General features: G+C 39.0%; 1 protein-coding gene across 2 annotated transcripts; it reads right to left on the reverse strand.

The window, feature by feature from the left end:
- Positions 1–4,843: 4,843 nt before the first annotated feature.
- On the reverse strand, positions 4,844–56,281 carry KDM3A (lysine demethylase 3A). Of its 2 annotated transcripts, none has more exons than XM_034953500.2 (26): positions 55,961–56,281; positions 55,172–55,387; positions 47,500–47,655; positions 46,249–46,359; positions 42,271–42,373; positions 40,933–41,057; positions 40,622–40,694; positions 40,431–40,519; positions 33,320–33,483; positions 30,665–31,164; positions 27,130–27,334; positions 22,579–22,793; positions 19,533–19,685; positions 19,297–19,392; positions 18,827–18,954; positions 17,200–17,395; positions 15,457–15,629; positions 14,865–15,101; positions 13,401–13,572; positions 12,525–12,612; positions 11,693–11,823; positions 8,119–8,238; positions 7,898–8,037; positions 6,504–6,680; positions 6,286–6,420; positions 4,844–5,522 (listed from the first exon to the last, which is right to left on the reverse strand). In XM_034953500.2, the coding sequence occupies exons 2-26, from the start codon at positions 55,355–55,357 to the stop codon at positions 5,442–5,444; spliced, it is 3,954 nt and encodes a 1,317-aa protein (XP_034809391.1). In that variant the 5' UTR covers positions 55,358–55,387; positions 55,961–56,281; the 3' UTR covers positions 4,844–5,441. The 2 variants fall into 2 exon arrangements, with proteins under 2 accessions (XP_034809391.1, XP_054963682.1); XM_055107707.2 differs by lacking the exon at positions 55,961–56,281 and adding an exon at positions 55,847–55,935.
- Between the last annotated feature and the right edge of the window lie 15,808 nt (positions 56,282–72,089).

The following is a 72,089-nucleotide window of genomic DNA, read 5'->3' on the forward strand; positions in this document are numbered from 1 at the left end:
TAAAGCAGCAAGAGAGAAGTGACTCATTATGTAAAAGTGATCCTCAATGTAATTTCTTATCAGAATCCACGGGGGCCAGAAGGCTGTAAGGATAACATATTCAAGATGCTGGGGAGAAAAAAGCTGTCAATGAAGAATTATATTCCAGGGAAATTATCCTTCAAGAATGAAGGAGAAACTAAGACATTCCCTGAAAAGCAAAAATGAAGGGAGTTTGTTTCTAGCAGATCTGCCATATAGTAAATGCTAAAGTGAGACCTTAAGGCTGAAATGAAAGAAAACTAGACTAACTTAAAGTCATACAAAAAAGTAATAAGAGCACTAGTAAAGATAATTCCAAGTAAATATAAAAGCCAGTTATACTTCTGGTTTGTAATTCATTTTTTCCTATTTTTTGCCTTAAGGCAAATATGCATAAATAAAAATCTATGTTAATGGGCACAATGTATAGAGATGTAATCTGTGACAATAACACTATAAATAAGGAGGGATGAAGATGTATAGCAGCAGAGTTTTTGTATACTATTGCAGTTTATAGGCCAGGTGCAATGGCTCACGCCTGTGATCTTAGCACTTCAGGAGGCTGAGGTGGGTGGACTGCTTGAGCCCAGGAGTTTGAGACCAGTCTGGGCAACAGTGAGACCTCGTCTCTACAAAAAAATAAAAAATAAAAAAATTAGCTGAGTGTGGTGGCGCATGCCTGTAGTCCCAGCTACTCAGGAAACTGAGGTGGGAAGATCACTTGAGCCCAGGTGGCAGATGCAGTGAGCCAAGACTGTGCCACTGCACTCCAGCCTGGGTGACACAGTGAGGCCCTGTCTCAAAAATGAAACAAGAAAAACTCCCAAAGTTTGTAAAGCTTAAGATGTTAACTGCAGTTCCTGAGAGAATAACCAAGAAAATAACTTAAAAATATATACAAAAGGAAAGAAAAGGGGAAACAATGGTACAGTACAAAGTTTCAACTAAATATGAAATAAAGCAGTAATGGTGGGATTTTAAGTAACAAAAACCAGATAAAACATACAGAAGACAGCTAAAAAGCAGAAGTCAGTCATCTAATTACTCTAAATGTATTAAACTCCAATTAAAAGGCAGATGGAAGGGATAAAAAAACATGATCTACCTATATGCTGACAATTTAGATACAAAGAAAAAAAGGTTAAAAGTAAAAGGATGGAAAAGAGCCCATAGAAATGGTAACCACGAGAAAGCTGGGGTTATCTATATAATTGTCAGACAAAACAGATTTCAGTTTAAGATTTCAGGACACCAAAGAAGGACATTATATGTTGATAAAAGGACCAATCCATTAAGAAGATATGATAATTATAAACATATATGCACCTAACAACAGAACTTCCAAAAGACATGAAGCAAAAATTGCCAGAATTGAAGACAGAAATAGTTCTACAGTAATAGCTGGCGACTTCAATATCCCACTTTCAATAACGAACATGACAACCAGGCAGAACATCAATAAAGAAACAGAGGACTTAGATGACACTATATACCAAATAGACCCAACGGACATACAGAATGACCCACCCAACAACAGCAAAATATACATTGTTCTCAAATGCAAATGGGACATTCTCCAGCATAAACCATATGGGCACAAAACAAGTCTCAAGAAATTTAAAAAGACTGAAAGTATACAAAATATCTTTGCCAACCAGGATGGAATAAAATTAGAAATCAGTAACAGAGGAAAACTAAAAAATTCACAAATATGTGGAAATTAACACAATCTTAAACAATCAAAGGGTCAAGGAAGAAATCACAAGGGAAATTAGAAAATACCTGAGACATGGCTCACGCCTGTAATCCCAGCACTTTGGGAGGCCGAGGTGGGCGTATCATGAGGTCAAGAGATTGAGACCACCCTGGCCAACATGGTGAAAACCCATCTCTACCAAAAATACAAAAATTAGCTGGGCATGGTGGCACGTACCTGCAGTGCCAGCTACTTGGGAGGCTGAGGCAGGAGAATCGTTTGAACCCAGGAGGCAGAGGCTGCAGTGAGCTGAGATCGCACCACTCCACTCCAGCCTGGTGACAGAACAAGACTCTGTCTCAAACAACAACAACAACAAAAAAAAAAACCTGAGATAAATGAAAATGAAAACACAACATGCCAAAACATAGGGGAGGCAGCAAAAATAATGCTCAGAAGGAAATTTATGGTTATAAATACCTATATTAAATGAGAAGAAAGATTTCGTATCAATAATTGTCATAGTCCATTCAGACTCCTATAACAATATAGTTTAGACTGGGTAATTTATAAAACAAAAACAAATTTATTGCTCACAGTACCACAGGTTTTCCAGAGGCTGGAAAGCACAAGATTTGGGCAGCAGATTTGGTGTCTGGTAAGGGCTTGCTCTCTGCTTCATGGATGGTGCCTTCTAGTTGTGTTTTCACATTCCCGAAAGGTTAGGGGAACTTGCTTGAGCCTCTTTGATAAGGGCCCTAATCCCACTCATGAAGTTCACGCCCTCGTAACTTACTTTCCAAAGGCTCCACCTCTTAATACTCTTACATTGGATATTAGATTCCAATATATGAATTTTGAGAGTCAACAACATTCAGACCATAGCAATAACCTAACTGTACACCTTAAGGAACCAGAAAAAAAGAGGAACAAACTAAACCCAGGGCTAGCCGAAGAACAAAGATTAGAGCAGATATAAATGAAATTGGAAACAGAAAAATAGTACAGAAAATCAACAAAATCAACAAAATCAAGACAGTTCTATAAAAATACCAACAAAATTAACAAGCCTAGAGCTAGACTGACTATAGGAGAATGAGGATGAGGGCAGAAATTACTAAGATCAGATACGAAATAGGAGAAACCACCACCCACTTTACACAAATAAAAAGGATTTTAAGAGAATGCTATAAACAATTGTATCTCAATATATCAGCAATATCCTGATACCAATTTCAGACAAAGATACCACAAGAAAAACTAAAACAAACCCTTATGGTTACAGATGCAGACATCTTCCAAATACTAGAAAACCAAGTCCAGTAACCTATTAAATGGACTATACACCACAACAACCAAGTGAGATTTGAATACACAGGTGGTTCATCATATGAAAATTATTCAATGTATATGCCACATTAATAGAATGAAGAATGGAGGAAAAACCACGTGGTTTCTACTGTTGCAGAAAAAAGCATATGACAAAGTCCAACACCCTTTCAGGATAAAAAAAGCAAACAATAAAAACTTAAGAAATAGAAGAGAACTTCCTTAACAGCATAAAGGCCACAGATGAAAAATACACAGCTAAATCACTCTGAAAGCTTTCCCCTAAAGATGAGGAACAAGACAAGGATGCCCACTTTCACTACTTTTATTCAACATGGAACTGAAAATTCTAGCCAGAGCAATTAGGCAAGAAAAAGAAAGGTATCCAGATTATATACAGGAGTAAGTAAAATTATCCCTGTTCACGGATGGCATGATTTTATATGTATAGTTGCAAAATACAAACCAACGCCAAAAATCAGTTGCATTTATAAATGCTAGCAATACAAAAAGAAAAATAATTTCATTTATCATAGCAAAAAAAGAATAAAATACCTAGGAATAAATTTAACCATGAAGGTACAAAACTCAGGCAACTGAAAACTACAAAACATTGCTGAAAGAAATTAAAGAAGACACCAATAAATGGAAACACAGCATCCCATGCTCATGGATTGCAAGAAGTAGATTGTTAAGATGACACCCAAAGGAACATACAGGTTCAATGCAATCTCTATTAATACCCAGATGGTGTTTTTTGCAGAAATAAAAAAACCTATGCCAGAATTCATATGGAATTTCCAGTGACCCTGATTAAAACAATCATGAAAAAGAAGACCAAAGTTGGAGAACTCACAGTTGTTGATTTTAAAACTTACTACAAAGTAGCAGAAATCAAAACAGTGCAGTATTGGCATAAAGACAGATACACAGACCAATGGAATATGAGAGCCTAGTAATATGCTTTCCCATCTACGATCAATTGATTTTTAACTAGAGTGCCAAGACCATTCAATGGGGGAAAGAACAGTGTTTGACAAATGTTGCTGGGAAAACTGGATATCCATATTCAAAAAAATGAAGTTGAATCTTTACACCATATTTAATAATTAACTCAAAATAGGTCAAAGACTTAATTTAAGGGCTAAAATTTTAAAACTCCTAGAAGAAAACATTAGAGCAAATCTTTGACCTTAGATTTGGCAATGGGTTCTTAAATTTAATACGGATCCTCTGGCCTCCTACTCAGCTCACAAGTTAAAACTCAGGTTCTAGGCTTTGTCTATGTACTATCTATCTGATTTCTATGTTTAATTCCTTTTTTAAAAGAAATTAAATGAAAGAGTGGCCTAGGAGAATCAGTGGGCTAAAGAAAGGCGCTTCTTTGTGAATTTTTTTCCTTCACAGAGATGAATATTTTAGGTAGTACTGTCCTAGAACTTATAATTTCATTTTCCTTCATAAACTTACTTAACATTATGAAGGGCCATAAAACAAACAAAGTGTTTCATTACTTACCTTTTTAGAACCATTTAACCTGGCACTATTTGGTTTCTTGGTTAATTCCTGTTTCTAAATTTAATTAATTGGTGTTTCCTTGACAAAGTGTGACAGGGTTTCTACCTGGCTGAGCAGAAATTTCCATGTTAGCTTTGTAATAATCACTAAGAAAATCACTATAGCATCTAATTTCTTTGCTTTTAAGAAGAGTTCCTGGAGCAATCCATTACACCTGCATTTGAAGAAAGTTGTGTTGAAACCACAATGAGAGGATAATGCCAATAAACTGAGCCAAAATATTATATGAATATTTTAATGCAAAATGCTTAACACTTAAAATTAGCAAAGCATCATTTAAATTAAAATTCCATTTAACTAAAGATGGTTAACCTCAAGAAATTGTACAGTAGTTGATTTCTGCTATATAATGCCAGTCCTATGCCATACAATAAGAACTGCAACATTAGCTGTCACTTCCTCCATTGCTCTTCTGGACCCTAAGGGATGAGGGAGGGGACTCAGACACAAAACACAACCCAAATAAACTGTGCAGTGATTCCTAATAGTTATAAACCCAATCTAAGTTGTCCAAACAGCTGAAGAGTAACTGCAGGTATTGTTCCAGAGCTGATATGAGGTTTTGCTTTTACAGCCTGGTAAAAGTTCTGCACTAGGTGAGAAGTCACAGTTTAAGGATGCATGTTCTGTAAATAGTTACTACATATACACATTTACTGTCTGTAAACACTAGAAATATACATTAGACAGAGTACCCTCACAAGTTGGGTACAGTTTAAAAAAGAAGATGAGGTAACATGAATCTCAAAGTCCACAGGAATCCTGCCTGAAGAGTTTGAACAGCTGCCTGTAATTCATTTCCAATGTGCAGGGAGATTTAAGGTTTGCCAAAACTGGATTCACTGGCTTTCAGCATAGCAACTGCATCTTTCACTGCATGGTAGATAACATTCTTCACCTAAAAATAGTAGGAGAAAATATGGGCATTTTACATTTAAATCTAAAATCTGTCACTAAGAATAAGCTTCCTCCTACCAATTTTATTACCTTCTCTCAGAATTTAAAATTCAATATTCGTATGAAATGTCAACATTGCAAAAGGTCCCTGGGCTCCTTCAGACCAGTATTTCACATACATTTTAAACCCATGATTTCAAGAACTCATTTTCCCCCTTTTAGAGGTTTTGATACCACGTAGACCCACTCACAGTGAGTACAGGGAGAGGCAAGTTCCAAGGTACAGCTTTTATTATTTTTCCCTTATTTTCCAAACATGAAATTATGTTACATAATTCATTACTGAAATCCTTTTGAAAATACCACCCCCTCAGACCTCTTTGAGTCTCAGAGGTTCAGTTCTGCTCTACCTAAGAGTACTGAGAACACTGCAGCACTGAAGGTTAAGCACTGTGTTCAAGACCCCGACAGGCAGCTGGGCCAAGATCAGAAGTCACATCTATTCATTTTCAGTACTAAGGCCTTTCTCTGTGGGGACAGTCCCTTATAGATTCTAAACAATATCAAATCAAACCAAGGTGAGATTTCCTCTTGTTCCTCTCTCACTTAAGTAGATAGTAGTACTAGATATAAAGCAAGTTCCTCGACTCACTGTGTACTAAGTACAATATGGCCAAATTCACTGACTGTCTTTATAAGGTGAAGAATGGGCCATGAAGCCATAGCCATAGCCAAAGAATGCTAGGAATTGGTGCTATTTTTACCTGTAATTTATCTTCATGATTGGTATGAGTCTGTGACAGATATCGGAATTCCTGAGTAAGCCAGAAGCAGTGTTTAACATGCTCTGGAGAAACAAAATCTTCAGCCACTTTGATGCAGCTATATAAGTTATGAACCTGAAAAACACCAAGTAATATATCAGTAACAAACCCAAAAGTTCATGATATAAAGAGATTAAAGAAAAAGTAATGATTCTTGCCTGATGTGGAGCTCCTGCCGGGATAAACACCACATCCCCAAGAAACTGTACAATAGCCCAGCCTTGAACTCCATACTCTTGATGAAGACGTTTTCTTAATGATCGGTCTAAATACCAGCTTTGATCATGAATAGGATCGTGGTCTGCTGGGTTTTCTTGACCTTGCTCTTCTGATACCTAGAATACATTCAAAATATTATGCAACTCAGTAACATGCTAAGGCCCAATAAGCCATTTTTTTCCTCTAAACAGTGTTGGCAGTTCATAAATGTCAGGCCTTCTTCAACTTAAGTGCCCCCATTGGCAGAAAAAGACTAGTAGTATCAAAGACTTCAGCTGAATGAACCAACAGAAGAATGACGAAGAAAATATGATGTCAGTTCCCATAAACCATGACTGACAGGCTCTGCATAAGTTTGTAAATACTGTATTTAAACAATATTTTAGTCTAGATTTTTAAACATAAGTAGGCTCAGTATCCTTATAAATGAACTTGTTTTAAAGTTATTAGAAACCTGCCTTTACTTAATCTGACTTACGAAACAGTCCCAAAGACAGCTGCAGATTAGACTTGTTTATCCTTCATCTAGTAACTGGTAAAGCAGAGACTCAGAGTGACAATATCAAAAGAACAATATGGTGACCAAGCCGGTTTTCTGGAAGAGCCAAATGATCCTTAGCCAGAAACACTTTGACTCAAACAAATGCTTGTTAAAGACATACTTGGGGCCAGCTAACAGGTTAGGAATGTTCATATCCAAGACTCATGAATGACTGAAGAATATCAGCCAAAGACACCTGAGTTGCAACCGGCAGCCTCATTGCCAAACAATTTTAAAACTGAACACGACTCATCTTTCTAGTTGCCTAGAATTTCCACACATAGCCCTTGCTGAAAAAAAACCTGCCAACTACAGGGGAAACCTAGAATCTTCCAAATCCCTGCATCCCTTGCTAATAACAAGTAGGGCCACTTGCTACATGACAGTGGACAAAACCAAACTTAGTAACTCACTCAGAACATAGTCACTCAGGGCCAAGGATACATGAACGTCTGAAGTGCTCAGATTCTCAAGGCAATAAAAACAGATATATGCTGGGAGATGATCAGATGAACTAACTTCTAACTTGAAAGCAGAGAAAAATCTCTAAATGCACTCTAACACAAAACACAGACATAAAAGACAAGGCCTGCTTTTTTTAGAAGTGTAACCCTAATCATTTAGAATCCTTGTTCCTTAGCAACCACCTTCAGCCTATTCAATCTGACAGGTACAGATTTAACTTTTCAGGTTGTGACAATTCCCCTAGCCAAGCCAGTCAGTTCACCACATGTAGTAACATAATATTGCTATTCCTTATGCCTCTGTTCACACATGCCATAAGAAGCACACCTTTTTAAGAAATTCCCTTATCTTCTCCGTGTCCTTTGCAGCATATATGTGCCACAGTGCTCCTGGCTTCTCTTTTCCTTCAATAAATCGCTTTATTGTGAGTTCGTCAGAATCTCCATCTTGGATGGTCTTAAGGACTTCTAGAGCAAAAGAGAAAGCAGATATCAGACCACAGGCCCTGGCTCAAAGAGTAAGCCCTCCTTTTATGCTCAGCACCCTACCTTCTTCTTGCTCACACTGTCCTTTGGGAATTCCCACATAGACCATGACATTAGCTGCATCAGATACATCTAAGTGAAGATTTGTTGTTCCATATTTACGATCTTCAGGAGTGATTAATCCTGCAAAAACAAAGTGCCTTAAGTTTTACAAAAGACAACAAAGGCTGCCACAGTCTTTCCACTACCTACCCGGGGGATGGTAGGTCCCTGATTGATTCTTCTGCTGAGAATAAAAATTCTGGATCAAATTATTGCAAAAAAATTCTTTAACCAATTGATGTGCTAGCAAGAAAAGAAGGAATACTCAGAAGCCAAAAACAGCAGGAAATGGAAGTGGTAAAGCAGGCTTCCGAAGCTGGGATTTGCCAAAAGGACATCTGCTAGATCAAGTGAGCTCAGGCTTTGATTGTTGCCACAGCCTAGGAGTTCTGGGGCAAGAGACAAAGCCCAAGGACCACTCGAGATGGGGAGTCCAAGGGAAAGCACCCACCCACACACACACATAAACCTGGAACGTCAAATGGCTATCATGAGTATAAGAAGGAATACTGCCCAATGCATTCCTTGGTTCTCTCAACTGTAAAAGAGGAGGGGTGAGGAGTGAGCCAGAAAGACAGGTCCCCCACAGTGTTCATAGTCTGTGGCTAATTCCTTGCTCACAGGAGAAGGCTCACCTTGCTCAACAATCATCCTGAAGCTTACCCTGCAGTCACTTTGGGCAACCCATTCTAACACCAGGACTCTGCTTCTTAGACTGGGCAGTAGGGAGAAGCACAGCTTGTAGTGAGCAAGCAGCGGCTGTTTTCTAACCTGCCAGCCTCTGAAAACGCCCCATAATACTGTTTCGGAGGAAGGCTTTATCTCTGGCTTGCCTGGGGCTTTGGTTTTAGAGGGGCTATACTTTTGAGAGGGCACATTTCTTCACTCCAGCTTGGGACCAGGGCCCCCAGAGCCCTGTTGTACTTTCCTTTCTTTCCAGCTTGCTGAAATATCAGTCCTAGGAGTAGGTAAAGCGTTTGGTATTAGGGTGAAATCATAGGATAGATGAGAGGATGATGAAAAAACATAAAGAGAGAAGACAATGAAACAATTATGGCAAAAAGTTAAAAGCTGTTATATAACTGGGTGATAAGTTATATGGAGTCACTACCAGACTCTCAAGTTTTCACTGTATTTGAAAAATAGTTCCACAGTAAAAAGCAAAATTTCAGAAAAAAGCAATTAATGTAATAGAAATAAAATGAATGAAATGAACACATGGATGACATATGACAGCATGGATGAATATAAAAAATCTGATTCTATTTATATGAAGTTCAAAAGCAGGCTAAAAACTGAAAGAATATTGTGCAGGAATACAAATATATATGTTAAATTGTAAATATAAGCAAACGATAAACACAAACTTGAAGATGGTGGTTAGACTAAGGGCAATAGGAAGAGGATGGAGCTGGCAAGAAAAGTAAGGAAAGGAGACTAGGAGGCAAAGCCTCAGCAGGACTGGCTGCCTGCTGATCCGGCCAGTGCCACAGTGCAAAACGAGCAAGGAAATAACTGCTGCCCAGCCACTGGCCCAAAGTCCACTGGATCCCAGTCATGGGTAACTGTACATTGATAAAACCAGACTCTAAACCATGGTAAACTCAGATGAAACCAAAATTGTAAAAACATAATGGTCAAAGGGAAAGGAGTGCTAGACAACAAAACATCCTGAAACAAAACACCATGGACTTTTAAGGGGGAAAAAAAGCTGAAACAGTAGGGGCTGTTGGGTGATGGGGAGTTAAGAGTGGGGGAAGAGTAGGGAAATGGGCTCTAGCTTGGAAATTAGGAGATCTAAGTACTAGTTTCAGACCTGCCACTAGCTGCCCCTTGGAGATCCTGAACAAGTCAATGCCCCTTCTACTGTCCGCAAGTCCTGGTCCTCATTTGCAAAATGGGGGGTGTTGCAGGAACTGAAGAGAGGCTGGATTATATGATCTCTCCAAAGAGCCTTTGCACTTACTCTCATTGAAGAGTCACAGCTCAATCACGCAACCTTTGAAAAGACCACTCTTTAATGATGTTTACAATAAGATATAAGGTGTTTGAAAATGAACACATCATTATTTTCATCCCCTGAATGCTTACTTCTGGATGGGAACCATTTTGTCATAGGAAAAGCTTTTATAGAGTAACACTGCCATCTATTAGTGTCTAGGGGGAAAGACCCGCTGCCAAGCTAGTTAAACCATGCAAGCAATTCTTTTGAAAATTTCTCAGATACCCACCTTTAAAGCTTCAGGATTTCTATAAAGCATGGATAAACTATACAATTTATTGGAAAAATGCTCTTATATACTTAAGTTTGCCCAAGATCCCAACCATGCAGCTGCTTTAATCAGTCTCTGCGGGGCTCGAGGGACAGGACCTCGAGAGAGCACACTGCAGACCCACAGCACATGGAGGACTCACCAACAGAGACCTGAGAAGTGAGGAACAGGCAAGAGGCCTTGTGCCCACCGGGTCTTCTCACCCACACACAATTTCTCTGGTACCCCTACCCTGGCAGAACTATCTTGGGCATGGAGACTGCTGGGAGCTTGCAAACAAAAACACTCCCCTGTCACAACAGTCCCCAACTACACTCCTAGTGGTTCCCTGAGCTGACTCAACCGTAACAGAATTGTGGGGCTGGAGTCCTTGGCCCTCCTTCCCTTCCCTCCCCCAACAGTCTTTGGAAAACATAGCGAAGACAACAACAGACCTTGTCCTTTTTGAGAAAGACACCGACAGGTCTAAGGCTAGAAATGGAAAATGACATGGAAGTAATTATGGCAGGAAGAAATAAGTAATTTCCAGGAGGACTGGAAAAGTAGGGGCCAAATAGTAAAAATGAGTAAATAAAATTCACTGAAATATTCAAACAACTAGAACTGCATTCAACAATACATACTTCCTTCAAAATGGCCAACTCGAATCCAGCCCTAATTAAAGGCCATGTGTAAAACTGACGAAGATCTCAGTTATAATGATGATGAAAGAAAGCTCTGGTAAATGGAGAAACCAATCTTTATCCTAGGCATCGTCCTTGTTAGACAGTGAGTATTGAGTCATGTCAAAAGAATAAAAGTCCAACTCAAAGGGTACTTTGAATCCTAAGTAACTAACTTCTACTCAACAACACAGAACACTGCATTTAATTGTAGCAGACGTTAAGACAGCTAGAATGCTAGCAGATTGACCTAAATGTCCGAACACTGAAATCACTAATAAAAGTACATTCTCTCAATGATGTATCACACACCATTAAAAGTCATCTAAAGACTATTAAGTAACATGTAAAGATTTTACAATGTAAAATTAGGTACAGTAAAGGGAAAAACACAAAATTGCATATGCCCTACAACTGCAACTATGAAAATGAAACACACAAACATGTGGCCAGGGAACGAAAGGAAATATGTAAAAATGAAAGCTATGGCTGTATTACGCATTAGGATTATGGGTGTTTTCCACCTCTCCCACAAAATCAATTTTCCAAACATTTTGAATTGTTTTATTTCCATTTTAAAGTTAGCCATCTCCTCCTTACCATAAGCATTATACATCTTGGGACCCAGATCTGGCCGAACAAAGTAGTTTGGCAGCCTAGAGGCCAAATTCAGTTTGCCATCTCGCCTTGTGTACTCGGGCAGTGGAATGTTGGCCATCAGATCATCAAACCTAGAACAACAGAACCAGGAATTTGCAAAGTAAGATTGCTTTTCTAATTCATTATTGTGTAACCTGTTTTGTTCCTTCTACACCAAAAGGAACAAATACATCTGTGATCATGCAGACTGAGAGAGCCATCAAATATTTAAGATGAGAATTACAGCAGTTACAAAGATGTCTTCTCTGTCTCCTACAACACACCAATGTGTCAAAATCAGCTGTAACCGTTCAGACAAAAGATCTCAGCAATAAATTCTAGACAAAAAGTTATGCTTAGAGATATATCATTGATTAGTTGTGACACCCTTTTCAAAGTTTCAAGCTCAGTCAGGAAAATAGATCTACCCAGTAGATGTCTTCTTGTCTAACTCAGTGCTGTGACTACATTGTCCTGACCCTGACAGGTCAGATTCCACAACTGCCTCCAAATCAGCCTTGTAAGAAAAAGTGAGCCTCTTCTCTAGCAGGGCCTACCATGGAAAATCTGTGGTGTTCCATTAGTCAGCCAGGCCTAAAAGCCAATCACTTCTTCATCTCATCTAAAAATAAACATGCCTCCAATGACTACAGACTAGAAATGAAAAATCAGTGGCAGTATAATTACAGAACTTTTGTTATTTTCTTGAAAACTGTTTTCTCACTACCTCAAAAAAGAATTTATCCTACCAAGTGAAGGACAGAATCATCTCTCCCCACCTTCATAATCATACCTGGAAGGCATCATATCTCTAAAATCTTCCCCTGGTGGCCAGTCCTTAAGTTTCAACACCATTGGTTCTTTTTCATTTTTCAAACGATCTGAAAGGTAAACAGAATGAACTGTTACTATTTATAATTCAGAAACAGACCAAAATAAATGACAAATTAGCATTTTATGCCTCAACAATACAAATAAAATATGTCTCTGCAAAATTTTCATAACCTGATAAATTTAGTATACAAATATTACTTTTCCTTAATTTTCCCCTCCTACCAACTATCCACCATTTTATTTCTGCAGTGTAAAGAAATCCTTTTGTACCCAGGAGGCAGCAAGGTGCAGCAAAATAAAGATCACCAACTAATGGATCTGTGTCAGGGCCTTGTCTTTCCTAGAAGCTTATTAAGCTGCTACTCATTCTTGGGAGATTCAGCCGCTCCCTTTTGCCCACTGCATGTAGGTGGTGTTTCGACAGCTGTCATCGATCCAATCTGCTCCTCCTCTACAGTGTTCCAGAAGAAGTGAGCAGCACCCCAACTAACCAACAGCAATGCACGTCAACCATCAAGGGTCACAGGTGTTTAGTTTAGTAAACCCATTTTTCTGAGGCCAGCATGCAACAGAAATTACTTATTCTGCTCAGAGAGAGAGACTGACCCTATCTGATGTTCTGTCCAGGGACAACAAAGACCAACAGAACAGGTAATAATGCCTCGGGGTTTAAAAGCATAAACATTGTAACAAGGAAGGGGAGGAGACACGTTAATTTTAAACTCCAAAATCCTGGAAAATGCTGTGGCTGCCACTGATGGGTCTCAGACTCCTGCCATTCCTGTGTCCCCTCCTTTCACATCCCCAACCCCCTTAAAAGATCTTTCATACATACTTGGAACGTCTTCAAATCCATCCCAGAAGTCTCCTACTGTGGCTCCTGTGATGATTTCATTGGTCCTACAATTAACTAGGTCTACTTCCTGCTCACCAAACTCTTTCCTGAAGGATTCAGGTTTCCAAAGTTCAGAGTTCAATTTATGATGCACTCCAGACACCATCACTGGCTAAATGAAGAGAAGGAAAACTTTAGTCTGAACTCTGCCAGCTCTGCCCCCACTCCCGAAGGCAGTCCCTCTTCACACTGCTATTGGTATATTTCCATGGAGCTGGTGCTCTGTCTCAGATGGTGATGTGACAGTTTCGGCTTAGTTCTCTGACCTCCCAAAGCACCTCCAACCTTCACCATTCATCTGCTACACACCCTTGCTCTCAAACTACATGGGTAAGCATCTAGGAGAAAGGATCACCTTTCCTAGTAAGATCTCATTACTTACAGCAAGACGGACTGTGAAGAAGGCAAGCGCTGGAAGGAGTGTCCAGTGACACCAGTCACCAGTGAAACAGGGTGACTGACCCCACCGTACTTGAGCCTGTTATTGCCAAGCAGGAATATGGCCTGTGACACCCCTCACTACTACTGGCTGTGTGAGGGTGCCAAATCTTTTGGCCGTCTAAGACAACCCAGAAGCTCTAACCTTTACATGAAATAGTCTAACATTAAAATATTGACAAGCAAGAAAGAAAGCCTGCCGATAAACTGTATTCAGCCCATCATTTTGTTTTTTGTCTATATGTGATTAAATGAGCAAATCCTATTAGTACACTGGATGGAGAAAAACATTTTGGAAATTTATTTTTGGTTAAACACTCACATCTTTCTGTTTGGCAATTCTCCCAAATTCTTGTCCAAGAGCAGAGTGTTCCTTTAGCAAAGACCCTATCTGGCCAAACAGAGAAGCCAAAGATCCAGAAAACAGAACCAAAACAAGAAAGCACAGAAGCAGGCCTAGAAATTCTCCTAAAGATATTAACCGGCACTTAAGATCCAACAACGCTGCCCTTTGAAGCAGGCACCTGGGGACTATGTGACACCACACGGCCCTAGCCCACCTAGAATTGCCTTCAGCACAGGCTTTTCATTCAGGTAAGAGGGGTGCATGATTTTGTACCACATTTTGTCTAATCTCCCAAATCCCATCAGCCTGTAGTCACACTCTCACTTCCTCTGCTGAAGTTTACCATAGGAATCACCAAGCCTGGATGCCCTTGTCAAAAACCCAGCGGGGACTGGTAGGAAGCAACAAAAACCTGACTGGAAAAGTCCAGCTTAGGACCAGCTGCTTTAAAAAGTAAGACCCACGGCCACATCCTGACCTGATTATATTCACCCGAAACAATAAAGAATAAAACAGGAGGTGAAGGAGGGGGAAAGCCTGGGGTGGGGTTGTCAGAAGTCTGCTAAAGGAACTGAGAAGGGGGTTCTGAATAGGGCAGGAGGATGGGAGGCCTACATTACCTGCCCTTGTTTCCAGCACTCCCTAAACACATTCCAGTTGCTCTTATTGTTGGGGTCTTGCAAGCACAGCAAGCGATTATCACATAGCCAATAGTGAGGAGTGTCAAAGCCCAGAATGCTGGGCTTGATGGTTAGTCCTTGAGGCCTCTTAGATAAATCAGAAGTCGTCTTATTTTGCACCAAAGAGGCAAAGATGTCATCAAGAATTTTCGGTGTATTCTTGAGTCCATTTTCTGTCTGAATTGGAGAAAGAACAAAAGTCTCAAATATGTCATTCCCTTACCATCAAGAAACTCCATTCCCATAATGAGTATAGATTACATATCCAGAAGATTCCAAGCCAGGACCCCCAGGCAAAAAGGTACGTCCCCTGTCCCCACTTGACAACTCATACAAGTGAGGTAACAGGAGAAAGTGGCCCGGTTCAGAACTATAGTCCCATAAAACCCATCCTCCAGTGACTCAGCCTTCTGAACCCACAAAGGTAAGTATGTGATTCAGTCTCCTTTCTACTTTCAGTTCCAACTTCTCTACTCTCTTCCTGTTCTGTCTTCAACTTTAAAACATGGAATACCAACAATCAAACACATACCTTTCCTGTAGAAGAATTCAAGAGATTCCGGAGGAAACCAGAATTGTTGTTGCTTACGGGTGTCAAAATTGTGCTGTTAAACGTATGGAGGACTGTGCTGGATTTGCTTAAAGGTGGGAGGGGTGGAAGGCATTTGATTTCATTCTTTAAAATTGGCATTGTTGGTTGTTTTTCTAAAATAAAACCAAAACATCCACATGAAAAAACATTCTGAAAGGCAAATCCCTTATTAGTATTCTACTAGCAGAATTACTTTAGAACTTGCTTTCTATTTACTGAAACAAAAAAAATACTTTAGGGAGTAAGTATGAATGATATGATTTACTTAGACAAGGATTCCTCACTGATGTTAAAAACAATAACTATCCAGTACAATGGAATTTTGTAAATTGACCTTTGTATCTAGCAACCCTGACAAATGTTTAGTAAATGTAGATTCTTTTGGATTTTTTGCATGTACTGTCTACAAATATTGGCAGCATTCTCTTTACACATTTTTTTTCCCTGAATGCACTGACCAGGACTTCCAGTACAATGCTTAATAAAGAGTGAAAACAGATATCCTTTGTCTTGTTCTTGAACATAAAAACTGTTTAAAAAAAAAAAACAAAACCAAACAAATGAAAACCTCAAAGACCAGCTTGGCCAACATGGCAAAACCCCATTTCTACTAAAAATACAAATGTTAAGCAGGGCGTGGTGGCAGGCGTCTATAATCCTAGCTATTCAGGAGGCTGAGGCAGGACAATGGCTTGAACCTGGGAGGCAGAGTGCAGTGTTACAGTGAGCCAAGATCATGCCACTGCACTCCAGCCTGGCTGTACACAGCAAGATTCCGTCTCAAAAAAACTCAAAACAAATTTAAAAAAAAATTCAACAACTATTTATGATGTCTCCAGTCTTGTTTTTTGGTTTAAACTCTTGATTAACAATGTTCTTAATTTAAGAAGTTTTTTGTAAATCATTAACAGGTACTGAATTTTACTTAATGTTTTCCTGCATCTTGTCCCATGATTCTTCTACATTTTTGAATGTCAGACTATATCTTCATTTCTGGAAAAACCTTGAAAAACTTGAATTCTCTTCCGGCCACTTGCTAACTGTCTTACTTCGGCTCAAATGAGCTGGTTTCTATGTGCTTCAGCTTCGTCATCAGTAATACAGAAATAATGAGCAATATTGATGATTGGGCATTTCAGAATTACATCACATGTAAAGAGAGGGCCTGGGCCACAACAGGGGTTCGAATATTCTTTCTCCTCTTTCTAAGGTATGTATAAACTCACCAGCTGTGCTCTTGCCAGCTTTTCAAATTATTTTTTTCTACAACAGTCATCTTAGACTTAATTTATGAGTTCTTTTAAGAGCTCCTTATCACATTTTTAAAGCTATATAAAGGTTTTTCCAGAAATTCAGATGTAGTCTAACATTCAAATATTCCTTCATTTACAGTGTCAAATTTGATTCATTAAAATTTTGTTCCAGATCTTTGCATGAAAGAGGTGGCCTGCAATTCTTCTCTTCTGTAACACAGCCAGAAGGTGGAAGTCCCTAAATTTTAATGCAGCAAAATTTCTCCTCTTTGGTGCTGCATTTCAAAAACACTTTCATTTGTGGCAGGTTCCAGGATGACTCCAGAGAAGCACTTTCCATTCCACACGACTTCTAACCACTGTTCTCTCAAGTCCTTCCACGAATGGACTAAAATACTCAAGAACAAACACGAAAGCAGGAAACACTCACCCTTGTTTTCCTTGTTGACATTCCCGCTGGTTAGGTCGGCCAGCCAGTTTAGAGGAGATGTGCTGGCTGGACAAGCAGGCTTCATGCTGCCGGCTGGCTTGGAGGCTGCTTCCCCACCCACAGCTGCTGGCTCCAACACTGAGGGATTCTGCTGGAGCACTGCACCAAGAGTCGGTTTTTCTCCAGCTAAAGAAGTCTGTGTTAAGCATTAAAGGACGATTTTACATAAGCTGAAGAAAGACAGCTTCCTTTTCTTTTCTTCTCTCCTAATAGCCGACCAACAAGTAAGATAAATATCCAGAACAAAACCACCTAATAGTTAGCCCTGGGTATCCCCACAGCTGCAGTAATCCCACACTAGTAGAGAATAACTAAAAGGTAGGAGAGATGTCAGCAACTTAAACACAGCAAGGTATTACCCCCCGCACCCTTTCACCAGCCCCTGCTGGTACCTATCCCTATTACTCTATGTACCATGCTGGTTTAAAATGACCAGTTTGTGCCTGTCTCCCCTATGAACTCATCCCAGAATTCAGGATAGGCACAGAAAACATGGTTAAAAACGAATAAATGACGCAGGCAGGAAAGGTAAAGCGGTGATTTCAGAAGGAAATGGGATGCAGAGAAAGAGAAAATGCTATTTTGACTTAGCTTTAAAAATGTGATGAGGAGCTCTTAAAAGAACCCATAAATTAAATCTAAGATGACTGCTGTAGAAGAAAATAATTTTAAAAACTGGCAAGAGTGAGTTTATACATACATAAGAAGGAGGAAAAAAAAATATTCAAACCCCTGTTGTGGTCTAGGCCCTCTCTTTACATGTGATGTAATTCTGTGATGCCCAATCATCAATATTGCTTCTTATTTCTATATTACTGATGAGGAAGCTGAAGCACATAGAAACCAGCTCACTTCAGCCAAAGTAACGCAACTAGCACGTGGAAGGAAAAGAACTCAAATTCAGTTCTGACTCCAAATATTACAAGTCTTCTGCTCTCCCATCCTGCCTATGACACCACAGCTTTATAGAAATGTAAATTTCTGATTATTAAACACAATGCGGCATACTGATTACTGGAACGAGGGGGAGAAGGGACAGCAAGACGTACATGTGATGGTGGGGAGGAGAAGGATGCCACCAAGGAGAGACATGAGGACTGAGAAAATTAACATTTTTTACATTGCGTGATGGGCAACTAAAGGTTCATTTCATCATTTCCTTCAACTGTGCATAAACACAGGCAAAATATATTTAGTAATTTTAAAAATGTTAAAGCTTATCTTAATAATTTTAATTCTGCAAAATACACAAAAAATTTTTTTAAACCCTTTACAAATTCGACAGCTACTTATTAGGTAGACTACTTTAGAACTTTTTGCTTTTTCAAGAAACAAAAATGTAAAACCTACTAAAAGAGGCCACAGTAGAGTCTACGAAAGTAATGTGAAAAGTCAGAACGGGTCTCTGAACTGTCACATGAACTGTATGAATTCTTTCTCTCTCTCTTTCCACTGATAGCTATCCCCAGGTTCCTTTCAAATGCACTGATAGAAATCCTTGGGTTATTTGAAAAACAGACAAATGACAATTACAAGAGATGCTGAATTTAACATAAGCAGTAAATACCTGTTTTAGGTCTTCCTTTGAGGCTGGTTTTGAAAAGAGTTTGAATTGCCTGTTTGAACAAGGGCAGTTTGCCTTTATTCCCCATTTCGCTCTTACAGAATGAACAATGTCTCCAACATCATAGAGTGCTAAAGAAAGGGCAGAGGCAAACATCTGAACAAGGATATTAGGTACTTTCAACCTCAACATTACAGAGCAGAAGCTGGCATTCCCCACAGGATTACTTTTCCCACTCCCTCCTTTTCATTCGGCTCCAGAGGCCTTCCCCAAAATGCATTTTCTTTTCTACTACAAAACTATCCCACAAAACTTGACTCGAAAAGTGTTGGAGGAATTATCTAATATATTTCTGGACAACTTACAATACACACTAAAATAAACTTAACGAGTAATAAAGGAAAACACAACTACCAGCTCCCATGAGTTAACCAAGACAAGGGGAAAGAAAATCACTGCAGCACATGAAATACCTTTTCCAGGAATGATCTGTGTGGGCATTAAGTTCTCTGGTTCATGTATCTGACTCTTCACACATTTTAGCCAAGAGAAAGTCTTGTAAGCAGCACCTGCAAATAACTGATTTGTAGTAACTGTTCTTTACAGACTCTGGCTCCACATGCTTCAAGAAACCCGCCAAACACAAATCAACAAAAACACTTGATTTAACTGTGTAGAGGGGCTGGAGGAGAATCAAATCGGTTCTCACCCTGTTGGCAATTCTTTCTCTTCATCCGGTAGCAGTCCACACATACTCCAAACCCACACCGAGGACACACCCAGTGCAGGTTGAAGATGGTGGTGTCGCACACATCACACATTTCTCGAACACCTTTGACAGCTCGCTTCCAAGCAACCTGTCCTGCAAAAATCAGTAAATCACTTAAGTCTTTGGAAGGAGAGGGCTTCTGAAACCAAAAACGAAAGGTAGGGGTTATTGTCATTCCTCCCTGTGACTAGACTTCAAATTAACTTTGTTCAGCCTTCATTGCAAATGCTGTCCTCCACCCCATGAGGTGTTCCTGGATCCCCTCAGCACTCCTAGTAACTTGAATTTGTACTTCAGATTCATGCCTCTTCTCACTTTATGTATTCAGGCACAGTCTCACCTCCCTCTAGGAGACTGAACTCCAAGCAGAATCCCTATTCAGACTGTGCAGCAGTAGTTACACAAGTTGGAGCTCAGACACAGGTATCACACAACAGTGGTTCTTAACCTCTGAGTCATGAGTCCCTTTCAGAATTTAAAGGCAGCATGTTCCAGGCTTTCTCCAAAGGAAAATGAAAAATTTACTCAGATCCACAAACCCAGTAATCTGCACTGAGTATCAGGTTATTCAGATACCCTACATCCACTCAGACTGCCCATTAAAAACTCCAAGGTTCTCAGGGGGCCTGGAGGGAGTTGCACATTAACTTTGTGCAGGCACAATGGTCCGAGATCAGTTTCTTCACCAGTCAGTCAGAAATTCGATTTAGCCAGTGCCAGGAATGATGCAGGCACCCAGGACTAACTCACACTAACCAAACATCCAGCAGATTAAGGCACGACCGGGGATTCCACAAAGCAGCATTTTCTGTTCCAGTGGCCAAGACCTAATAACTGGAGGGAGAGGCCTTCCAAAACTGGATGGGCCATTGAACCCTTCCCCTAGATGGAGGAGTGCCAAATCAGGGAACCAAACCAGGTTATCAGCAAGCTTTCAGAAGTATGAGCAAAGGGAGGACATTTTTGTGGGTCACAGAAAAGCCCAAGGTCTCCTGACTAGGAGACTCCTGGCAGTCAGTCTGTCTCTCTCCTGAACAACACTGCATCAAAGCTGCTGCACTCCTGTTCTATGGAGAACATCTTTTTCCTAATCCAGTTTGGGGTTAACTCATTCCTTCTTCAGACTGAACACAACCCAAATGACCAAGCTTTAGTTTATACAAAATCAATCCAACTGCTGAATGAACTTCTGCCATTACATTATAATGTAATAGCACAGGGCACAATTCATATAGCTTTAGGCATCTTACAAATGAGATTTTATGAACTTCATCTTGGACACTTGGATTAGACTGTTTCATCAGAAAGTACTCTTAGATCTCTTAGCCACCTGTTTAATGATTATTTGTCACTGAAAGGACAGAATAAAAGTAGTAATAGTCGAGATCTTCTCCCTAATCTCAGGATCAGAGGTAAACTCTTCTGGGTATGGTGGCATATTTCAGTATCACTCACAGTGAGTTTCTCTCTCCAATCTGACCAGCTTGTCACAGAGAAAAGAAAGAGCAACAGGATAATCAAAAAGGCAAGGAGGAGAGGTTAATCCCATTTAAATCTTCAAGGAGGAGAGTTTCTTAATTATGCTGTAAAAGATAACTGTGCCTTTTTCTATATGAAAAAAAAACATTTTTTAGATGACTCATCTTTATCAAAGAAAAAGCCATCACTTGCTTAAAACAGCTCTGCTGATTCAGGAGCAAAGCCACTAATACATTCCAAAAAAGTGTTTCCACATTGCAGTCATGTATGTACCACTGCCAGACCAGTTACTTAGGAATTTTTCTTTCAATCTACTACTTTTACTTAAATATATTTAATAAAGAAACTTTGTATCTCTATTGAAAATGGAAAACTAATATTGCTTGTCTTAAACAGACTACAGAGGGAAAAGTATAATAAGACTCTTGACTTAGAGTCTCCACTACCCCAGCTGAATGAAGTAATTCTAAAGAATAGCTCTGGTTGTCCCAGGCACTCGCAATTCCCTTTCTCCCAGGCAGCTCTGGATTCCTACAGCTGGGAATGACCTAGTCCTGTTCCTTAGACTCTGAGACAGTATCCACACATATTCAATAAGTTATTTTTGTGCTTAAGCTAGGTTGTTAGTTGCTGGTAATAAATCAAAATTCTTAAGACTGGCATGGATGCTTGTATTCAAACATACTTGGTTAAGCAAAGTCTAAAAAGAGACACACCAGAGGAATAGAAAGGCTTCACTTTTAACTTTCAACCACTGGTAAAGATAAAATGATGAAAGAAAATATGAGGCTTAGAAGACAGATGCCCCATGGTGCTTCTGGCTGGATAACTCATTTCCACAGAGGGACATGGATAGGAAGACGCTGCACCGTCCTCCAAACATCCTAGCTTGAGATGTCATGAAGGAGGTCTGGCTCTAATGTGCCACCTACCCTGATTCCTGTGGCTTAATGGGCTGCCAGATCAGTGTAAGAGTGCTCCCAAAGAGGGGAGGACACAAGCACATGCACATCTGGAACCTCCAAGTATTCCCTTCAAACCTTGACTCTAACAATCATTTCCATTCTGAACCTGTTCTCATTCTCAAGTCTGGGACCCAGCCCTGCAGACTCTAACGCGGTAGGTCTAAGAGTCAGCCTTCCCATTCTTATTTTCCTTGAAATGTATTCATGATTACGAACCTTTGTTTTAAAATAAACCAATCTGAGACCTCATCCCCTTTTAGTGTGCCTGCACTGCTGGTGAGGCTGTGCAAATTCCACCCTCACTTCACCTTTCCTAACAAAAAAGGAGTTCCACTCCTCTGTTAATTGGCCCAAAATAAACCCCAAAGATAGGTGGCTAACTCTGATCAAACCTGTTGCAAAAGGAAAAATGCAACCTCATTATACCAAAGTTATCTAAACTTCTGGGTGAAAAAAAACCCAAGCAATTAGGACTTAGGTGTCACTTAGGAACAAAAATCAAATTGGGCTCAAAAATCCTACCCCCTAAGAGATGCTCTTACTGTGTGGCTCAATAGTTGACATAGCTTCCTTTTCAGAAATCACCATTTGACAGAAGTGGTCTCCAATGTTGGCCAAGATGTACTTTGCTGTGTCCAAATCAATCCCCACAACGTTTTTGGTTAAAGGTAACCACAAGCCAATTGCTTCATTGTCATACTTGTTTGGTGTTAAGAAGCCTTCTACCCGCAACACACCATGTTTGTTGAATTGTAACCTAGGGGAAGCAGGGGAAAAAAAGATGTAATGTACACACACACACACACACACACACACACACACACACACAAAACTTATTTACAACTTGTAATTACTTTTTTTTTTTTTTTGGGATGGAGTCTCGCTCTGTCACCCAGGCTGGAGTGCAGTGGTGCCATCTCGGCTTACTGCAACCTCTGCCTCCCAAGTTCAAGCAACTCTCCCTGCCTCAGCTTCCCCTTTAGCTGGGATTACAGGGGCCTGCCACCACTCCCGCCTAATTTTTGTATTTTTAGTAGAAATGGGGTTTCGCTATGTTGGCCAGGCTGGTCTTGAACTCCTGACCTCAGGTGATACGCCTGCCTCAGCCTCCCAAAGTGCTGGGACTACAGGCATGAGCCACCATGCCCATCCACAACTTGTAATTACTATTTAAATCAACAAAGTCCTTCCTAGTTTTCTGTAATCTCCATGGCTAATCACAGCCAATGATTATTTGGCAATGTCAGTAGGAAGATTAAAAACACTTTTTCCCCAAAAGACAAGCTAGACAGGGGAAAGAGGAGGGAGGAGAAGGGGAGAGAGGTATATTTTGCACTCAAACCAATATAATCATACTGCCTCCAGGGATAGTTGTTCGACTTGCTGGACTTGGCACTTAAGAGCAAGGAAAATCACAAGTTACTACAGAAGTTAAGTCGTTAACAGAAGGTGATAAATAATCTGATCAGATTTAAATACAACTACTGCTTCAAGAAAAAAGCTCAGCTAAAGAAGGGTAACCCCTAGACAGTCACTGAAGCAATGACCACACTGGTCTGTGAGGTACTTGGTGCCTATATAAATTCCAGCTGCACGTTACTGTCCAAGCTTCTGGAAAGAGGGAGGCATTAAAATGGGCCTCAGAACCTAAGAAGTGGAACAAAGGGCAGAACATTTGTTCATTATCTGCCTTCAATACTGTATAACACTTGAATGTTCTTTTCATAAGCTATGTATTAGTTTTAAATTTTTGAAACACAAAATTTTTCTTTTTCTTTTTGAGACATCTCACTCCAATGCCCAGGCTGGAGTACAGTGGTATGATTACGGCTCACTGCAACCCCCACTCCCAGACTTCAGCAATCCTCCCACCTTCGCCTCTCAAGTGGCTGGGAAGGCAGGCATGTGCCACCACGCCCAGCTAATTTTCTTTTTCTATTTTTTGTAGAGACAGGGTTTTGCCCTGTTGCCCAAGCTGCTGTCAAACTCCTGGGCTCAAGCGATCCTCCCACCTTGGTCTCCTGAAGTGCTACGATTACAAGCATGAACCACCATACCCAGCCTAAAAGTACAGTATTCTGTCTAGGCACAATGGCTCACTGTAATCCCAGCACTTTGGGAGGCTGAGACAGATTCAGTTTGAGACCAGCCCAGAGAACACAACAAGACCCTGTCTCTACAAGAAAAAAATTTTTTAATTAGCCAGGCATGGTAGCACAAGCCCGTAGTCCTAGCTACCTGGGAAGCTGAGATGGGAGGATCACTTGAGCACAGGAGTTTGAGGTTACACAGTGAGCTACGATCGTGCCAATGCACTCCAGCCTGGGCAGCAGAGCAAGATTCTGTCTCTAAACATAAATAAGTAAATACATACATACATACGTACATACAAACAAATATTTCTAGTAGGAGACATAAAAAATAGATGTAAAACACAATGAAGTAGCCTGTAACAGATATCGTAACAGTCATTAATTCTTATAAGAGCAGAGGAGGAAGTGCTGACTGCTGACTATGAGTTTTGTGGGCCAATACGACAACGACTTCATAGTAAAGAGAGTAATTGAGCTTGCTTTGGCAAGAAAAGGTAGACAATTAGGTAAAGAAGGTATGTCCAAGAGACAGTACTTCATATAAAAGCAAGAAAACTAGAGGTGAACAGGCTGACAATAGACTAATTAGACTAAACGGTTTATTCAAATAGGTAAGAATCAGGAAGAACTTGCAGAGGTAAGTTGGGGTCAATTGCTGAAAGCCTTCAGTATTTCATTGGGGACCTTGACTTTGCTAGGCACTGGGCAGCTATCAAAAGTCATCATGTGAGACACAGGCAAAGTTGTGTTTTAGTAAAACCATTTGTCCAAAAGAGTGCAGAATAAACTGGAAGGACAAGACACTGTTACCTAACATACGCAAATTATTTCAAGCAGTCCAAATGAGAGATGCAAGTTTTTAATTTTTTAAGACGGCCCAAATTAGAGATAGTCATAACACAAAAAAATAAATTTGAAAGCATTTCAAAGTGGGAGGTAATGGCAATAGGACCTAGCAGCTGAGCCTTACCACTGAGACCCTACCCCTACTCCTATTTTATTTGCAGAAGAGTTTAATGAGATACAAACTTGATGAGGAGGCTAATGACAGCCTCAATCTTCACGCTAAACATCAGGAAAAAAGTTAAATTATGATATTCTTTTACCAAGATATGAGTTTCTTCTAGTTTCTACTACACTGGCTTCTACTACGCAGCATTAGGCAAAGGTACTTTCCCCTTTAAAGAAGTCAAAAATGAAAAAAACAGCTAAGTCATAAAGTCAATGACTTCTAGACTGCTACAAAAATATAGTGGGTTAAAAAAAAAAAGCTCTAATCATATTACAAAGAACAAAAGAAAGAAAAAAAAATTATCCCTTCCCTAAAATGCCTTTGCAACTTAAACCACTCTCTCATCCAATCTAGTTATATTTTTCATAGCAGAGGAGCCATAACAACATGAAATCAAGTGAATAGAAACACAAAGACCTGTACAAAGCATAACCATTTCAGTGTCTTCAAAATACATACACATACAAATGAATATGCATTGTAACACACTGTTTAAGAAGAAAATTCTCGAGAGGAAGGGAAACAGAGTTACCCTCTACTAACAGCTTATTCTGGGCCAGGCGTTATTCAGAATATATTAATATATGCATATGTTAACATACGTTAACAGTATTACAGCTCTAAATGCTACCCACATGCTTTATGACGTGCTTTTGCAATTTACAAAGGGATGAATGGGGCAAACTAGTACCTAAAAAACTCTTACTTCGTTAAATAAGCCTGAATCTGAAAGTTACGAGCACAGATATAATGATCTAAATTCCCTGTGCATTTAATTCAGCTCATCAGCAATCTTTTAACTTAGATAAAATGAAAAGGGAGGAGGAGAATAGGAATTGAAATCAACTCTTCTGTTTATGATTAGAGTTAGTCCAACCTGAAAGTACCTAGATTTCTGAGAAAGTGAATTATATCTCAAGTTCAACTATACCAACACTGTTCATTTCTATATGAACAAAAAAGATAGGGCTGCTTTTTTCTTCACTCAGGATAGAAGAATTTAAAGAAAATGATTTTGAAAATATATATATACACACACATATATATACATATATACACATATATACACACATACACACATATACACATATATACACATATACACACATATATACATATATACACATATATACACACATATATACATATATACACATATACATATACACACACATATATATATATATGAAAATTTTGCCTATAAAATTGGAAAAGATTTTTTAAAAAGGTATGCCTCTCCCTGCTGGCAATGGTACAGAGACCATGGGAGCATGATCAAACCCTGCAGTGGTCAAGGACACAGGTGCGACCTTCCTGGAGGATAACTTGGCAGAACAGGTGTATCAAAGCCTTAAAACACACACACCTTCTGACCCAGAAATGCCACTTCTAGTAATCCTCCCAAAGCAAATAATCAGGGACACGGACAAGAAGATCATTTCTGCATTACTTCCAGTCACAAAAAATACAAAATAATCTTAATACCAACAAGGGAATTGGTGAAATAAATTATCAAACATTACTATAATGTGCTCTTACACAGAAATTCAAAAGTATTTAAAGAAAAAGGTTATGATCAAGAGGTTCCTACTATGTAATGGGAAAGTAAGATTCAAAACAGGGTGTGCAATATACCAACTAGGTATACCAACTAGGTATACATTTTATGATCATACAGTGCACTGAAAAGTTAACAGTAGTTATTTGTAGTGGTTTTTCAGAACCTTCGACATTTTTCTATAATGACTGTTACTTTTTGAAATAGAAGTTTATATTTTTAAGCTTTGTTACTTTAAAAAAATCAAAAATAAGAATGAAAAGTAACATGCAATAAGATCTAGATTCTCCAACCTAGAGATTATAAATGCAACATCTACCACCTTTTTACTTCTAGATTTACTGTTGATAAAAGAGTAACAAAAGTATGCCAGATGATCTAGCATAACAAGTATGCCCAGATTATCTGAACTTTTCCCAAAATGCCTCACCTCCTGAAGTGAAAGAAGCGGCAAAACACAGGTGAGTCCTTCTGTTGCTCCTTATCCTTGCGGAGACTGTCCAAGCGACACTCTCGGCATTTAGGCAACTGTGCCACGATGTTCACACAAGAATCATCCTGTACGAAGGCCTCGCCACTCTGTTGCAGCTTTTTGAGTTTAGCTGGGTCTGTCAAAACCGACTTCCTGGATGGGGCTAGGAAAACAAAAGATTAAGGAGACAGGACCTCAAATTTTTAAAAATCACATTCATATATGACTGAATTCTATTCAAAAACCCAATATTCCCTTAAAGAGAACTCCCTTCTCAATTCCTGGTTCAATTGTAATTTCTAAAAATGGCTCAACAGAAGACAACTATCAGAATAACTGGGAAAGTTTTACTCTCTTTATAAAACAATTCTTATTTGCTCAATCCATTTGGCAACATAAAACCCCAAATTAAACAGCCAGACTCACAATTCAAAGTTAATGTATACTTCTATTCACAACCCTACATTTTAGGATGTTTTCAAATCAGACATTTAATTCAAACTCTCTCGAGGCTCACTTCTGCAGAGGCCTGACTTAGTAGATGTCCATTCTGTCACTTTCCAAATTCAAAAAAGACTGGTTTAAGGTGTGTTTTTAAAAGTACAATGCAAAAGCTAACCATTCTAAAAATAACAATAAACAAATCACTTTCCTACGTAGCCCCTGGGTCTATGGAGTTAGAGCATCTTCTAAATGCCTGTCACTTGACTCCTGACACGTCTTCCCCTTCTTTCACACATGTGGTCCATGCAGGATTAAGAGCACTGGCTACAGACAGGATTATCATTCTAAGTAAATGCAGATTTTATGTTTTAACTTGTAATAGGCCGGAGAATTTGAAATGTTAACATGGTTTCTAAAGACAAGGTAGACATGTATCAGGAAAGAGCAATCACCGTGTCAGAGAAAATAACAAAGTAAGGAATCCATTTGTATGTCAAGAGCCTTAAGGAATATTTCATAGAAAACAGAAAAGACCTTTTCTTAGGGTCCCAGAGAGCTGAGAAGAGGGAAGTGGGTTTTTAGGCAAACAAACAAAAGTCAAAAACCAACAGCTTCTGGGGAACTAGTTGAGAGATGGGTGGGAGAGGTGAGTCTTGGAGAAAATTGGAAGATCCCAAACCAAAGAAGGTTTTAAATAAAGTAAACATCTTCAATAATTACCTTAGAGGTGATCTAATCTTACCTCTCTTTTAAAGCAGGACTAGACCACATGTAAATTTCTACATGATGCTGTTAGTCCTTGATCCCTTAAACACTCCTACTCAGTTATAGTGAAAGAGAAGGTAAAGTAAGAACGGAGAGAAAATAATGAGATTAGTAGTTCAAGGATGTAATTTTAATTACTCAGATATTGAAAGACATCCTTTGAGTTGAGCCAGGCTTCCACAGATCACAGGCAAGAAGGTTATCTTATCTGTTCTATCCTGGCTCACAAGAGGAAATATCTAGAAACAAGAAAGTTGAACTGTCTAAATCTAGCTCTTTACTGAGGAGAGCAACAGGTGCTACCATCAGTGATTCTCTGAATTCAAAGCCAAGTCAAGAGAAAAATGCAACGCCCACTTCTGAGGAGCCACGTATCTATCTGAACAGAAAAAAAGGCAGCTGTTTGACTCCAGTTTGCTTTTGTTTTCTAGACCCCAAGTGGAAGAAAGGAGCAGAAAAGTTTTCCAAGCCTTCTGTACTAACATGCAGTACTAGTGGACACAGCTCAGAAGTCCCGGTAGGCTTCTGATCACACTCTCACACCTCAACCAAAAAAAAAAAAAGTCACAGTAGATAGCAGGATGTGCTACTCCAGGATGTAAGTAAGTTTTTCACTTCTTTTAAAATCCATTAGATGGGGAATAGCTGCATAACATATTAAATGAGACAAAGCTGGACTCCGTAACTCACTTGTGTATCTATCATGTGCTTATTGCACTAGAATCTTTACTGTTTCGTCACATAATATTAAAGTAATTTGCTTCAAAAACTAGCTGAGTGTGAGAGCTGATGATTCAAAAAGAATAAATAGAACAAGGATATGGTTATGAATATGTACTTTCTTTTGAGTGTTACATAATTTCTGAGAACAGGATAATCTTATGCAATTAATTTTATGCAAATTAACAGGTATATTAACTTAAACCTCAATGAAGAAGCTAGGTTAGAAGTATTGCTAGGCAAAGAAAGTTCTTTCTATTCTTCCAATGCTATACTAAAAAAGATTCGCAAGTCAAATCCAGCCATCTTGCCCTCTAATTTCACAGAGGCCTGCAGTTAAAAAAGACAGTGTAGATATATTCATTTTTACTGATCCAAATAAATAAATTGTTTTCGTAGGTTGTTTTCGTTTGTTTGTTTTTTGAGCCAAGCTCTCACTCTGTCGCCCAGGCTACAGTACAGTGGTACAATCATAACTCACCGCAGCCTCCAACTCCTGGGGTCAAGCAACCCCCCTGCCTCAGCTTCTCCAGTAGCTAGGAATAACAGGTGTGCCCCACCATGCCTGGCTGATTTTTTAAAAAATTTTTTGTGGAGATGGGGTCTCACTATGTTGCCCAGGCTGGTCTCAAACTCCTGGTCTGAAGCAATCCTCCCACAGTGGCCTCCCAAAGTATTAGGATTACAGGTGTTAGCTACTATGCCCAGCCTAAAACATTAACAAAATCCATATCAATTTCCCACATAGCTAACAGTGATCAAAAGGCATCTTTAAATTCTAATAGCTCTAAACCTTTTGACATGCTGAAAACATTTTGTTCTTCTAACTCTAGTAACAGAGCTTCTGATAACTACCACCATTATAATGCATCCTCAAACTTCATATAAGTAGCATCAAGTACAACGTACCAATTTCCCCATAAGAGTAGTAGTTTTAAATTGTGGGTGCAGCAGGACCTCCCCTTAAGCAAAGAGACTCTTCCTGGTAGTTCAGCCCTATCCGTAACATCTTTAACCCAAGTCCTTTTTCCAGAAATGATACAATTCTGCATCTTTTCTAAAATTTCAAATCTCAGCTACCTGTCACAGATCACCTCTTCTACTCCAACCTGGATGTAACAGAAAGATCAGTGACAAGCTGAAATAAAGTAATCACCAGATTACTTTAGATTTTGTTTCAAAATTTTCTTAACCTAAGAATTGGGAACCACCTAATTACCCACCTAATAGGAACCAGTTAAATCCTATGGTAAATGAACATAATGGAATCCTTGCTTTAAAATACTAATAGACACCTACACTAATTCACAGGGTAAAATTATTGGCATGAACCCATTTGTGTAATACAGTTTATCTGTATTTCTATATACATGAAACCAGGTACACCAAAATATTAACAGTAATCATTTCTGAGATTTGGGAATTATACCTTCTTTCAACTTTTCTGACTGTATAAACTATTTCTACAGAGTCATTTTCACATAGTTTCTCATAGGACAAGAAAGAGATATATATATCTACCATTTCTTACCTTCTACCAATAAAGATATTGAGAAACACTCACCATTCTGGATTTTATTGTTGCTTCTTGTACAACAGCTTTCATTATCTACTTTTACTGAAGATTCCTTTAAATTCTGTGATCGGCAAGCTAAAGCTGAAGGTTCTACCTTTTTTCCTGAACAGTTATTATTGACACCTGCTTTCACTTCTGGTGCATTTGAAACATCCGATGGGGAAGGTGCATGTTCTAGGTGCTTCTGCAGTTCAGGAGGATTGGCAATTTCCAATTCTGCCTTAGAAGAAGCCTTTGTAGGTAAGCACTCCTTAGGAAGGCCAGTCAATGCTTGTGGAACAGACTCCAATCTGTTTTCCTGATCAGTGTTTGTCTTAGGCTGAGTACAGCTGCCTTTTGGCTCAGTCAGAATTTTCAAGTCTCCAGTTCCAATCTGAGAGGACTTTGAGAGCAACCCTGCTTTGCAGACATCTGGTTTTGTTCTCAGAGCTTCAGACTTTGTATTTAGACAGGAAGAAATTTCCTCTGGTAAACTTTGTTTATGACATCTGAAAAATATAATATAGAAAGCTAGCATCCAGGCCTCTTTTTATCTCTCCATTATCTTCCCCAAACTGTTTGGTTCCCTAAGGTAATGAGTATGAAAGAAAAAAGAAAATTTCTTATATGTTACAGAATTTAGGATAGATTTCTGTGAGCTAGAGTTAAAAGTCATCAGTCAATGGTTCTGCAAAAATATCATAAACACTCAGAAAAATACAACCCTAAATTATGTCTGCACGTTCTCAGAAATCTTTAACTTCTTACGTTAGTTCTACTTCTCACAGCACAATGAACCTTAGCTTTCCCTCAAAACAAAATATTGTATGAAACCAAAGAATATACTCAGCAGATAAGCAGCTCTCTGGTTTATAAGTATCAAAACCAGAAGTCTGTGTAGGGGCAATTCTGAAAGTTTTCTTTCTTCTTCTTTTTTTTTTTTTTTGTAAATTTCAGAGAAACCTCTGCTAAAACTCTTTCTTCCATAGTAAAGATTATGTCTGAATTTTAAAGATAAAACTCCATTCTTGCTACTTGCCAAGAGTCAAAAATTGAACCTCTAGTAAAGGTCAATGTGTCAAGATAAAAATTCTAAAATATATACGTATATAAAAATGTTAGAAATCCCTTCAAAGATAATTCACACAAAATCTAATTAAAAACGAACAATGGGCAAGGCACAAGGGCTCACACCTGTAATCCCAGGATTCTGGGAGGCCAAGATGAGAGGACTGCTAGAGGCCAGGAGTTCATGACCAGACTGGGCAAAATAGCAAGTCCCCCATCTCTACAAAAAAATTAAAAATTAGCCTGGTGTGGTGGCACGCGCCTGTAGTCCCAGCTACTTGGGAGGCTGAGGCAAGAGGATCAATTGAGCCCAGGAGTTCAAAGCTGCAGTAAACTTAAGCTTTGACTGTACCACTGCAACTGCACTCCCTCCTGGGCAAGAGAGCAAGATCCTGTCTCTAAAAAACCTCAAAAACTAAAAAAAAAAACTAACAAACTGGCAGCAGCACAAAACCCTTTTCTGCTATGAGCCAACATGTAACCAGCCCTAACAGAGAATAATTTCATTCTTGTTTGTTCAGTGATCAGGACACATAGCAAATAGAATAGCTGATTGATTACTTGGTTATTCACAGAACGATTTGGTATTTTCCCTGTACATCTTACTAGGGATAGCCTTGAAGAACTTTTGTTTCTTAGCATCCTAGAGTTCTTTCTCCAGAAAAATGCAAAGTCCTTTTTTTCTATTATACCTGTTTGTTCCTGCCTCTACCAAAGGACTTCACCCTGGAGAATTTTTCATTTAAACACTCAGATGAAAAATCTTTCCTTGGATATCACTGAACTTCCTAATGTTTCCTCCGTTTCTATTTTGAAGACTGCTCCTCCTCCTGTCTGACTGCCACATGGCCATCCTCCAAGCTCTATCCCAGACTGACTACTTTTTCCCAGTGAACCAGTGTGCTCAGCCACTCTCCCACCTTCCAAACCTACTTTTCTATACCACAGTCTCTCTGACCTACATCTTAAGTCTGTATCAACTGCCTGCCTACACAGGCCACCACCACTTCCCAGAAGAGATCCTTCCCTTAAAACTACTTGCTCTGTCAACCTTGTACCTACTTTAAACTTTCTAGTGAAACTTTACATTTCTTACTTGTTTTCTTCCTCTACAAGTTAGTAACAGTTACCACCTACAGCTATTGCTTCTTCATTTCTATTATTCTTAGAGTCCTCTCTACTGCCACATTTCTCAACTATACTTGGGTCAACTCATGTCGAGGCTGTGGAGAATCTCTCACTGTAACCATGTCTCACTGCTTCTTCACACTCCCACTGACCTCAGTCTTCCATGTACAACCAATCTGTTCCCTTTTCCTTAAAAGAAGACACCTGTTTTACAAAGGTACTATTTCAATTGATCCTTCTCACTGTATCAAGACAGTCTCTTTTCTCATGCCCCCTTTCACTTCTATACCATTTTCTATGTTGCTCTGTGTGCCTTCTATACTTTTCACCTTCAAAAGCATCTATCCATCTTTTCTCAGAAACTCTAACGAAAAACCTCCCTGGACAACCAGGGATAAAAACAATGAGCCATGACTAAAATAATTTTTTATTATTATAATTAAACATCTTTAACAAATCACTACTCACCCTTGAGGAATTTTTGCTCCAAGGTTAGGTGGAGAGTTGGCAGCCTGGGGAGTACTTTGCTGTCTTGGGTCCTTACTAGGTGGAGTTGCTGCAGTACAGCCAAGCAGTATCTCCTTAAAAACTGTTGTAGGTACAGACTGCACAGGACACATACTGGGAGAGGCCTAGAAGATACCAAACCAACAGATATTAAAAGGAAGTCCCTAGTTAGGAAATAATAAAATGCTACCAAATTTAAGATCATTTGCTTATAATACCAAACAAACATAATACCATTGCCAAATAAAAAGAAACAGGAAAGTGAAACAAGTGATAAACTATACAATTAAGGGCTTTAAGACTGTAAGTAATCACTCCAGCTTTTCACAAAACTTATGTCTTCCTACAAAGGATCACAAGCTTATCTTTTTCAGACCTCTGAACCACTGTGCCAGGAAAACAGTCAGGTGGCAATTACTTTACTGATGCAACACAGAGGTGAACTTTTAAGTGACAGTTTTAAATGGTGGCAGCTTCACATGCATTCACTTTGGCATGACTTGAGTGCCCACCACACACTTACTGCATAGTTTGGCAGGAGACCAGACCACATAGGACTCTTGTAGGCAGGGATGCCTATTTGGTACCCAGATAAGCCTTTGCAATGCAATAAAAGTTGAGGACAGTTCTTGCTCTTATGTGGCTCATCAAGTCACAAAAGTCATCCCAAGCTGCAAAAAATATCAAGTTATGACAGGCCTGTGGGCAAAGTTGGGACACCTGTCCCGGTTCCCTTTTCAGGTAATTTAATCTTCACAAAAATGTAAGTATTGAATCAACTTCTTAACAGTTTATACCATTCACAAAAATAAACTTCCCACCATGAAAAAAGAAAGGAAACTCAAGACTAGTCTAAGGCTGAACCAGGTGAAACCAATTCACCCATTTCACCAGGCTCCTCACATGTGCTTAAATTTTTAAGTCATATACCTTTCTCAATCGTCTTGTCTTACCACCAAATCTAAACTTGAAGAATCTCTAAAGTTTCATCATCTTCTAGTTATTAACTTCTAAAGTTTGATTACAACTTCCACTAATAGGTTTTCTGTTTTGTTTTTTGTTTTTGAGACAGTCTCACTATTATCACCCAGGCTAGAGTGCAGCAGCGCCATCTTGGTTCATTGCAACCTCTGCCTCCAGGGTTCTAGCAATTCTCATGGCTCAGCCTCCCAAGTAGCTGGGATTACAGGCATGTACCACCATGCTCGGCTAGTTTTTCGTATTTTTAGTAGAGACAGGATTTTGCTATGTTAAGGCTGGTGTCCAACTCTTGGCCTCAAGTAACCTGCCTGCCTTGGCCTCCTAAAGTGCTGGGATTACAGGCACGAGCCACTGTGCCCGGCCAGCAGGTTTTTAAAACCTGACAATTTTGAAAATATTTATATGTACTCTACTCATGAATGCTTTTCTCAGAAATTTACTTGACAGCCTTGAAAAGACTAGCTAGCATATACTAAACAGATATATCTGAAAAATAAGAATTTAATCACTGGCAAAGTTTTGGCATAGTTTCAACTATTTTTAGGCACTAAATTATCTGATCATGTATTACACTATTTCAGTCAACTCAATTTTGGTTGAATAGTACCTTAATGTTCTCCAGAAGGTGTGATGGTTGGTTTTGGGTGTTTTTTGAGTTTCCTAATCCTTTAAATGAGGAAATTAGTTTATTCCTAAAGTCCCTTTTGCTTATAATAGTTTACAATTCCCTGTTAATCTGAGGTTAGTCTCCCAAAGTTTAATGCTAAATCATTTTGAAATGCTTATTCAAGGCTCAATTTTACCAATTATCTTTCCTCATATTGGTCACCTTCCTTATTCTGAATATGTTTAGAATTGATGCACTAATACCTTTCCTCACTCTCCCAAGAGCAACACACTTAAGAAATTTGGATTATAAACCTAAGCATAAATTTTTACTCTGTATAAAATCAAGCCGCTCAAGTTAAAAAAAAAAAAAACCCTCCATCTCTCTAATTTCCCATATGTAATCAATAAACCAACAAATCTTGCCTCTATTTGCAAAGTATGTGTTGAATCTACCCATTTCTTTCCATGTCACTACTACTACCATCTTTCCCCTAAGCTACACATCTCCTAACCAACCTTCCTTCCATTCTTGTTGAATCCTCTGCATCCTACCCAAAATCTCTTCTACCACAGAGCAATCTCTATAAAACATAAATCAAATAAGATCACGGCAGTCCACTGCCTACAAGAATCCCATGTGGTCCAGTCTCCCTACCACTCCTGCTCCTCCTCCCCCCATCTCTTTCACTGACCCGCTTGCTCACAGTACTCCAACTACACTTGCTTCCTTTCTCATCTCCTAGTGTTCTAAGCCCTTTCTTGCCTGGGCCTTTGTACTTGTTATCTCTCTGGCTACATCGTTTTCAGTGGCTGGTTGGTTCTCTCTGTTCACCCTCAAGTCTGTTAATATGTCACCCTCTCAGAATTTCTGATTACTCTTTCTGAAGTAGCATCCCAAAAGCCGTCCCTTACTCTTTATCATTTTTCTGTTTATACCTTTCATAGCCCTTATCACACCATGAAAGTACCTTTCACTTATTCACTGTCAGTCTCCTCACAATGGGACACACACTCTTTATGGGCAGAGGCCCTGCTGTTGCGCCCACTGTTATAACCTCATAAAACCGAACATACAGTGGATGCTCAATAAATAAGACTGGTGGAATGAACATACCAAGGAGTGAATGCTGTTAGCATGTAACATTTCTAAATAGCTATAAATCAATAAGTCTTATGAGTTACCTGAAGTGACAGGAAGTGATGATCACCACTGTAGATCAGTCTAGCATACACTAAATATGCAATAAATACTTGTTGGAAGGAGGGATGGAGGAACAGAGGGAAGGAGGGAAGAAAGGAGAAATCTGCTATTTTTACAAGGGTGATTCACCACACCAAGGAGAAGATTTGGAGAGCAGTGGCAACAGCACAGTGATGAAGAGTACTGGATTTTGGTGTTAGCCTTTGGTTTGAAATTCAGTCTCTAACACTTCCTAGCAGTTTCTTCCCATGAAGTATACTTTACAGGGCTGTGCTTTTACCATAGTGCCTGGCGCTGAACTCAATTTTAGAGATGAGCTGTCTTAAAGCAGAAAAACATTACGAAAATTTTCTCAATTCTGTCACCGTGTGTTAGAATTAGCACAACTTAGCGTGCTTTTCCTTTAAGAAACTCAAGTATTTCCTTCTACAACTTTCCTAAGGTTTAGCTCAACAGGAACAGGACTCCAATTCCCAAACCCATGTTCACGAGTGCACCTCCGCACTGGCCTCTGACTCAACAAAGGGTCAAAGTTTCTTCTTACCTGAAGAGTTTTCCCTGAAGGTCTTCTATACCAGTCATGGCAATAGTTCCTCCCTGCCAGCAGACGGAGATAATATAATTGAGTGTATGATAGAATTCTAAAAAGGACACTGCCGGCTCACATTCCTCAGCAGACTCTTTCCCAACTAACCAGGCAACGTCGTAACTCTGAGGAATAGTCTGCTAGGCAGAGAAGACCTTCAAGGAGCCAGGTATCACTGGCAAACAGGTTTATCTTAACCAAAAGTATTCATCAAGACAGTCAACAGTCTTGCCTACTAGTCCCAAATGCCTGTCTTCTAAAGACCACCCTAAAAGTGCCAGTCCAACACATCTGGGAAGTGCAAACACAGTGAGAATCATGCTGAGTGCATTACTGTACTCACCTTTCACTCATACATTTTCAAAAACTTTCTTTCCCCACTGCTCCCTTTATCTCTCCAGCCCTCTTGAAATCTAGGCCAGGCCAGTGTATCCAAAACTCGTCTGACTACAAGAATCACCCAGAACAAAAGACATTTACCGATATGGAATAATAGTTATAATACATTACAAGGGAATCAAGGAGGCTACAAGAGTATGGTTTTTAGTTTTAAAAAACTAACAAAAAAAATCAGGTCTCTGTGATAAATACAGGGGGAGAAGAGACAGGAGGGAAGTATTTCAAAATGTAAACAGAGAGTCTCTGAGAAGTATGATTACAAGTGATGATTCTATTCTTTACTATACTTTCCTAGGTTAACCAAAAATTTTCAAATGAGATGAGCTTCATAATCAAAAAAATATTTTCAAGAACTTCTGAAACCCAGGTAAAAATCCACCTTCAACTTCCTTTAGAATGACATGACTAGCATAGAGCTCAAGAGCTGCAATGTACATTTTTAAAACACTTAGTTTAGTTTATCATTTTAGATGCAGAAGTTAAGAAACTTATCTCCAGGCTAAAGTGCAGGCTTATTTTTTTAATAGCTTCTAATGTGCCCAACAATCAGCTCAATAGCACACATAGTATGGGCAACATGCTGAGAAAGATAAAAAAGTAATGCTTCTGGCCTTGCAAGAATTTGAATCAAGGAGACAGGATCATATCATATACGTCTATATGCCCACATTTTACAAGTACCTCCTTGAAGGTTGGAAATTTACTTGCTCAAACACCTTTCCCATTGCTGACACACTCAACATTCTGAAGGCACCTTCCCCCAAGGGAGGTTCCCACTGACCTCAGTTCTGCTTGCACCCCAGACTGATTGCTCCACCATCCAACAGGATACGTCATTCCTATTCCCGACCCTTCTTCCTCAGCAAGTCTCACAGCTCAGCTCTCCTTTTCATCATACTCCCAATTTACACTGACACATTCCCCATGACAGGCAACACACAACCAACTTCTCCAAACTGGTATTTACTACTTCTAAGTCTAGACTGCCAACAATTTCTCTAATGTTAAAACCTGACATAAAGAAATTATTATTATATCCTGTTTATCTCTCAGCTTCTAATACTATGGATTACTTGACAATATTGTCTCTGAGCTTGACATCCTCTGTGTAGTCCTGGCCACATTAATTACCCAGAGCCTTACTATCTGTTCCCTTCTAGACCAGGGACCCCTATTCCTCACCAGCTCAGCCCCTTTCTACACTGGGAGACTATATAGTATCATAAATAATTGCCTGACCATGTCACTTGGGCTTCCTAAGCTACAACTGTCATGTTCTTTGAGGCAGACATTCCATTTGTTCTACCTACTTCATTAGCTAGATTCCTGTGCTTCTTCAGTCCTAACACCTAGTCTTCCACCAAATCCAACTACTGCTGTCTCCTAAATAGCTCTCCACCCCCTTAGCTACTGCCTCACCTCAAGCCTATTTATGATGTGCAATACAACTAACCTCATCAGTGCCCTCATTTCTATTCTCATGTCCTTCCCTCATCCATCATCTACAGAGCTTAAGTCAATCTCCTGAACTTAAAACCCCTGAACACCCCAGACACCCCCTCTTCATCTGCAGCATAAAACCCAAACTTCCTATCTTTGACCCTGCTTCTCTTTTTCCATGCCTCCTGTGCCCCAGCCACAATGAAACATGTGCCCTTCACCAAACAAGACACGTCCTTCCCTGTCTGAGAGGCTCTGCCCAGGCTGCTTCTTGAGGCACCTGCAGAGCTCCTGCCCAGAGCACTCCCCCTGCACTTGTGGGAGCCCTCTGGAAGTCTGTCTCCCTCACTATCCTATGGAATCTGAGACAGGAACTCCAGATACCTTTCAATCTCCAGGACCAAGTATCCACCACACAGTGAGTACTTAATACAGTAACTGTGGTTTCTTGGATGGATGTACTTGAAATTACCTTGTAAACTTTAAGGCAAAAATGAAAGATAGTAAGACTAATTTCCATACTTAACTCTTCATTCTTTCCTAAGCAACCTGAGCCTCAAGAGGTCAAAGCCTATACCCTTCAAAGGAGGACAGAGGCTTCAGACACTGGTTTACAAAGCCTTTGGTGAAGTATCAAAGTTCCTGTTGCCTGTATACAGGAAAGATTCAAGAAAGCCAATTAACCATCCTAGCTACATAGACTCAAGTGTTTGTGTGGCACAGTGCTAGCTTTGGTTCTAGTCGATGCTGTAGTCCAGTCTGCCCTTAATCAAGAAACCCAGATTTATTCATTGGCTTCCTGGCCCACTCCCCATGCCATTTCTCCTGGCCTTGGTCAGTTTTTAAGTTTTAAACTCCAGCCTGGGGCAGAGCATTATAAAGGAGTTTTTGATAATTATAACACAGGAAACTAGCCATGTGACATTTAGGCATTTGGATTCCTAAGGTGCCAAAAAGTTATTTGTATTGGAATAGGTCCTAATGATTTAATTCACCTAAAAGAGAAACAGTCTCAGTCCAAATGGTAACTATTTCAGAATAGAATTAAATCTGGTACCTGAACCCACAGTAGCATTCACAAAAGCCTAAACTTTTCTGGACAGAAATTAGTAATGGCAAACCAATCACTTTCCTTGAAATACATTTGTTTACCCAATCATAAATGACCAATTAAATTCCTTATTATTGAGAAGGTGAAGGTCCTATCTCAACACCCAAACTACTCAGAATTCTAAGGCTCCTTCCCTCTTTTCATGCCAGGCATTGACACACACAACTCAATTTACCTTTAAGAACACTTCCGCATGGTGAAATTGTCAAATCTATTGAGAATCTCCAGCAAATACCAAAAAATGAAACTTTTTTACATAAAATAGTGAACCATAAACTTATATTATCTCCATCTGCTTCAGTGTAGAAATTATGGCCAAGATCTGGAACTAGCAAAGAAGAGCAGACAGCAATATAACTCTAAAAAAAATTGCCATGCAGCCAGGGGCAGTAGCTCACGCATGACTGTAATCTCAGCAGTTTGGGAAGCTGAGGCAGGAGGATCGCTTGAGCCCAGGAATTCAAGACCAGTCTGGTCAACATACCAAGACCCTGTCTCTACAAAAGACACAAAAATTAGCCAGGTGTCATGCATGGCACATGCCTGCAGTCCCAGCTACTATGGAGGCAGGAGTTCAAGGCTGCAGTAAGCTCTGGTTGCACCACTGCACTCCAGTCTGGGTGACAGAGTGAGAGCCTATCTCTAAAAAAATAAAAATAATTAAATAAATAATAAAAAATAAAAACTAGCCGTGCAATGTTAGAGTTAAGGAAAGCTTTACACAAGTGACATAAATAAAGGTTACCTCAGAGCAAGATTTTGCTTGTTTGGAAACCAGGGTTCCATTATTCTCAGAAGACTTGCGTTTTACAGCTCCAATTCTTGCAGAATTACCTAAAATATTTAAAAATAGGTTAAGTTGGCTTCCCTGTTTCTCTTAATGTGAGAAGAACGGAGGAAAGGAGGAAGAAGAAAGATTTTAATAACATATCTTACCACATGTCACAAGGTTATCGTGTACAACTTCAACATGAATCAGTGACGGATCAACAATTTTCAGTGCTGGAATCTTAAAAATAAATGAAACAAAGATACGGGAAAATAAAAAATGCTCAAGAACATACTGAAAATCAGGTTCATTAACATAACAATAGGAGCTTCTTATGAATAATTTCTTTTTAAAACAACTGTAATTATTTCTACCCTATAAAATAATAAAGGTATTTAGTGCCTAGAAAATCATAAATGCTTTGTATAGTTATCATGCTTTGTCGAGTTATCTTACAAAGAGTTATTGTTGTCTTTACCTCCTCACAGTTGACTTGAAGAGTTTTTGATGCTGGGTTTCCATTTACAACGGTTGCTGAAAACCACTGAGTAGATGGGTCCAAGCTATAAATTTTTACTTCTGAACCAACTAAGTTTTTGTCACCTTAAAAAAAAAAAAAAAAAAAAAACTTAGAGCAATTTGCATTATCTCCCAATAGCAACATCATCCAGGACAATCTTTTCCTAAGTCTTTTTTAAAAAAATGCAAAAGTAAACATTAAAAGAATCACTACAAACATAAGATGACTGACATTTCAGAAAAGCTATGAGAAAATTTAAACTTTTTATTTTGTATCGAACCAAAGTAGTATTAGACAATTCATCAAGACCTCACTCACTGTCCTGTGTAGTTTTAGAGGAATCAAATTCAGGAACCCCAACAAAAATACTATGTCTGATAATCTAAAAAACACAGAAAAAAATGTATGATTGTAGAAACTCAGTAACACAAATGGGAAGGTAAGGACTATCAAATTAATGCCTTATCCATTTTATATGGCTGATATTCCAAACATATCAAATTCCACATCAAAATATAGCTGAGCTTTAAAAATATCTTTTTTTTTTTTGAGACAGGGTCTTGCTCTCACCCACGCTGGAGTGTAGCAGTGTAATCAGGGATCACTGTAGCCTTGACCTCCTGCCTCAGCCTCCTGAGTAGCTGGGATTACAGGCATGTGCCACCACACCGGGCTAATTTTTTTAAAAATGTTTTGTAGAGATCAACGTCTCCCTGTGTTGCCCAAGCTGGTCTTGAACTCCTATCATAGGCTCAAGCAATCCTCCCACTTTGGATGTCCCAAAGTGCTGGGATCACAGGCTTGAGCCACTGTGCCTGGCCCTACTTTACTGTTAGTTTCATATAATCCCTGAACTTTCCAAATTTCAGAGGTTTTAGCAACACACACATTTTTTGAATTTTAAATTTTAAAATTCTTAAAAATTTATTTTAGAAAAAAAGTAAGAAATGGCCCGGCGTGATGGCTCACACTTGGCAGGCAGATCACTTAAGGCCAGGAGTTTGACACCAGCCTGGCCAACATGGTGAAATAGTGAAACCTTGTCTCTACTAAAAATACAAAAACTAGCCGGGTGTGGTGGTGCGTGCCTGTAGTCCTAGCTACTTGTAAGGCAGAGGTTGCAGTGAGCCAAGACAGCTCCACTGGCACTCCAGCCTAGGAACTAGACTGTCTCAAAAAAAAAAAAAGAAAAAAGAAATTTCCATGAGCAAATGAATGAGAGGCTAAACCCTAGTTTCTCACAAGCTAATCACTGGTCAACTCGTGAACTATCACCACTAGATAATGCATATATACCTTTTAAAAGATGGCTTTCATCTAAATGCTTCACAATCAAAGCTTGAAATTCTTTACTGACAATCTGATTATCCGTAAGAGAAAGTCGAAGACTGTTTACATCCTGAAAAATGAAAGATCATTACATGTTAAGGGTAACAGTTAATAAGAAGAGTTATTTAAATTCCAGTGGGCTATTTCAACTGGTTAATCAAATGGGTTAAAGTAGTGTCAACAAACCATGTGATAGCCCAAATCATTCCAATTCCAGTAAACCAGACGGCTCAAAAAGTCCTAGACCATCAAATGATCACAGCTATAAGGCAGACTGAAGTAAAGTCATCCCAAGCTAGAAGCATGAGAAATATTAAGAGGAACTCAAAGCATAATTTTAAAAATGACTAACTTTGGCAATGGGAAAAAAGTAAGCAAACAAACAGCTGGTCAATCCAAGTAAAAAACACTCTGTATCCTAAATACTGGGGATGGGGAAATCACAATCCAAATCCAAGGGACAAAAAACACAGATAATGACACACAAGAGACAGATGTATATGGTCAATTCACTGCAATTCCTGTCTGGGTTTTTTTTTATAACACACTGCATGTACTATATAATACACTGTGTAACCTACTAGCAGGGGTAGATGACCATAACTGAGAGTTAGTTTATTCATCAATCAGAAAAATGTTTCCTTGATCAATGTTCTCCAAACCTTTTGACACACTGTAAAGATTAACTCCAGAGGTACACATATCTCTTTCCACCAAAGTCCACTGATAATGGGCAGCCCTTTTTTCCATATTCCCATTAGTAAACCCATGGCTGTGCCCAGTGGCCACCCTGGGGATGAGCAAGCATGCACCCATGATGGCAATTTTAGGGAAAATCTTGAACCACATCTCAGCCTGGTTACCTAGGCCAAAACCCTATTTTCTAAGGCCCCTTAAAGCTGACCAAGCTTCAGCTCCCTTCCTGGTAAGAAACTGCTGTTTTTAACAACTCATTTCACACATTCATTTAACCTAACTAGTATTACAAAATGCATTCTTTTTTACAAAAAGGGAGGTGGAGGGACAAACAGAAAATCTGAATGAATAGCCTAAGGCATCGGAGTAAGCCAGTTCTGAAACATTCAATTCTTGGCAGCAGCTCCATTCTTGGCACTATTCCACAGTCTTCTGGCTTTGTGTGCACACCCAGTTATGATAAATGTAATACAGAAACTGTCAATAGGAATAACCTGCCAAACCGAATTCTAGCAGGGCAAAGAAAAAACAGTGCTACACACAGAAGCCCTTCCAATATCAGGGCTTTATGCTTTTCTGCCACTGTGAAATGGATAATGACCAAGAATGGGTCATCCATTTTTCCCACTGGGAAGGATAACTAGTCTGTTAGAGAAGCTGTGCTGGAAAAATGTATTTCTTTTGCCAAGTAACATTAGACAAACCTAGGGTCTCCATAAGAGATCAACATTAATTACCAGAATGGGTTAGTTTTTGTTTTTTTCTCATGCATGTATTGTTTATGCAATTTCAAAAAATTTAATTATATTCTCCAATTCCTACTACAAGATGAAAGTACGTATCAATGGAAAGAGCCGCAAAGGGCTTCAATAAAGTAGAAAAATATTAGGCTGCCTAGGAGAGTTTAGGGCTTAACGAAAGTGCAAGATAGTTGTCCAGATACCTTATCTTTTTCTTACCCACAGATAACTGAGTAAAATTCAATCTAAAGACGGACCCTGACTTTCAATCCCAATTTTTGCACATGCCAAATGATTTTCAGGTGCTCTGTGCATTATCTAGAGCAAGTATCCTACTGGGGTAATCACATCCCCCAACGTGGAATTTCGTACAGCTTACTGTGATCACCCATATCTACAAGATAATTCTCTGAAGTACTAAACTTTGAAAACTCAACATCACTAAAAGTCAAGACCACACATTATAGTTCTCCCAGTTAATTATATATTAATATCGTATTAATGACAACATTCACACTGATGGCTCACAGCCCCACAGCCCCTCTTCCCGAGAACAAATATAAACTTATTAATTTAGATGTTTCTTTTTCAATCCCAAGAAACAAAACTAGGGTTCTACCTTAATTGAAAACCTTAAATACAGGAAAGATGTAAATTCAGAAAACAGCACTAAGAATAAAAAATTCCTTTTATTACTCAGTAAAGCAAAATATCCACAACCCCCCTGTATGTTATTTGATCCCTGCAAGCAAGTCAGTCTTCCTTTTAAGGCAGGAAAAATATCAAGATGGGTATAACACAAGAACTTGTGTCTGAAATTAACTAAGTGAAAGCATCTTCCTCTGTTCCATTACTTAAACATTATAAAATAAGGTTCAGATTATGAATCCTGTTTTCACTCACTTTCCAGATATGGAAGTATGGATGAGACTCAAGTAGAGGAAAAGCCAGTGCTTTGGGCTTCCCAATACAGGCTCGGCAACCTGATAACCACTGACCCCAAACTACTTTTAGCAAATAGGTTTCATAGTTCTATACCCCAAAGAAACAAGTCAGGTATGAAGTCACAAAACAGAAGGCGGTAAAGAAGATTATTCAGCTTTATAAATGATATCTAAAAGATGATTATTATTATAATGTGTGTGTGTTTGTATGCGTGTGTGCAGTCTATTCTCATCATTTGCAGTAGTTATGTTTTATCAAGTTGCAAAAAAACATTTTATTAACAAATACTGAACCATTGCTCCTAGGGGAAATACAGTTGTAGGTTCCTTCAAGCCTCTGGTCACATTTTCATCAACCAATTGACACATAATCTTGTTTTATGTGTTTCTGTTGAAAGACATCTTATTTAATATATACTGCTTATGCACTAACCTTGAATTCACAGCCAAGAGCACTATAACTCAGACGAACGAAGCTTATCTAACACATGTATTTTGTTCTTAAGACACATCATGGCACTTCAGCACTGCTTTTGGGGGCCATTTTAAACAGTGAAATCACCCAAAAAAAAAAAAAAAAAAACACAAAAATGCAGCACTGAATAGACTGCAAAAAGCACACTTGTTTACAGCATAAGTGAAACAAGGTGGAACATCACCTTATTTAACCTTAGCTAGGAGCTGGGAACCTGCATCATGCAACTCAAATTATTTGCAGCTCTGCAAGTACTGGTGAATGACCATGAACCACCACAAGTATTGATTTGGGGTTACAAATATATTTTAGCAAATAGGTAAATTCACAAACATAAAATCTACAAATAATGAGGATTGCTTGTATATATGTATGCATGAGTGTCTATGTATGCATGCACATATATGTATATAAACAACGGTCTACTTTTAAATATTATTTTCATATCACCTAAGTGTTTCCATACACACACACCATCTCAACTATAATACCCTTGTCCTTTCAACCGTAAATGGACAGCACTAACCCAAAAGCTAACATTGAGGAATGATGTCTAACACCTAACTGCTGATGGGATGGGTTCTTTCCTGTTAGGTATTTAAATTAGAGCAATCAACATCAATATACAGTTGGCCACCGAACAACACAGGTGTGGACTGTGCAGGCCCCCTTATAAACAGATTTCCTTCCGCCTCTGTCACCCGAGATTGCAAGACCGAAAGTCTACTCAACATGAAGACAAGGACAAAAACCTTTATAATGATCTACTTCCACTTAATGAATACTAAATGTATTCTGCTTATGATTTTAATAACATTTTCTTTTATCTAGCTAATTTTATTGTAAGAATACAGTATATAATACATATACAAAATATATGTTAACCAACTGTTTATCAATAAGGCTTATGGTCAACAGTAAGCTATTAGTAGAGTTTGGAGGGAATCAAAGTTATATGTAGATGTTTTACTGTGCAAGGAGTAGGCATCCATAATACCCACACTATTTAAGGTTCAACTGTACTTTACTTCTCATGTTAAAGGAGTTCGTATTTCTGTTTCTAAGGTTTACTACTGTTTCTATGTTTTACCTGTATAGGCTTCAAAAGGTCTTTAGAAAGAAATACTCTTTGTTGATCTCCCAGAAAGCGAACAGAAGTTATGGATCCCAAACCAGCTTTGTCCAACAGAGGTTTGTACATCTAAAACAAAAGAAAACACTTTAGCATCATAACTGCTGTCAGCATAATTCTGAAAATAGGAACTGGCAATTTTCCACACACAGAGAAAGTGATAAAGCCACTGATTTTTTTTATTTACTGCAAGTTATCTCATAACAACTATTTATGCAGCCATAGATAATACAATTTTTATTCAAACCCAATAATTTAAACCAGATAGACATTTGGGAGTTATTAATATTCAAGACTGGGTCCACAGATTCACAGTGTCCCAAAAATTTATGCAAAAACTGTTTGTATGCACACTTCTCTGGGGAGACAGGCCTATGTTTTTAATCAGTTCTAAACAGCTGGAAAAAAAAATACAAAGAGCAAAATAAAACTTTAACCACAACCCTCATCTCTCAAGAATCTCCATAGCAACACTTTTCACTCGTGGGCAAAATCAGATCACAATCTGATCAGCCTTCAACCATTCTCCCGGCCTTTCCAAACTATCCAGATCCAACCTTCCCTCCTTGAAGCACCAGCTCAAGTCCCATAAAGACTAAAGTGCCCTCTCCAGACAGTGCTCACTCTTCTCTTTGCACCACACTTTACAATGTGGATATAGCACAATCATATACTGACTTACAGTATCTTTAAAGCCAAAAAATACAATAATCCAGAGGGAACCTTAAAGATCATAAGATCAAGACTGGAAACCCTACAGAGAGCAAGGCAACAGCTACTATTCGGCTCTAGCCTATTGCTGCCATAAGGCTCCAGTGTTGCCATTATCTTGTAGATTTTTTAAGGGACAGTGGAAATCTAGATTTTCAGATGTATTCTCCACATTTTTTAAAGTAGGCAATTAATTCAAATGTTTTGAAAGTACTGCAAGGGCCAAACCAAACAGATCTATATGTTTGCATATGACTGCTAGTTCCTGCCTTCTGACCTAGACATTCCCACTACTACCTCCATCCCTATTTGTCAAGCGAACACGAGGTCCAACAAAGTCAAGGGACTCGCTCAGAAGTGCAGAGTTCTTAAAAGGGCTGGCAGGAGATCCTAGGAGCTTTTCTGACTTTCTGGCATTACGTTTACATATTCCTTTTTTACCCACAATGGATAAAATGCCCTCTTCTCAGGAGTTCAATAAGCCCAAGTTTTACTCACTATTGCAGGCCACTGTACAATTCGTTCAGAAATTTCAGGTGACTTTCGTTCAGCTAAAACCAAATTATGTTCTACTAAAAATGCTCTCCTTAGAAGGCTGTAGACTTCTATCCATCTTCTTTTCCTCCAAGATTCCCCATCGAATTCCACACACACCTAGACAGACAAAATTGGGGGGTGGGGGAAGCAGATTCAATTTATTAAAATAAGCATTACAAATGCCCCAGCTGAACTATACCTTCATTATTCTATTTGAATCCTTTATCTGGATGTGCTTTCCCCCTTCCAGCTCCCTCACTTCCTGTCACAGCCCACAATACATAATCACACATGAACCAGGCTTTGGCTCCCAACTCACTTCGGGATGCAGAAGTCAAGGCTTTTTGGGCCAGTCTCTGTCCCTAAAGTAAACCCCTGGGAAGCCCAGAAACCAAACAACCCCTACTTATCAGGTGTTTACATACATTAATTAGACATCTGAGCTTCTGGAATTGGAAGACAAAAATTTGAAACTCAAAAGATGTACTTAATAAAACTGCACTGTAATTGTCTATTGACAATATATAAGTGGGCTTAAGATGACCCCCCATCACCACAATCCACCACCTGCTTTTGAATTCCTCTGGAATGAGTAAATTTAGCACAAGGCCTAATATATAGCACATCTTCAATATCCCTTTCAGTTGAATAAGCTAGGAAATTTACCACAGAATTTGGAGTCTAAAACTACTTGTTTGATAACATAGAAACGAGTGATTAACAAAATGACCACAGAGTTTTTCAGAACTATCTCTAGCTTCTTATATGAAAGTTAAACTACCTTGAAATATTGTTTTCCAAGTAATTGTAATGTTTTCTGCTTCTGACCTGCATAATACTTTTAACCCTAAGGCTACAACTCTTAAAACCTGTATACATATTTAAAGACATTAAAAAAATTCAGTCTAAAAGTGGGCTTCTGGGAGTGATCTATGAGTAGGAATTGTTTACAAAACCATAAAACTCAAAGTCATATAAAAGCATTGAAACACTCCAGCTTCCTTAACCTATTATAAATATGCTACCCCTTAACTTACTCTAGGTCCTCTTCAATGCTTTTTGTATTCTACCAATGACAATAAACTCCCTCGATATTCAGTGTAAAAATCACTGTTTTTATGTGATTTAAAATTCCTCCTCTTACTAAAGAGGTCTCTCATTTTGGTTTCCAGGAATTAGTTAATACATCTATCATCTATCAAATCTGTTCATCATTTTACAGACATCACTCATACATCCCTTTTCAACCTTCAGTTTATTAACTAGTTAACTTCATCTATCAGAGCACAATTCATATATCCTTTCCTCAAACAAACCTTCCCTTACCAAAGTGCCTCTCTCTCCCAAGAGAGGTCCCCATACTAACTACACTCAAAGTTTTGTACTTTTCCGTCTTAGCTCTTATCCACACTTTGCATTATTTATTTGTGGTTAACTGATTGACAATTAAATTCTAATAGGTCAAAGTCTGTCTCTGCTTTTGCTTACAACTGTATATCACTAGTATATGGAACCTAATTGGTACTCAGATACTTGTTAGCATAGATTAATGAATAAATTTCCCTCTGCATTGGGTTCCTATCTTGTTTCTCTCACCTGCTTAGAAGGCACTAAATTCCCACATTAGCCCCAATCCCAAACCTTCTCCAGTCTACAGGATAAAAATAAATGAAATCTAAGATCTATCCTACCCTTCTCAGCCAACACATGCATCCCTAACCTCCCAGGTGACTTTACCTAGGAAACTACATATCTTCTTGGTATTTTAGGCTTTTAACTTTCAAGTTATTACTGAATACTTTCCAAATCAGAATAAATGTGAACACCCACGTGGCAAAGCCCACATACGTTTCTCCCTGGTTATATGTTTTCTATCACTGTAATCAACCAAATGGTCTTTCATAAAGGTGGGCAGAGACTGCCCATCTTCCTTTCTGTTTCCTAGCCACAGAATCCACATGCTCTGACTTCTCCCCTAAATTGGCTAGTCTTTCTGCTCCATATTCACATCAACCTCAAACCCAACCAAGCTTTAGGTAGACAGTTTTCTTATTTATCAGCAATGTGGTATAAGAGGAATGAGCACACACAAATTCTAGATCCAGATTCAGAGACCTTGAATTCCCAGCTACACTGAATCTCTCTTAGAATGATTTTACATATATAAAATAAAATACTTATGATTACAAAGGAAACCAACTAACCTGCACCCCAGGTTAAGAACCCTCACTTAGAAAATCTAAGTTCTCTCAATGTTTTTCAAAATGAAAAAAGTGACACCTCTCATTGCATAGTTAGGCATATTTTAAAAGACAGTGTATGTAAAGTGTCTGGCAAGACAACTAGATAGTTTTAATACCTCCATGGTTAATTCAAATCTTATCAAGGTATCACTTATTAAGTTAGGAGCAGGGGAAAGAGGATCTTCAACACGATTATCTAATATCTATTCAGCAAAAAAAAAAAAAAAATTCAGTGCAGAATTAAGAAGATCTTAAGTGGTTTCCCAAAACTTAAGCAACATCACAGTTCTTACCAGATCACTATCTAAAGCTTAAGATAACCCTAAACCAAAAGACAGACAGAGCCCCTTTCCATATCCCAATTTTTGAGTGATTTGAAAAAAAAAAAAAAAAAGTTTACCTCCTTAAAAACAATTTAAGCTTATGACTTTCAAATATTACGCTGTATTAGCCAAAAATCACATTATTTTGGTTTGGAAAAAGATGACTTTAAAAAATATATAAGAAAACCAACAAGTTGTGAGCTTTCTTCAATATTGTTCAAAAGTTTCCTATCAAAACCATATATGTCAGTCAGGCATGGTGACTCACACCTGTAATCCCGGCACTTTGGGAGGCCAAGACAGGAGGATCACTTGAGTCCAGGAGTTCTAAACCAGCCAAGGCAACGTGGGGAAACCTCGTCTCTACAAAAAATACAAAAATTAACCAGGAGTGGTGGTGCCCACCTGTGGTCCTAGATATTCAGGAGGCTGAGGTGGGAGGATTGCTTGAGCCAAAGAAGTTGAGGCTGCAGTGAGCTATGATTGTGCCACTGCACTTCAGCCTGGGTGACAGAGTGAGACCCCATTTCCAGAAGAAACAAAGCATCTTTCATTTGTGCCTTGAGGTTTGAGGTTTTACACTTAATGACATCCCCCAAAAAAGCCTCTTCTGTGGACATTTCTACAAAAAAACACTTATTTTATTTTTTGAGACAGAGTCTCAATCTGTTGCCCAAGCTGGAGTGTAGTGGCGCGATCTCAGCTCACTGCATCCTCTGCCTCCGAGATGCAGGTGATTCTCGTGCCTCAGACTCCCAAGTAGCTGGGATTACAGGTGTGTGCCACCACACCTGGCTAATTTTTGCATTTTTAGTAGAGACTGGGTTTCACCATGTTGGCCAGGCTGGTCTTGAACTCCTGACCTCCTGACCAGATGATCCACCCGTCTTGGCCTACCAAATTATTGGGATTACAGACATGAGCCACTGCGCCTGGCCTAAAAAGACATTTAAATTCAGTAAGAACTAAAGTGACTTGACAAAGCTCATGCAAGCTGACAGATGCAACTAGTTTCTATTCTAAATTGTGTTACTTCACCCATGCTCCTTTGGCCCACAATGAGATGTGGCTTACGCTGTGTGGCTTCAAAGGCCAAAGAGTCAACTATGATTCACTACCTATAATTGTGAAATCTGCTCTTCTTTTAATGGGTATTTTGCAAATGTGTACCTTATTAGTACCTATGAAACACCTTGACCAAATGCTCGATATTTCAGATTTTTCAAGCCAATGTTTCCCCAACAGAAAATCTTTGATATATGAATTAATATTGTATCTAATAAACTAATATCAAAATCTCCCACTCTTACCATACTCTCATCTCACCTGACTATATGATTATAAAGGCCATCAGAAACACCAATGAAAATGTTTCCAAGTTTAAAAGTAGGAGCACAGAATGATATGGTTTTTAGACAAATTTTTAATTACATGTCTATTTTATGCCTTGCACTACAATGCAGAATACCACTTAATTCACTACTCCACAAAGAAATTAATTCCTTGTGCTTCCACTTATGTCTTCTTATGCCTAAATGTTTGTCTAAGATCCCAAGGTCCAGCATTCAATTAAAAGGGGTAAACAGTTTTTATACCGTGCTAGAAGTTTTTTCATTTTACATGGCTTGACTGGCAGCAGATTGCACTAACATTAGTTTCAATGGTGTGCAAAAATGAAAGGCTAGGCGTTAGTCAAGGCACCAAATTGCTGACAATAGCAGGAAATGGTACATACAGATGGCAAGGACTAATTGCCTGCTAAGGACACCTGTAAGGACTAAGAAGGGGCATTAGACGCAAGAAAAAGGTAGGCTTCAAAGAAAAAAGGACAAGTTAAGGAAGGAGGGCATTCCCACCACGCATAATTATGTGAACAAAATCAGCTAGGAAGCAACTCATTTCATACTCAAGTAGAAAGAGCAGGATAAAAATAAGATTAAAGCAGTCTTTATAGCCACATCTAATTAAGATCTGTTGTTATTCCAGATGAAGAGAATGCTACTGCCTCATCAGTAGATTTTTTCTAAACTGTTTCTCCATAGGAGAGGTAATAATTTTATGATTCCTTCACTTATCCATTCAAATAGCTGAGCACACACTACATGCCAAGCAGTGTTCTCGGTGCTAGGGATATAAAGGCTAACAAAATAAAATGCTCTAACCTCGCTCTACCTGAATATTAAAGCCTAGTGTTTAAGGTCGGGAGACAAACTCAAGTTATTTAACTTCTTTAAGCCTCAGTTTTTGACACTAAAAATGTAGTTTACCATCTAGGATATTTGTGAGGATTAAATGAAGTAATCGCCACATAATATCCATTTAATGATTATTTTTTCTTTGCTAAATCCTGATGTAACCATTTAATCATAGTTATTCTACTGTTATTATGTCTCCACCTTAACTTCTCTGTAACCAACTACCAGACATATTATCTTTTTGTCATCTAAGTAAGTGATTTTGTTATAAAGTCTCTCTAGGTGAAACAAAGTTAACAAGCCTTGGCCTCATTAATATCATCCGTAACTATCTAAACAAGCCAGTCTAGACAGACTTGTATTTGTCCTAATAATAGAAGAATGGTTACATATTACTTGAATGTTATTTATTCACATTCATCTCAGCCCCTCGCCCCACCCCCATCTCACCCCCCAAAAACTTAATGCCCTTAAACCCTAGTGTAAGCATGGTCTTAGTTACTTGGTTCCTGCCTCCATCTCACCAAGCACAAATTGGTTTTGGTGTTTTGAGCCCAGGAGTTCCAGACCAGCCTGGGCAACAAGACCCCCCAACTCTAAAATCAAGGTAAAATAAAATCCTGGTTTTTTTTAATGCAACATGGCCCCCAAACTTAACATCTGCTACTCAACTAAGGAATGCAGTGATAAATCATGACTAGAAAAGAGACAGAAGATTGGCATCTTACATGAGGGTTGAGTTGTGATATGTACAAGTAAGGCAAAAATCCAACCTAGCCAAAATTGTTTTTGACATGAATTCCCAGTTGTCTTCAGGTTAGGCACCAAAGTGCGGTGGAGAAGACACTGGGCCCAATCTGGATTCGCAGCCTCCCTCAGCAGCTAATTATGCAAATCTGGACAAGATTCCTTTTCCTAAATCTATTTCCTCATTCTGAAAATGAAGATATCACCACCTCCTCAAAGGTTGGGGGAGGAGGGAGGAGATTTAAAAAATATATACATGTGAAGTTCCTCCTAGATTGCCTGCCTAACCCAACAGGTCCTCAATCACTGCCACAGAAGGGAAGGGAACGCCTAGTCTCTCAACATCTGCCAAAGAACTAAAGACTGGAAAGTTTAAATAAAATCTTGTTTCCATTCAAATCACATAAAAACAAATGCACTAGAGAAAATTTTATTTGGCAGGCGAAATAAACCACAACAAGCATGACTGAAATCTAGTACCCAAAGCCCAGCTTACAGAAAGGTTATAAGCCCAAAGCAAAAAGGTTGGCCATTCTTGCACCACAATATATTATCTCTATAAACATCAAAACCTGACTTGGCAGGAGAATGAGCCGAATGCAGGAAAAAACCAAACCTCACAGCCTATGACAGGAGCTCTGCTGTGGCACAGCTCCTGATCACTGGCCTGATGGTTAAGAGGGCAGCTTTTGGAGTAAAACTTCCCGGGTTTGACAGAATACAGGCTATGTCAATTCCTACGTATGTGTCCTTGGCAAGATGCTTAACGTCCCTCAGGCACAGTAGTTTCATCCATAAAATGGGGGCAATATTAGTACCTACCCCCAAGAACTGCTGTAAGGATTAAACGAGATCATAGTTGTGAAGTGCTTGGCACACGGTTAAATGCTCTTCGGTCACTCCTCCTTTTCAACATGAGACAAGGCACAACACTGAAGCTTTAAAACATGCCTAACAGCATACCCCTTTCCTACAACTCTTTGCAGATAAATACCAGTTTGGGCATACACTGTCACCCTGAAAGTGTTCAAATGAACAGTGTTTCAGAAATCAACATATAATCAACTGCCAAAGCTAAAACTTGCTGCCTTTATTTGAACATAGTTTAAGAAAAAGCAAAGATGATGGCCAAGTGAAGATTCTGAAACACATCCACTAGGCAGGGTGGAAATATCTTCTGTTCTGACAAGCTTCCTTCAAGTTATCACCACTTTGGAGTCTTTGTTAGGAACCTTTTTTCAGTTATTTTCGCACAAAGGAGTCTTTGTTGGTACAATGGCTTCCTCACTGCTTGTTCCCAGACAATCCTTTCACACCAATACTTCTATTAGGGAGCACAATCAGAATTCATCTGTCTTTGAAAAGATCTAACAGAAAAAGGTTCTGAGTGTCATAATGATTTAAAAAAAAAAATCACTGGCCGCACTTGTTCCCAATTCTCTCCCTCCACTCATGCGTCCAAGTGCAGTATTTCTAAGCCAGTCCTCCAAAATACCATATATGGGACAGCTCCACCCCATCCCTCCATATATGGTCATATCCCATACCCACCCACAGGCTCATCACAGACAACCAGGAACCCACTCCTGCCCTGACCCACCATATACGGACAAACACCCACCCTAATACGCCAAACAGAACTTAAGCTCCTCCCTCTACACTCACTTCATTTTTAACAAGTCTGAAAGTTTTTTTAAAAGTTGAGTGAATAAATTAACAGGAACAAACAAACAAAACCAGCTGAAAGTACTTCCAAGCACTAACCCTCAATTCTTAATGACTCCAAACGTCACTTACAGGCCCTACCTAACGCTAACAAAAATACCCCTCCTCCTCTGCAGTAAAGATGAGACAGTCCTAGTGGGACACAGCACCGGCATTAATGAAGCGTGTCTGAACAACCCTAAGCCCATTATTAAAGCCAGGCAGCCAGGAGCTGTGGTCCAAACACAACTCGGCTCTGTACAACCATTCCAAAGACTTTCAAGATCTAGCTTCCTGCACCTTCAGATCATATGCCAACTTTCTGGTCTCCGTTTTCAGAAAACGGAAGGAGGGAACCGATGGTCGCGTTACCACGGTAACTGCGAAACGTCCGGTGGCAGAGGCCCGGAGCCGCCTGTACCTTCAGATCCTTCTTGGTAACGTCGGTGTGGGAGACAGCTCGAATGGTCCCGGAGAGCCAGGGCCACTCGGCGACGCGCTCCACGTCCCAACTGTCGTGGCTGCCATCGCTGCCGTCGGCTGCGGACAGACTGAGAAACCTCTTCCCCACCAATACCGGCCAACTTTCTCCGAGCGTGAGCACCATGGTTTCCACGCCTGCAGGAAGAGCTCCTCCCTGCAAAAACACAAAAACAAAATGCGACGGGGGCGGCCGGTGGGAGGGGGCCGGGCGGAGACAGCAGAGAGAGCGGGCGGAGGGCGCCGAACCCGCGCGAGGACGCGGCCCCGGGCGGACCCGCACCGAGCCCCCCTCCTGCGCCCCCCCGCCCCCCGGCGCCCTCCCCCGCCACACACCCGGGTCCCAGCGCCGCGTGACCCTCGCTCTCCCAAGTTTGGCTTTTCTAACAGCTCAAACGCAACCGCAGAGGGAGTGAGGGAAAAATTATCTGCGGCTCGAGTGGATTTGAAAGTGCTCAGCCCCCAGCCCCGAAAAGAAAAGGCCCCTGGTGCAGAGAGCCGGTCCCGGGCGGCTGGGTCCCCGCCCCGGGCGGCCCCGCGGGGGAGGGTGGGCGAGCCCGCGATTCCGCACTTGCCCCGCCGCCCCGCCCCGGCGCCCAGCTCCCCGGCCCCGAACCCCGGGCGCCCGTCTCCCGGGCCTGCGCCGCTGCCAACGGGCGGCGGGGCCGCGCGCTCGGCGCTTTCACCTTTCTTTCCCCTCTCCCCGCAGCCGAGGCCGCGGCGCTCTTACCCCGCCTCCCGCCTCCCTGAGTCACCGGCGGCAGCCGCCGTTTCCAGCCGCCTAGCCGACTCCAGCGCTGACTTGGTTCAAGAGCTCTCACAAGACACGCACAGCCTCCTGGACCCGCCCCCCTCGGAGCCGCTTCCGCCGCTCATTGGCTGAGACACAGGAGCTGGGCGAGGCTCCGGGGGAAACAGACCATCACCATTGGCCCCCCGGGCGAGGGCGGGGCCAGAGAAAAAAACAATTCCTTGGCTGCCTCCTCCCTTTCCCCTCCCCCTTCCGACTCCCGGGCGACCCCCATTAGGTTAAAGTACACAGAGAATAAGCGAGTGATCCCTCCGCCACAGGCCTATTCTTTCCATTTGTTGCCTCACAATATGCAAAAAAAAGTCCCGCGAAATCGGTTATCAACTTTGGGGCCCGGAGGAAAATTGCTGTGGCGCATAGATAAGACTGAATGGCGAGACCCTGAGCTATAAGTGCCTATTGGATTGTTCTTCAAGTGCGTAGGCTGTCGACCGAAGATGAGCCTTCCACTTGGCGGAAGAATCTCACAGGAAAGGGTGAGGGCGGTGCAGGGTTAGCGGGGGAGGGAAGGGAAGAGAACGTGCGGTTTCAGGCGTACTCAGCTAGAGGGAGGAGCGATAGTGCTCTGGAGGCTCGTGCGCAGGCGCCTCTCCGAGCTTAGGCTGCTGGGCGAAATGGCTGCGGGAGGCGCAGGCGCACGTGGTGTTGATCGTGGAACGTCTAAAGTCCGCCATTTTGAAGGATAAATGAAGAAAGGCGTGGAGTTACTGGATAATGACGTTCATTAAATTTAGAGCAAAAGAGACCTTTAAATACAATGTATAATGAGATTTTTTTTTTCTCCAAAGGGGGATTGAGAAGGTATTCAGAGACTTACAAAGAAATTTAAAGTGGTTGAAGGCCATAATGAATGATGCAAGAGATGAAAGAGAAGGTGACTTTGAAGGACAAAGGAGTTTAGAGGTGATTGTGTGCTCTGGACCTGAAGTATTTTGATTGAATGAAAAAGAAATGGAATGAAGAAATTGAAGATATGTTCATAAAGGCTAGTGTTTGACATTACATCACATTTAATCCTTAAGAAGAACTCATGCCTCCCATTTTACAAGTGTGGAAACGTATAATCAGAGAATGTTTGGAAACATATAAGGGATTATAGATGCAAATCAACTCTGGATGTTGATTTTCAATATACATATTCTGAATGTGATTTTAAGTTTTTAAACTTAGTAACAGAAGAATTAAATTGGCTTTATAATCTGCAGACCATTTAAAGGAAGGGGGCTACTAAATGAGAAGAAAAAACCTATCCAGCTGAACAGAAGGCAGAAATGGGAACGAGATAAGCAAAAGAAACCAGAACATATGGTAAAAATGTTTTTAATGTGAAAAGTCCAAACATCAGTATTTACAATAAATGTAAATGGGTTAATTTCACTCACAAGTTTTAAAAGACAGTTGGGAATAAAAGGACAATCCAGCTGTAAATTGACCATAAACAAACGCTTACAACACAGGAAGCTTGAAAATACTGGGCTAAAATATTTAATCAAATGGTAGCCAAATGAAAGCAATATAGCAATATTAATACAATTAAAAGTATCAAAAGAGAAAGGATTTTATATTAAAGGATAAAGTCCATGAAGACAGTATGGTCTTCTGAACTGTTATGAATCTAAAAACATGGCCTATCCTAAGGTGACGCTATGAACAATGAGAAATTTTACAAATTTGACAATTTGTTTTCAGAGTAGAAGACATAAATATCTCAGAAATATGCAACTGAAATTTAAAATATAAGGGAAGATATGGAGAACTTAGATTATGTAATTAAATATTAATTTGAAAAACAACTCAAGGGAAAAATTCTATTGAACCTGAAGGAACATATACTTTCTAAGTTGAATTCATTATTTCAGAGCTTAGAAAAGATGGAAAGATATCCAATGCATTTTATAAAAGTTATAAAACCGTTTCACAAATTCTGAACTGGGAGAGTATAAGAAAGAAAAACTATGGTTCAATTATACTTAGGAACATAGATGGGAAATTCTTTTATAAAATACCAGCAAATTAAATCCAGCAGCATATCTTTTAGGTAATTGATATGATTAATTAGTGTTATATGAATGCAAAGATACTTCAAGATTAGAAAATTACTAAAATTCACCATGACAGGTTAAAAGAGAAAAATCATATATTCACCTTAGTCAGGGCTAAATAGAGCATGCAATCACATTGAACACTTGTGATCTTAAGAGTATTTTTAAATTACATAGAAAACTAAGAAGATTATAAGTGTACACTTATATTCAATACCACCCATAATTTTTAAAAAATGTTTTTAAACTTTCTAAAAACCTAGGAATATAAGTTATGTACCATAGAAAAACACCCACACACATATGAACAAAAAAACATCTGCAAATAACCTGTGTACTCCAGTTGGAGAAGGAATAAATAAAATTATTAACAATAAGTGGAATGTAATGCATATATTGGAAAGATGTAGAGGATTTGTAAAGGAGTCAAAGCAGCTAGATGTTCCAATAAAAATAGTTACCAAAATACATTATGAATGAAAAAGAAATTTGCATTTGGTACTATTTCAAAATACACATACAAAAACAACAGTATATATGTTCTGTTAAATATGGTTATTAAAACTTACAGTAATGGTTACTGGTGTTAGGGGGTGCACACTAGAATTAGGGGTGTTAGTCAAAGACAACACACATTATTTGTAATTCTAATTTTTTATAAATACACTTTTTTTGTATTTACATTTTTATCACCTTATTTTTAATTGACAGGTAAAACTATATGGTGTACAATATGATGTTTTGGTATAGATATACATTGTGGAATGGCTATATCAAATTATTTTACATATGCATTCCCTCACATACTCATCTTTTTTTGTGTGGTGAGAACACTTAAAATCCACTCTTAGCAATTTTCAAATATACAATATATTGTCATTAACTATAGTCACCATGATGTACATTAGATCATTTGAACTTATTCCTCCTGTCTAACTGAAATTTTGTGTCCTTTGACCAACATCTCCCCAATCTCCTCACTCCCTGTAATTCTCTCATTTTATAAGGTAAATGTACTCACGTTACTTTTAAAATTTAATTTTTAACTCTCATTAATGGAATCTGCTACATTAACAAATTAAAGGAGAAAATACATATGATTATCTCAATAGATACACCAAAAATGTTATATACTTCATTTTCATTCATTATAAAAACTCTTAGCAAACTATAAAGAGAAGAAAATTTTATAACTCTATAAAGGATATCTACCAGAAATATACTTAAACATTGTACTTAATTGTGAAATTTTAGAAAAATTCCCATTAAAGTCAGGAGCAAGATAAGGATGCCCTATGCTGTCATTACTTTTCAAGTTACAATAGAGGTTAATTGCTAATGTAATAAGACAAGAAAAATAATACAATGGAAACATTGGAATGGAAGAAAAAGCCCAAAACATTTGTAGATAAATCAAAAGCATCAGTGACAAATTATTAGAATTAAAAGAAGAATCAAAAAGATAATGCAATAAAAGATCAACAAACGAAAATCAAAAGAATTCCTATTCCTTAGCAAGCATCAATTAGAACATACAGTAGAAAAATAGAAACCATTAATGATAATAAAGCACGTAATCCCTAAAAATTAATACATGAAATGAACACAACCTATATGAAGAAAATTAGACTTTGCTGACATGTATAAAGAAGATGAAAAATTCTGTCTCCTGATATGATCTGATAAATATGTCATTTCTCCTCTAACGAAACAACAAATAAAAACATCAAGACATAAATATATAAGTAATGAAGAGAACAAAGAAACAGACCCAGGGTATATTAAAAATTAGTTTGTGATCAACATATTTCTAGTGGGTGTAAAGAATAAACTATGCAATACATGCTTTGAGGTCTATTGATTATCCATTAAAAATGTATATATAAGCCGGGCGCAGTGACTTACGCCTGTAATCCCAGCATTTTGGGAAGCTGAGGTGGCAGATCACTTCAGGTCAGGAGTTTGAGACCAGCCTGGCCAACATGGTGAGATCTCATCGCTACTGTAAAAATTAGCCGGCTGTTGTGGTGCACATCCACAATCCCAGGTACTCGGGAGGCTGAGACAGAAGAATCACTTGAACCTTAAACCCAGGAAGCAGAGGTTGCAGTGAGCTGAGATCACGCCACTGCACTCCAGCCTGGATGACGGAGCAAGACTCTGTCTCAAAAAAAAAAAGTATATAATGTATATATAACCAAGATTCCTACACCAACATTCACGAAAATGAGTTCCAGGTAGATCAAAATGCTACATATTTTAAAATCCAATAAAATATTTTAAAATTCCCTCCTCTCTTCTACTTTTTTCTCTTTCCTTTCCTCTTTCTAAACATTTCAGTCTTGAGGCCATTAGGAGGGGCAGAGCAAGATAGGTGTTAATAAGGAGAGGCTGTCAGCCATGGGATGTTAGAGCTCTAAAGAGTAAGGAGTAATAGCCGGGCATAGACAGTCAGAGCCCAAGTGGGGTGAGAAGGGTAGACACACAAAAGGTTAACCCAGCCTGGGTTATCTAGAGTCCAAGTGAGATGAGGAGGGCATCCATGAATGGGGGCAGCCTAGTGTGGTATGTTGGAGCCCAAACAGAGTGAAGAGACTATTTACATGAGGAGAAAGCCTGGCATGAGTAACAGAGCCTGAGGAGGGGGAGGAGAGTGTGTAGGAGAGTGATTTGACATGGATGTCAGACCCCAAGGAGGGTGAGGAGGGCATTCATGTAGGGACCAGCAGTGGGCACTGAAAAGACCAAGAGATCTCTTAGAAGCAGCAGGAGAACCAGGTGAGAGGTACATTCTGGAAACAAGCCAAAAAGAGTTTCAACTTGGAAGACCATGCAGTAAGGTCAAAGGATACACTGAGGTGAAGACAGATGGAGGACTGAGCAGCAGGATATTGAAACTGCCAACGAATATATTTTAGCCACTGGGTATTGCCAGAAATAACTTCCACTGGTTAGTAAAAATTATCCAAGCTTCAGGGTATATATTCCAGTCAAATCCTGACACTAACCTGCTGTGTCAACCCTAGCTCCAGAGGACATCAGAAGTTCCCAAATGCCTTAAGAAAGTTGGCAACAGAAAATTTGGAATATGCTTGACCTTGATTTCTCAATTTCAAAACAATTAGAGCACAATATTTTTGCCTAAATCTGCTTCCCTGAAATAGCACAAGAATAACTCGTGTTTTATGTGAAAATCTAAATGTCTTATGCTATTTCTGTTAAGGCAAAGCACCTGTGACAATTAATGAAGTCATCCCAGAGTGTCAGTGCTAAGCTCCTTGCCTCTGGGTATTTAAAGACTTTTTCTGTTGAGGAATAATTTATATCCAGAGAAAAGCATAGATCTTAAGTGAACATTTTTATCAGCTTATGAATTACATGCATCCAAATAACCTACACCCCATCAAGATATAGAACAGGGGTCAGCAAACTACAGCCGCAGGCCAAATCTGTTCCACTGCCTAATTTTCTACAGCGTTTCAAGAGTGGTTTTTACATTTTTTAATATATGAGGGGGAAGCGAGAACAATGTTTTGTGACACATTAAAATTATATAAAATTCAAATTTTATATAATTGGTGAGAAATTATTATATTATTATATTATTTGTGTCTACAAATAATATTGTTTTAATTTTTATTTTATTAATAATTTTTTTAAAAATAGAGATGGAGTCTCGCCATGTTGTCCAGGCTGCTCTCAAACTCCTGAGCTCAAGTGATCCACCTGCCTTGGCCTCCCAAAGTGCTGGGATTACAGGCATGAGCCACTGCACTCAGCTATAAAGAATATTTTAATAGAACATAGCCATACCCATTTGTTTATGTTTTATCTATGGCTGATTTCACACTACAGTGGTAAACTTAAGTAGTTATAACAGAGACTGTATGTCCTTGAAAGCCAAAAATAATAATACTTTTGCTCCTTATAGAAAAGATTTGCCAAAGTCTGAGACAGAACATTTCCATGACCTCTAAATATTCCCTCATGCTTTTTTTTATATTAGTACTCCTTCCCAGAGTAACTGTTGTTCCAGTTTCTATCATCATAAATTACCTTTGCCTGTTGTTTAATTTAAAGGCAGTAATACAGTATATACTCTTTTGTGTCTAGCTTCCTTTACTCAACATGTTTTTGAGAGTCATCCAGGTCATCACATCTATAGGAATTTTGTTCCTTTTCATTGCTGGGTAGTATCCCGATGTCTGAATATGCCACAGTTTGTATGTCCACGCTTTTTTTGTTTTGTTTTATTTTGAGACAGCATCTTGCTCTGTTGCCCAGGCTAGAGTACAGTGGCGTGATCTCAGCTCACTGCAATCTCTGCCTCCGCGGTTCAACCAATTCTCCTCCCTCAGCCTCAGCCTCCCAAGTAGCTGGGACTACAGGGGCGTGCCACCATGCCTGACTAGTTTTTGTGGTTTTTTAGTAGAGATGGGGTTTCGCCATGTTGGCCAGGCTGGTCTCGAACTCCTAACCTCAGGTGATCCACCTGCCTCGGCCTCCCAAAGTGCCGGGGTTACAGGTGTGAGCCACAGTGCCCAGCCAATATGTCCGTGCTTTGTTGATGGATATCTGGACTGTTTTCAGTTCTTGGATACGATGAATATGTTTGGGTTTAAATACACTTCTTAGTGTTTCATTTGTTTTCCTTTTCTGCTCTTTATATTTTCCAACATTTTTACTCTTTCTGCATCTCTTCCTGAAAAACCAGACTTCCATCTGATATAATTTCCCTTCAGCCTAATCAGCCTTAAGAAATAGATTCATACGTTTTTCAGTAATTTAGATATCAATAAGGACAAATAAAGGGCATAATAAAATATTTGCTCACTGTGCATTTCTGCTCATTGGTAATACTAAGTCAAGAATTTGATATATATTCAACTCAGTTGCATTACATGTTTCTATGTATATGATTTGATTAACCAAAAAATATATGCAATGTCAAGGTTTTTTCTTGTTTTGTTTTTTAAAATAAGAGCAGTTCAACAGCACTGGGAGTTGTTTAATACAATACAGAGAGCATAAGGAAAGAAGTACAAAATGTCATTTAGCAGCAATGGCAAAACATCTTACTATGTTTATAATTAAGGATATTATTAATTTTGTGTTGTTTATGTTGTTTTAGAACATACATGAAAGTTATTCATTTGACTTTGAGGTATATATACAATACATAACACAATTACATGAAAAATATTTTTCATAAGTAACATTATGTTTTAACATATTGGAAAGTGAATATCAATGTTGGTCTGTATTTTAACTTAATAGACAAAAAAAGAACACAATTGAACCAGGAAGAGTTAATACTGATAGTAAAGCTCTTAAATATGTCTTCCTTTACCTTTGTACTTACCACAGGCTATACAATGTTGTGAAAGGGTTCATTATGAAAAAAGTGTCAGTCACCACTTTGAGACCTTACTTTGGAAAAAACTAATGAGAAAGTCAATTGGAAGATGAGACTTCATCTTTGTTTTCAAATAAGTTGTCTTAATTTTTCTTCTTATGGAATAAGTTTAAATAAGTTTATTATACATAAATCTAAACTATTAATTTTTGCAGCTTTCAGGTAAAGTCTAGCTCTTATTTTACTCTAATGAACTTATTTTAGTATATCTTGAAGTTGAGACCTGCTGGAGATAAATTATTTCAGCTTTCATCTATTCAATAGGTTTTAATTTCACCTTCACTTTTTTAGAGACAGGATCTTGCTATGTTGTCCAGGCTAGTCTCAAACTCCTGGCCTCAAGTGATCCTCCTACCTTGGCCTCCCAAAGCATTGGGATTACAGGTGTTAGGCACTGCACCCAACCTCACCTTCATTTTTGATTTTTTGGATTTTTGTAGATTGATTTTTTATCCTCCAACTTTACTGAATTTATCAGTTCTAAGAGTTTTTTGGTGGAGTCTTGATTTTTTTATGTATAAATCATGTCATCTGCACACAGGACAATTTGACTTCCTCTTTTCCAATTTGAATGCCCTTTCTTTCTCTTGCATAATTCCTCTGGCCTGGCCTACGGCTTCCAGTACTATGTTGAATACAAGTGGTGCAAGTGGGAATGTTTGTCTTGTTCTAGTTCTTAGAGAAAAAGCTTTCAACTTTTCTTCACTCAGTATGATGTAGGCTGTCGGTTTGTTATATGTGGCCTTTACTGTTTTGAGGTATGTTCCCTCCATACCTAAGTTTTTTATAGTTTTTATCATGGAGAGATATTGAATTTTATCAAATGCTTTTTCTGCATCTATTGAGATGGTCATATGTGTTTTTTTCCATTCTGTTAATGTGGTGTATCATATTTATTGATGTGCATATGCTGAGCCTTCCTTGCATCACTGGGATAAATCTCCTACTTGACCATGATATATAATCTTTTGGATGTGCTGTTGAATTTGGTTTGCCAGTATTTTGTTAATGAGATTCACATCTATGTTCATCAAGGATATTAGCCTGCAGTTTTCTTTTGTTGTTGTTGCATTCTTGCTGGTCTTGGTATCAGGGTAATGCTGGCATTGTGAAATGAGTTAGCAAGAACTTCCTCGTCTTCAATTTTTTGGAATAGTTTGAGAAGAATTGGTATCAGTTCTTCTTTAAATATTTTATAGAATTCATCAGTGAAGCCATCCAGTCCTGGGATTTTCTTTGTTGAGAGGCTTTTTATTACTGTTTTAGTCTCATTATTCATTATTCATCTGTGCAGGTTTTCTATTTCTTCTTGGTTCAGTTGTGGTAGGTTGTATATGTTCAGGAATTTATCTGTTTTCTCTATATTTTCCAATTTGTTGGCATATAGTTGTTCATAATAGTCTCTAATAATCCTTTATATATCTCTGGCATCAGTTGTAATGTTCCTTTTTATTTCTGGTTTTATTTATTTTGAGTCTTCTTTTTTCTTTGTCTAGCTAATGGTTTGTTAATTTTGTCTTTCCAAAAAACAAACTTTTCATTTTGTTGATCCTTTCTAGTTCTGTTTTAGTCTCTATTCCATTTATTTCTGCTCTGATCTTTATTATTTCTTTCCTTCTGTGATTTTGGGTTTGGTTCTTTCTTTTCTAGTTTCTTGGGGTCCTTCATTAGATTGTTTATTTGAAACCTTTCTACTTTTTTGATATAAGCATTTATTGCTATGAATTCCCTCTTAGTACTGTTATTGTTGTATCCCATATGTTTTGGTATGTTTTATTTCCATTTTCACTTGTTTCAAAAAATATTTAAATTTGCTTCTTAATGTCTTCATTGATTCATTGGTTGTTTAAGAGCATGTTGTTTAATTTCTGTGCATTTGTACAGTTTTAAAAGTTCCTCTTGTCTTTGATTTCTAATTTTGTTATATTGTGGTCAGAAAAAATACTCGATATAATTTCAATTTTTAAAAATTGGTTGACTTGTTTCATGGCCTGACATCCGGTCTATCCTGAAGAATGTTCCATGGGTGGTGAGAAGAATGTGTATTCTTTATCTTTTGAATGCAATGTTCTGTAAATAACTGTTAGGTCCGTTCAGTCTATTGTGCAGTTTATTTATTTATTTTTGAAACAGAGTCTTGCTCTGTTGCCCGGGCTGGAGTGCAGTGGCACAATCATGACTCACTGCAGCCTCAACCTCCCAGGTTCAAGTGATCCTCCCGCCTCAGCCCCCCAGGTGCCTGGGACTACAGGCACTTGCCACCACACCCAGCTAATTTTTGTATTTTTTGTAGAGGTGGGGTTTCACCATGTTGCCCAGGCTGGTCTCAAACTCCTGAGCTCAAGAGATCTGCCTGCCTCAACCACCCAAAATGCTGGAATTACAGGTGTAAGCCACCATGCCTGGCCCTATTGTGCAGTTTAAATTTCATGTTTCTTTGTTGATTTTCTGTGTAGATGATCTGTCCAATGTTGAGATTGGGATATTAAAACCTTCAACTATTATTGCATTGGAGTCTATCTCTCCCTTTATATATAATATATAATAATATTTGCTTTATATAACTGTAAGCTCCAGTGTTGGATGCATATGTGTATTTACAACTGTTATATCTTCTTTTTGAATTAGTCCTTTTATCATTATAGAATGGCCTTCGTTGTATTCTTTTAGTTTTTGACTTAAAGTCTATTTTATCTGATATATGTATAGCTACTCCTTGTTCTTTGGGGTTTACATTTGTGTGTAATATCTTTCTTTCATACTTTTGCTGTTAGTCTGTATGTGTCTTTATAGGTGAAGTGAATTTTTTCGAAGGCAGCATATGTTATATAATAGTTTGGCCTTTTTAAAATCCCTTTAGCCAATCTATACCTTTTAATTGGAGAATTTAATCTATTTACATTCAAAGTTATTATTGATAGGTAAGGACTAACTCCTCTCATTTGGTTAATTGTTTTTTGGTTGTTTTGTATATATTTTGTTTTTGATTTTTTGTCCTCTTTTTTTGTTTATCTTTGCAGTTTGGTGGTTTTCTATAGGGATAAGATTTTATTCTCTTTTTCTCATTTGTGCATCTGCTCTACCACTGAGTTTTATACTCCCATGTGTTATGGTGTTAATTATCATCTTTTCACTTCAAGGTGTAGGACTTTCTTAAGCATTTCTTGTAAGGCCAGCTTACTGGTGATGAATTCCTTCAGATTTTGCTTTTTGGGAGAAACTTTACTTTTCCTTCATTTCTGAAGGATGTTTGCTCTGGATATAGTATTCTTGGCAATGAGTTTGGATTTTCTCCCAGAGTATTCAGCATATCTTTCCATTCTTTCCTGGTCTGTAAGGTTTCTGCAGATAAATCTGCTGTTAACCTAATAGGGATTCTTGTACATGTGACTTAACACTTTTCTCCTGCTGTTTGTGGAATTATCTCATTGTCTTTAATTATCTCTTGACAGTTTGACTATAATGTTCCTCAGAGAGAACCTTTTGTGTTGGATCTATTAGGGACCGCTGAGCTTCATGGATCTGGATATCTATGTTTCTCCCAAGACTTGGAAAGTTTTCATTTATTATTTCATTACATATATTTTATATGACTTTTCCCATCTCTTCTCCTCCTGAAACTCCCAAAATGTGAAAATTTGTTCATTTATTGGTGTCCCATAAGTCCTGTATGCCTTCTTTATTCTCAATATTATTATTTTTATTATTTTTGGTCTGATAGGGTTATTTCAAAAGACTTGTCTTTGAGTCACAAATTATTTCTTCTGCTTGATCCAATCTATTGTTGAATCTCTCATTTGTTTTTTTTTTTTTAATTCCTATCAGTGAATTCTTTAGACCCAAGATTTATGTCTGGTTCTTTTTTATGAAATGTATCTCTTTGTTGAGTTTGTCTTTCAGATCATGAATAGTTTTTCTGATTCCATCGAGCTGCCTATTTGTATTATCTTGTGTCTTGCTGAGTTTCCTTAAGATCATTATTCTGAATTCCTTTTCTGACATTTCATAGATTTCCTTTTTGGGAGGTCTATTACTGGAGAATCATTGTGCTTCTCTGGAGATATTATGTTTCCTGGCTTTTTTGTGTTTCTTATGTCTCTGCATTGATATTTGCACATTTGGTGGAACAGTTACCTCTTCCAATTTTGTGGAGTAGCTTTTGTAGGGAAGGACTTTTTTTTTTCTGTGTATTCTATACTGTCAGTTGGATAGGGTGCTTTGGCTTTGTTTCTGCCTGGGCACAGCAATGTAGTCTCCATATGATTTCTTTGGCTATAATTAACATCAGTGGTATTTGAAAGTGCATGAGTGGCCTAGACTATGAGCGTTTGTGGAGGCAATTGTGTGGCTTTTCTGTGGGCAGAAATTGCCAGGTCAGCCAGTTCTCAAGCCCTGGGGGTGGAAGAGTGTCCCATGTCAGGTATGGTGGCTCTGCCAGTTTGAGGGGCAGCACAAGTGGCAGTAGGTGTCAAATCAGCTGGTCCTTGGTCCCCACTCCCTGAGGTGAGCTCTGCATGTGGCAGCTCCACCAGTCAAGGGATCAGAGTTGCTGGCAGTGGTGGGTACTAGATAAGCTAGCTTCCATTTCCTGGGGCACATGCTCAGCAGTTCCACTGGTCAAGAAGGTGGAGTTGCTGGCAGTGGCAGGGGCCAGGCAGGAGGTTCTCAAGCCCTGGGAAACACACACATTTTCTCCCTCAGTCTTTGGGGCCGCCTCCCTGCTGTGCAGGACTCCCTGTTCCTTGGGGTGTATGGTGCTATGTGGGCTTGAATTGTGCCAGTGCCATGGCTGTACTGCTGGGTCTAGCTGGGGTAGTGGCATTGCAGCCTTTTGTGTGGGCATTGTGGATTGATGTTGGGTCCCCAACAATGTGAAGATGCAGTGGCTATCGAGACCCAGAGCAGGATGTACTCTAGCAGTGGCTGTGTTCTCAAAATGGCACTGTGCCTTAGTGACTTTGGTCCTAGGGAGTGGAAATTTCCTAGCATGGGTTTTTTTTCTGGAATATTGCTGCCATGTGGACTCCAGGAAGCTCTTGGTACTGTGCTCAAAGCCCATGAGGACTGTGGGGTTCTCCTGTGGCTAGGACTGTTGGTAATGGGGGCTGCTGGGGATTTCCTGCTTACTTTTTCCCTACAGTAGGGTGTCCCTCTTTCTTTTGAGCCAATCCTGGCTGGGTGTTGCACTTCCCTCTCTATGCTGCCATCTTGACTTTTTGTGCTTCAGAGAGTTGTTGTTTCTTCCTTCCTGGACTCCATTGTCCTCTCTTAGGCACTCTACTCAAAGTGCAGTTATTTGTTGTTTTGGTCCTTTGTGGAGGAAGTGAGTGTTGGGCACCTCTAGTCAGCCACCTTGATGACTTTGTAGATCAAGATTCTGGAGTCTGGCAGCATCTTGCTGTTCTCAGATGCTTGGGGATTGGATCTATCTTAAATTTATTGGCATATACTGTGTGTCAAATAACAGAAGAGCTTGGGGTAAATAATACTTACATTCAGAAAAGGTGTATCTCTTCTTCTGTCATACTGTTAATGTAGTGGGTTGGGACAATCTAGTCTGAAATTGAATGAGACTGGGCTTTGTATATGTTAATTAGACTCAGTTTAGTACATACTTTGAATTATTGAGAGCAGGTCAAGGCCAGGACTAAGATGAGGCAAGTGAGACATTTGCTGAGGTGCAGAAAGAGAGGGGATCAGTAAGGGCTATACCAAGAAATCTTGAATCCTGAAGCAGAAGGAAAAATCAATAAGACCATTTCTGTCTTTATTAAAACTTTTTTTTAATTAAAAAAATCTTGTTTTATTTTGTTTTTTTATTTTTGTAGAGACAGGGTTGTCCTATGATGCCTAGTCTGGTCTCAAACCCCTGGGCTCAAGCAGTCCTCCTGCCTTGGACCCTCAAAGTGCTGGGATTATAGGCCTGAGCCACACTTCAGGCCTTTTTAAATTTTTTCATATTTTTCTCATCATGGACTTTTTGCACAAACTGAATTTTTAAAGTATTGCATTAAAATATTATTTATTGATTAATTGAGTGTTCTTGCCTCCCCCTTTTGTGCCCAAGGCAAGTGCCTCATTCACCTTATTTGCCTCACCTTAGTCCTGGCCCTCTAATATCAAGACGTTTCTTTTAGCAGGGCTTGGAGTCTGAGTTCCTGGAGGATTTGCCTTCCTTCTTTTGATGTGTGCACAAATGTCAGCAGGGTCCATGTGACTGCTCCTCAGGGGATCTTGCTGAGCTCCCCCAAGCCATAAATGGCTGCTGCCTGATTCAGGGAGGTTGTCTCTCAGCTTATCTGTCTCTTCCCCACTGGTAGGCAATTGCTCCTTCATATTCTGTGTAAGGCCCAGATTGCTCCTCCATTCTCTTGCTTCACCCTCAGACTTCAACAGGTGTAGCACATCTGTCTCTCAGGTCTTTTACCCTAACCTGTTTTGTGAGCACTCATTGGAAAGTCCTGTGGAAAAGAGTTATCAATTTGGTTCAGACTCCCCTGTGTCTTCACCATCCAGGAATTCGAAACTGTCCCACATTCCATCATTACAATTGCATTAAAGATTCAGCTGTTTTTTTCTTTTTAAATTTATTATTATTATTATTATTATTATTTTTAATAGAGATGATGTCTCGCTATGTTGCCCAGGCTAGTTTCAAACTCCTGGGTTCAAGCGATCCTTTTCACCTCAGCCTCCCAAAGTGCCGGGATTACAGGCATGAGCCACTGCACCCAGCCTCAGCTGCTTTGTTATTGCGTACATCTATGGATATTCTCTTCTGCTGAAGTTGCTGCTTTACCATGGGTCCATTCTTTCCTAGGAGGGCTTGCCGGTTCTTGGATTTTCATTCATGAGGTTTCTTTGCAAGCTCTCTAAGGGGCTTAAAATAGCTATGCTTCTGTACATTCTTAACTCATTCTCATCATTACAGTTAGAACAATATTATCTTGAAGCGTTCTACATCCAGAGTAGAGGCAGCAGTCTCTTGTTTACTTTTATTACTCCTCTGATAACAGCTGGGCTGACTCTGATCCACTATTTGAAACTCTTAGTCCTTAGATGAACATGATCTCTGATGAACTTGCCTTTGACTCAACCTTGACCCTAATCTTTTTGTATTCCCTGCATCTGAACTGGGCTTGCCTGTCTTCTTATTCTAAGATTCTGCTTTGGCTTTTCAATCCTGTATTATTTTCCTTTGAATCTATAGTTACTAGCACACTGTTGTTGCTCAATAAATATTGTGCTGACCTTGGGCAGTTTAAATGTATTGCTCACATATTCCTTCTCAATTCCTCTAACCTTCTATATTCTGAAACAACATCTTTTTTGCATAGTTCTTCGATTACCTGATTCCTTGCCTTTTTCTCTGTTTGTGTCGTCCAGGATCCATTTCGGCACATTGAACATGACCAGGCATGGCTAGGAGGGACAAGAAATACCAGCGTATCTATGAGATCAGCAAATATACCAGGCAGACTTAGCAGGTGAGCAGAGCATAACTAGAGAAAAACCTTGGCACATACATACCCATAGTAGAAAAGAATTTTAAATGCTTGGCATTCAAAGACAGGGCACAAATACCTGAAAAGAAAAAACAGACAAAGCAAGACAATATGCTTAAAGAAACCAGGTAGAATTCACCATTGATGCCATATAGTCTTGTAGTTTTCTTTGCTGGGAGGTTTTTGATTACTCATTAAGAGATTACAGTCTCTTCACTCATAGATCTGTTCAGATATTCTATTTCTTCTTCATAAGTTTTAGTGTTTTGTATGTTTTTAGGAATTTTCCATTTCATCTATGTTATCTAATTTGTTGGTATACAATTGTTCATAGTATTCTCTTGTAATATTTTTATTGTTATAAGGTTCATAGTAATATCTCCACTTTCATTTCCAATTTTAGTAATTTGAGACTTCTCTCTTTTTTTTTTGATCAGTCTAGCTAAATGTTTGTCAATTTTGTTGATATTGAAAGAATCAACTTTGGGGGTCATTAACTCTATTATTTTTCTAATCTCTGTTGCATTTATCTTCAATTTTTATTACTTCCTTCATTCTCCTAGCTTTGGACTTTGTTCTCCTTTTACTAGTTTCTTAAGATATACAGTTAAATTATTGATTTAAGATCTTTCTCTTTTTTTAATGCCATGTTTCAGTATGAATTTCCCTCTGAGCACTGTTTTTGCTGGATCTCATAAGTTTTGTTATGTTGTGTTTTTATTTTCCTTTGCCTCAAGATATATTCTAACTTCCCTTGTGATTCTTCTTTGACTCATTGGTTAAGACTGTGTTGTTTAATTTATACTTTGTGAATTTTCTAGTTTTCTTTCTGTTAATGATTTCTAGTTTAGTTCTACTGTGGTCAAAAAGATATCTTATATAATTTCAATCTTTAAAAATGTGTTAAGACTTGCTTAGTGGCTGCTGCTGATGATCTGGAGAGTGGATTTTGTAGGTGGGTAAGTTAAAATGCTACAATGCTCCCTTACTAAAATGTAGCTGCTTCTTTCTTCATTTAGCATCCCCTGGTTGTTAAGTTTTTTATTATGTTCCAGATTTCTGTAAAAGTTGATTATGACAGCTCT

Source organism: Pan paniscus, chromosome 12 (genome assembly GCF_029289425.2).
Source record: "Pan paniscus chromosome 12, NHGRI_mPanPan1-v2.0_pri, whole genome shotgun sequence".
Taxonomy (NCBI): Eukaryota; Metazoa; Chordata; class Mammalia; order Primates; family Hominidae; genus Pan; species Pan paniscus.

What these genes read in the sequence shown, in the direction of transcription:
- KDM3A (XM_034953500.2), bottom strand. Translation starts at nt 55,357, where the DNA reads ATGGTGCTCACGCTCGGAGAAAGTTGGCCGGTATTGGTGGGGAAGAGG. An exon ending in TGAAAGCCATCTTTTAAAAG is followed by an intron (nt 41,058 to 42,270) that starts GTATATATGCAT and finishes TTTTTTTTTAAG; the next exon opens with GTGACAAAAACTTAGTTGGT. An exon ending in ACAGTGTGAGCAAGAAGAAG is followed by an intron (nt 8,038 to 8,118) that starts GTAGGGTGCTGA and finishes CTTTTGCTCTAG; the next exon opens with AAGTCCTTAAGACCATCCAA.